Below are 72,089 nucleotides of genomic sequence, written 5' to 3' on the forward strand. Positions count from 1 at the left end.
TATATATATATATATATATATATACATATATATATATATATATATATATATATATATATATATATATGTATATATATATGTATATATTTATATATATATATATATATATATATGTATATATATATGTATATATATATGTATATATTTATATATGTATATATATATATATATATATATATATATATATATATATATATATATATATATATATATATGTATATATATATATATGTATATATATATATATACATATATATATATGTATATTGTAATTTTTTATAATTTACCTGAATGTGCATGAACTATTTTTGTTCAAAATAGTTTGAAATGTCACATGTTAAATGTTTAAATATTAACTGTCCGTTTACTGTACTGTGCCACCTGTACTAAATTAGTTTAGCTTGCAATTTCGTTGTACAATGTACAATGACAATAAAGATATATTCTATTCTATTCTATTATTTTCTCTTGTTTCATTGAAAATAAAACCGCAAAGTCCATTTGGCTGTCATCTGTTTTAATTATGAGACACAATTGTGTCAAAGTCATGATTTTTTTGTTCATACTTGAAATAAGAAATTATTACTTTGAAAAAGCAGTTTTATACTCGTGAGTGTTGATGACACAGCTTTGCATCAGTTGATATTCTAGTTTCAAGCATGGTTTACTCAATATAGGTCATAAAATCTCAGCAACTAGCTGTAATATCTTACTGAGATAATTTAGGACCAAACCACTTAAAACAAATAAAAGACTCTGACATAAAATCTGCTTAGTGAGAAGAATGATCTTATCAGACAGAAAATAAGCAAATATCACCCTTATTTGAGATATTTCATTTTACAGTTTTTGCAGTGTAAAATCAAGCACTTAGGCATGGAGACTGTTTCTACAAACATTTGTGAAAGAATGGGCCGCTCTCAGGAGCTCAGTGATTTCCAGCGTGGAACTGTCATAGGATGCCACCTGTGCAACAAATCCAGTTGTGAAATTTCCTAAATATTCCAAAGTCTTTATTATAAGAAAATGGAAGAGTTTGGGAACAACAGCAACTCAGCCACCAAGTGGTAGGCCACGTAAACTGACAGAAAGAGGTCAGCGGAGGAATTATGGTATGGGGTTGTTTTTCAGGAGTTGGCCTTGGCCCCTTAGTTCCAGTGAAAGGAACTTTGAATGCTCCAGAATACCAAAATATTTTGGACAATTCCATGCTCCCAACCTTGTGGGAACCGTTTGAAGCAGGCCCTTCCTCTTCCAGCATGATTGTGCACCAGTGCACAAAGAAAGGTCCATAAAAGACATGGATGACAGAGTCTGGTGTTGATTAACTTGACTGGCCTGCACAGAGTCCTGACCTGAACCCGATTGAACACATTTGGGATGAATTAGAATGGAGACTGAGGGACATAATAATACTCTCAATCCCCCCCCAAATGCATTAACTGGCTGCAATATAAAGACAATATAACATAGATCCATAAACATGGATGCATATGCAAAAGTGCAATATATTTTATCTGTACATTAATCTATGTATTTATATCTGCACCTTATTGCTCTTTTATCCTGCACTACAACGAGCTAATGCAACAAAATGTTGTTTTTATCTGTACTGTAAAGTTCAAATTAGAATGACAATAAAAGGAAGTCGAAGTCTATTCAGACGTGACAACTCTATTCCTGACATCGTCATCCACGAAACAGGAATGCAGTTGAAATGAATGTTGATTTACGAATAATCGACTCTGCTGTCAGGCTGATATACGAGCATGAAGGAAAAACAAACGCTTATCATTTATACACTCTTGTGTACTTAAACATACTCCTGAGTCTATGATCTAATCTTTCCTGCTACAACGCTCCAGTGACCCACAGAACTTTGACCCTTTGGATGCCCTGGACCCCTTTTGTCCGCTTGTTTCCAAAGCAACTAAGTCACAAAGAATGATGCGTGTCCATTGTCCATCTGCCAGAGTGGGTTAATAGTTCAGCCTCGGTCACTGTCACGCTTCATGTCCACCTTTTCTCTCCACGCAGGACAAAGTCACCTCTCGTTAGATCAATGGCCCTGGCGACATAAACACTACACAAAAAGGAAATATATAGATGTACTCACCATCAAAGTAGCCTTTTAAAAGAAGAGTATACTAAAGTTAAAGTACCAATGATAGTCACACACACACGAGGTGTGGCGAAATTATTCTCTGCATTTGACCCATCCCCTGGGAGGTGAGGGGAGCAGTGTGCAGCAGCGGTGGCCACGCCCGGGAATCATTTTTGGTGATTTAACCCCCAATTCCAACCCTTGATGCTGAATGCCAAGCAGGGAGGTAACTGGTCCCATTTTTATAGTCTTTGGTATGACTCGGCCGGGGTTTGAACTCACGACCTACCGATCTCAGGGCGGACACTCTAACCACTAGGCCACTGAGTCGGTAACTATTTGCTAACTTGGAACACACGCCTCACTACAAAAACCTATAAAACCATGTGATGTCTCGCAGCCAATCAGGTAATTAAATGTATTTGAATCCAGTGAAGGTGATCGCCAGTCTTGTCCCATGTTGAAATGCCATCCATCCATTTTCTACCGCTTGTCCCTTTTGGGGTCACAGGGGTCGCTGGAGCCCATCTAAGGCGGGGTACACCCTGGACAAGTCGCCACCTCATCACAGGGGCCAACACAGATAGACAGACAACATTCACACACTAGGGCCAATTTAGTGTTGCCAATCAACCTATCCCCAGGTGCATGTCTTTGGTCACGGGGAAAACACGCAAACTCCACACAGAAAGATCCCGAGCGCAGGATCGAACCCAGGACCTTCGTATTGTGAGGCAGATGCACTAACCCCTGTTCCACCGTGCTGCCCATGTTGAAATGGATATCATTAATATGTCATCATAGAAGACTATGATTTTTGCTGTGGTTTTGGGTCAACCATAACAACACCAGAGGAACGTAATGACCACAAGAATAAACAAAGAAGAGCGGATAAACCCACATGCCACAACATTTGGTAATAATTTGACGTTGTTTACAATTGAGGCTGTAGATTCTTTGTACCTAATGTTGTAGCCCGTGAGCGTAGTTACACCAGTAATGGGCCGTCAGGGCCAGCAAGGCCTTCTCGGCTGGCCTAACATAACCAGGAATCATGATCATAATTAAAGATAAAAATATTTTTTCATTTACTTTCCCTAAATATCTAAAAGTATTCATATTCTCTTCATGTCATATTATGCTCCTTCAAGCGCTGTTTTTTTTTGTTTTAGTTTGTATCCAATCAGAATTCAGCTAGCTTATGTTGCCATGCTGTACCAAATCTGCCCGAGGCCTTCAGAATCAACAATGCGGGCGTCCGTGCACTGTAAGCGATCGGGGACATACAGTTGATAGACAGTTGCGAGAGTTGTTGTCAATAAGGCCTTCTAGATGGCCTCACGTTGAACGAGACATTTACGCGTCCTGGGATTGGATACTCATCGGGACCGTTAGCGGATGAATTTGAGAACATAGAGTTGAGAGACAGTTGCGATAGCCAATCAGATCACAAGTTGTTGACAGTAGCCTATTTAGGTAGCCTGATGTTAACGAGACTGTGATTGGATACTCACTTGTCATTCCAAAGTGAGTATCCATTCACAAGTTTCAATTTAGCAGGAAGCGGGAAGTGTTGCGTCATATAGCCAGACCGGGATAGCAGAGAAGGAGAACAAAACGTTGATTAAGTGGCAGATATATACTTGCAAGGCCATTTTCAAGAAGGATATTTAAAGAGAAACTACATCTTGTGAGACGATGTCGACCAACCCCGGAAGCTAGCTCAGCTGTTCTGGCGATGAAATGCTCGCCATTTCCACTCGAATAAGCCGACGACGAGGGGTACCACTGGTTTATACGGCGTCCAATAGGTGCTACAAATTGTGAGTTCAAATATTTTATTTTTTCAATTTTAATGTTTTTTGCCATTTTTAGTTTGACAGTACCACATAAGATATGTTTTAATTGCTGATGCGTTTTAATTAAATGGGCCAGAAAATAACCCGTTTTGTACACTGTTGATGTGTGTGGGGAGGCGTGGCCGGCAGACCGACAGCGAGGCGGGGCATGCCAGGGCCGACCCCGAGACGGCGGCGAGGAGGCGTGGCCGGCGGGCCAGCGGCGAGGCCGGGCACGCCGGGATCGTTTTTGAATAAACATCAGGTGCGTGGATCTCCCGGCTGCGCACAATTGTGTAATCCCCTCCCTGTGTGTAAAAGGGCGGCAGCCGAGAACGACGGGGCAGAAGGAGCTGGAGAGACGCGAGCACATGCAGCGCGAAATCAACAAAGAGCGAGGGACAGACGACGACGCGGGAGGCTGAAAAGCGACCGGAAGAGCGAGCAGTGGAAGAGGAAGGAGCTGAAAAGCGACCCGACCAGAGACTGAGTACTATTGAAAAATAAACAAAGTCACAAACTGCTTGCCGTCATGTCAGTCCTTGGTGGTCCATGGAACCCCGACAGCGAGAGACTGTCACAATGTGATTCCAATATTCCAGCAGTGCGTAAATGTGTTCCTGTATAGCAGGGGTGTCCAAAGTGCGGCCCGGGGGCCATTTGCGGCCCACAGCTAATTGTTTACCGGCCCGCCACACATTCTGGAAATGCTATTGCAAAAATGAAAAAAACATTTAAAAAAAGTGGAATGAGGTGAAATCTAACTAGAAAAAGTTGCAATGTTGACACAAAGCTACCATGCAGGCTTTTTTTTTCTCTTTTGTCTATCTTTCTTTTTTCTTTTTTTGCCATTGCTCCAAAAAAAAAAAAATCAATGTTATAATGAATTATTTACCTATTCAAGGCTCCAATTATTTCAAATATTTCACTTTAAAAAGTTTTGTGGGAAATATTGCATATATTGTGTGGTTGCCATACAAAAACATCAACATTTTATTTGACAAAAGAGCCTAAAACAAACAAAATAATAGTTCAAGCGTAAAATCGACAGATATATCTGAAGTTGAGCTTGTAACTTAAGTGTTGAAAGTAAAAAAAAAACTAATAAAAATGTATCACTTTCTGAGTGGGGCAGCTTTTGGATCCCAAATATATTTAATGGGATTTTATTTATCTTTTCACTGTGATTACTCAAAAATAATAATGAATTAAAATCAATGGTGTCTTGCATTATTGATATTTTTAAGGCTCTAATTACTTCACATCAAACATTGCTTTCGGAATGTTTTGGGCAGTGGGGGAAATACTGCATATTTCAGTTTTATTATAAAAAACTAAGTTGTGTTTGACAGAAAAGGCATACAACCTTTTTGTTTTTTTAAACTTTACATCAACCTGAAGTTGATATACTGTACAGATTTACTGTAAGCATTATATAAATAAATTAAAAAAATGTGACTTGTTTTTAACATTTTAATGACTTTAATGACCGGGATGCCCTAAAGGTAAAAAACAAACAAAATCCATATATTTTGTTATGGTTTGAAAATTAAAAATATCAAAATGGCCCCCGCATGCTTTAATTTTTCCGTGTGCGGCCCTCAGTGGAAAAAGTTTGGACACCCCTGCTGTATAGTATTTCTCCAGCAATGGTCACGTGGTGACATCAATTATGGTATTTTGAGAGGTAATTATTGAAGTTGGACATCACTGAAGGCCTAGGTGGGAAACGCACGGCCCGCCACTGAGTTATACCAATGACATCAAAAGCTTAACAAAAAAAGTGTTACAGTCGGTTTGCATGTGTAATGCATGGTTTCTGTGTTTATTTAAAAGTTTCCAAACACAATATTACAAAAATATTAAGTGCTGCTGGTCATACAAAAAAAGTCTTGTATGAAAACAAATCAGCAAAAATAATATAAATACAAAATCACTTATGTACAAACACCAAAAGAAAAACCAAACAATGCTTACTCAAATGACTATATGAATTCACATTTCCAAATCTAAATAACAAAAAAGTAAAACAGTAAAACACACACTCACACACACACCTATAAAATCTATAAACTCATGCTGTCAAATTCACACCCAAACTTTCAAGTTTTTATGTTAGGACAGGACTGTTAGCTTATCTCCAACAGCTGAGAAGGGGGTAAAAAAAAGCCCATTGAATATCAATCACGTCATCAACTTTCCGTTTCCCAGGTGTGAAAACGTCTCGGGATAACTCTGAACAGCTCAAATGTTTTCTTTTTAAAAGTTGAACTAACCCCACATGTGGCAAAGGGGGGCAAACAAACAAACAAGCAAACATAACACGACAATTTCAGAAATACAATACAATAGTAATTGTGCATTACTAAATCATTTAAAGCAATTATTAAACTACCACTGTGATTTGAAATCAAGGATTCCAAACGATAAGTGATCCTTCGCCGGGTCACGGCTTGTTCGGCGAGGACTCGCATGGTCCTGAACGCTGGTCGAAATGACAACAGACTGATGCACCTTTCGGTTGAAATAACTTCACGTGGTTAATAAACTACCGCAGGTGGCACGTGTTGTGTGCTCAGTGCTAGTATGGCTTGGAGTTTACTTCCTTCCAGTGATTGGTTTAAACCTGTAAAAGCTGCACGGCCATGGCTTTTAAAGCTGCCAGTAGAATGCTGCCCCCTATTGGCCAACGCTGGGGCAAGGGCAAGACATAATTCCTGAGTTCAACACACTATAAACACGGTCTGCCCTATGTCATCACTCCTACGACCAGTTGATTTTTTTCCTAGGGGGATTTGCAGCCAAATTCTACGATGAAGATGTGGGGGTAAAACAACTCACAGCGGCATTAAAAACGAGCATCATAGTGTGTACTTCCTAAATGTCCCATCAGCTCTTACAAGAGATCGTTGAGGTCGTACGTGTCGAAGAAGTCGGACACTCCCTCGCCGTCCTCCAGGCTCCACAGGTAGCTGTGGTCCAAATGCGGGGAGAAGCTAACAAAGGGGGTGTTGGGGTCGGCCGTAAAGGACGTGCCGGGCAGCTGGTCTTCGGTGATCTGGAGCAGGCTGGGGGGCAGACCAAGAAGACCCTCCACATCCAGCAGAGAAGAACCGGACGCCGCGGTGGTGGTGGAGGAAGAGGAAGAAGAAGAAGCTGGGGCTGGTGTTGAGCAATTTTCTGTAGGGAGTTAAAAACAAACAAAACATCTCTAAATCAAGGCTCCTTAGCGTTAAATATTGTTGCTTGTATATTTTTCTTTTTGGAATAACCCAACTATAAGAAATGTCTCATTGTGCAGGGTCTGGGAATGTATACATGCAAACCAGCAGGTGGCGCCAAACGGCTTCAACCCAGCTTTTTTCTTCTGCGTACCTTCGACAGGTTCTTCTTTGATGCAGAGGTCTAAGGGCTGCACTGGCGTCGTCAACGGCTTTTCGGGTGTGACCGAGCTCTTGACAGGACTGGCGTCTTCAAGGCCCTCCTCCGGACACAGGTACACCTCTATGGGGCCATTCTTGCTCTTTAGATAGATTTGTAATGACCCCTGGCATAGAACAGAGGAAACATTTAGTCTTCGATGGACTCAAGGGCATTGTTTCCTACTTATTCCAAAGACAACAATTGTATAGAAACGGGAGCGCAGAACTTCTGTTTTCCACACAGAGATCCTGCAAAAGGTGTGCAATCAGGGCCATAACCGTAAATCCTGTGACTTTTACACGGAACCTAACGAAAGCAGAATATTGTGGTGACTTTGTGCAGTTTCACACAGTGCACCGCCTCTGAAGTCAGAACATTGGATGGTGGACTTAGTCCCCTTCTCTAGGCCACAGTTAGCCAATGTTTATCTCTAGGGATTTCCCAATCAACATTTTTGGCTTCCGATCCGATTTTTTTTGGCCTCAAATCCAATCCGGTCGGTTGAAAATAAATTAGAGAACTGAAAATGTTTTATATCAAGTAACTAAAGTAATAACAGATTTTTAGAAAGTTTACATTATATTATCACATTCAGAATTTGCTAGTATTGTTACATATTCATTTCTGTGGTAGCTACTAGGGCTGTGAATCTTTGGGTGTCCCACTATTCGATTCAATATCGATTCTTGGGGTCACGATTCGATTCAAAATCTTTTTTTTTTCAATTCAACGCGATTCTCGATTCAAAAACGATTTTTTTCCCGATTCAAAAGGATTCTCTATTCATTCAATACATAGGATTTCAGCAGGATCTACCCCAGTCTGCTGACATGCAAGCAGAGTAGTAGATTTTTGTAAAAAGCTTTTATAATTGTAAAGGACAATGTTTTATCAACTGATTGCAATAATGTAAATTTGTTTTAACTATTAAATGAACCAAAAATATGACTTATTTTATCTTTGTAAACATTTTGGACACAGTGTGTTGTCAAGCTTATGAGATGCGATGCAAGTGTAAGCCACTGTGACACTATTGTTAATTTTTAATTTTTTTTTATAAATGTCTAATGATAATCTCAATGAGGGATTTTTAATCACTGCTATGTTGAAATTGTAACTAATATTGATACTGTTGTTGATAATATTCATTTTTGTTTCACTACTTTTGGTTTGTTCTGTGTCGTGTTTGTGTCTCCTCTCAATTGCTCTGTTTATTGCAGTTCTGAGTGTTGCTGGGTCGGGTTTGGTTTTGGAACTGGATTGCATTGTTATGGTATTGCTGTGTATTGTTTTGTTGGATTGATTAATTAAAAAAAATAAATAAAAAAATAAAAATTGTAAATAAATTAAAAAAAAAACAACCAAAAAAACGATTTTTTAAAAATGAGAATCGATTCTGAATCGCACAACGTGAGAATCGCGATTCTAATTCGAATCGATTTTTCCCCACACCCCTAGTAGCTACTGCCATTTGTGGTATTGAATGTAGGACTGGTCGATTATGGCAAAAATAATAATCACTAATATTTTGATTGATTTTGTAATCATGATTAATTACACGATTATTCATAATTGGAACTCATTATGTAATTTGTACCACCGAAATTTAACTTTAAATATAGTTTAAAAAAAAAAAGAAATAATTCAGTAACAATTAAACCACAAGTTAAATAATAATCATAGCAATAACAATACATTAAAATAATAGCAGTACAACAAAATAAAATCAAGTTCCTGCATACCTTTTTTTTAATTTCGTCTTTTTTTTTATAGCTTCCATACTTATTTTACCACCATCAAATGTGTGCTTTTTGTGTCAAATAAAATGTGTGTTAATTAAATGCAAAAATCCTCACATTGTTTGGTGCAATACATCTTTAGACAATTTTGACTAGTATTTAAGGTCAAAGCATAAGAATTGTGTAAATGTATCAGTAAGTTCTTTAAGTACATTATGGTTGTGTAAGGTACTTTTTTGAAACCTTTATTTTGTCAGTGCAGTCATATCGGATGTGGTGAACCGCGCTATTATTGTGAAGGGGGGAATTGTGCTGTGCTGTTGTTGAATAAGCGCTCCCGGACACATTCTTTTCACACTTTCACTCACATGCATGTCAATTTCCATGATATTCTGCATTTAACAGCGGGTTTCGTCCAACTATGTGACTTCTTCCAATGTTACGTAAACGCGGAAATCATATTGACATACTTTTTTTTGTTGAGTTTAGTGATTATTGATTAGGCATAAAATTGGTAACCATTCCAAACTTTTAGTAGACGTGCCCTTTTTGTCACTCATTCACTGCTCATCCGTGTTACTGTTACAAACTCTGAAATTTGCATGCATTCTCATTAATCTTTTTTTTGTCCAGCCCTAATTGAATGTTACATGCAATTATTTTAACAAAATAAAACGGTAAGTACACAATAACTAAACAGAAACAAAAACTACTATTGGCTCCCATTTAAATAATGTGAATTTTGAGCTCAAAGCCTTCCTGTATCTAAAACTTACTTATTATTTCTGTAGAGTAAACAATAACAAAAACTCCCAAAAATATTTTGTAATAAGAATAAGAAAAATATCAACCTAATCACTTTAGTATTGTTTGTATACTGATACTATACTAGGTATCAATAGTACCGACATCTGGATCGATCACCCCTACTTTACACCAATGCTATTGCATTTAGCTTAGGGCTGGGCGATACAGCTGAAAACTGTATCACAATATACATTTTTTTATATTGGTCGATATTGCTAATTATTGATATTTTTATGACGTATGGAAAAGATGGACCATGAGAAAAATGTAATAAATGTTAAAACATTTTATTTCAAATGTAACCTTCCTCTGATTATAACCCCCTCAGCTATCAAAGCAGAAAGGAAAGAAAATGTCAACACAACCATGGAAAACACTCAAACAATGTAAACAAAATTCTACAAATCACAACAAACACAATAACCGGTTTAGATCAAGGTGTAAAAATAAGGAAAATGTAAGAAATGCTTGATAAAGTGTATCAAAATAGTGTAAATTGAATTTTTTTAAATTTTTTTGCAGGTTTACTGGCAGGAAGTTACATAGCCTGTCTAATATTGAATTTTGTCTGTTATTCTCATTTCGGCATGAAAATGTATTTGTTATGCACTGCAGTAATGAATATTTAAATATCATTGCATCAAATTATTATTTTAAATTAGCAAATGTGTTACTTTTGGTAATTATTTAAGTTTGACAGTCCTGCACTTTTAGTTCCTAACTGTTTCCGTACATCTGAAAAGGGAACGGACGAGGGTTAAAAAGAAAAGATGAGCGCGGCGAAGGACTACGGTCCATTTAAAAAAAAAAAAAAAAAAATGCCATATGGTCGAGGTGACTTTTTTATTTTTTATAAATTGACCATTTCTTTGCTCTCTGCAGCAGTCTTTTTTACTTTCTCTTCGCAACCAAACGTGATATTTGATACTGTAACACGATTGGCTGTTTAGTGTGTCCCTCCCATTGCTCACTGAACACTTTCTGTTTTGATAGTTTACCAGCGTGCGAGTGCCTTGTTCATGCAACAAACCATGCCTCATTCTTTTCGGTTTCTTTTGACTAAAAAAATATATAGTCGCGATCAAAAGTTTACATACACTGGTAAAGAACATAATGTCATGGCTGTCTTGAGTTTCCAATCATTTCTACAACTCTTATTTTTTTGTGATAGAGTGATTGGAGCACATACTTGTTTGTCACAAAAACATTCAGGAAGTTTACTGAAAATGTGACCAAATCTGCTGGGTCAAAAGTATACATACAGCAAAGTTAATATTTGGTTACATGTCCCTTAGCGAGTTTCACTGCAATAAGGCGCTTTTGGTAGCCATCCACAAGCTTCTGGTTGAATTTTTGACCACTCCTCTTGACCAAACTAATGAAAAGTACCGGTCCGCCACCAGATCTACACTGTAATGATCCCAAGTACAGGAGGGTATCTAGTCGATACTACTATGATTATGTCGATATTTTTTGGCATCACAACATCTTCTTTCGTTTTTTTAAAATGTATATTATGTTTTATAAACTCAGGAAATATGTCCCTGGACACATGAGGACTTTGAATATGACCATGGTCACTACTGCCTAGTTTCTCTTGTTATATTCTTATTTTACTGTTATATTTTTATTCTCATTGTTGCTTTTTATTTTTATTCTATTGTAATATTTTTCTATTTTCTTTCCATTTATACCCCCATTATTTACTTTTTACTTTTTTTTAAGTTCGATCTCAATTTTGTACACTGCTGCTGGAATTTTAATTTTCCTGAGGGAACTCTTCTGAAGGAATCAATAAAGTACTATCTATCTATCTATGTATGATCCTGTAACTACTTGGTATCCGATTAATACCCAAATTTGTGACCATGGTCACTACTGCCTAGTTTCTCTTGTTATATTCTTATTTTACTGTTATATTTTTATTCTCATTGTTGCTTTTTATTTTTATTCTATTGTAATATTTTTCTATTTTTTTTCAATTTATACCCCCATTATTTACTTTTTACTTTTTTTAAGTTCGATCTCAATTTTGTACACTGCTGCTGGGATTTTAATTTTCCTGACGGAACTCTTCTGAAGGAATCAATAAAGTACTATCTATCTATCTATCTATCTATCTATCTATCTATCTATCTATCTATCTATCTATCTATCTATCTATCTATCTATCTATGTATGATCCTGTAACTACTTGGTATCCGATTGATACCCAAATTTGTGGTATCATCCAAAACTAATGTAAAAGTATCAAACAACAGAAGAATAAATGATTATTACATTTTAACAGAAGTGTAGATAGAACATGTTAAAAGAGAAAGTAAGCAGATATTAACGTAAATGAACAAATAGATTAATAATTCATTTTCTACCACTTGTCCTTAATGTTGACAAAATAATAGAATGGAAAATGACAATATGTTACTGCATATGTCAGCAGACTAAATTAGGAGCCTTTGTTTGCTTACTTGCTAATAAAAGACAAGTTGTCTTGAAAGTTCACTATTTTATTTAAGGACAAACTTGCAATAAGAAACATATGTTTAATGTACACCAAGATTTGTTGTTAAAATAAAGCCAATAATGCAATTTTTTGTGGTCCCCTTTATTTAGAAAAGTATCGAAAAGTATCTAAATAATGTTGGTACCAGTACCAAAATATTGGTATCGGGACAACACGAGAGGCCAATAAATGCAGGCTCTCCGTGTGAAAGAGGGGGAGGTGTGTCCAAAGATGTGTGCTCACCTCGGCCGTGTCTGGCACCTCCAGCTTTGTCTCGGAGGGAGCCTTGACGGCGACAACAGTCTGGTCTCTGAGGCTGGCGATGGACCTGATGTCTTGATACGTCACATAGCCCAATGTAAAGCGCAGGGGTCAAGGTTCACAACCATCTAGACAACTTGACACAAACAACTTTATTGATGCGTGTATGTAAAGGATATTTCTGATTGTCTTTGTGCTCAGTGAGCTGTTTGAGATGTGCGGTGCTGGAGTGGATGAGCTCGTCCAGGGATTGCTCCGCTCTTTCCAGGTCTCCCAGCTCTTTCCTCAAAGCTCGAGCCTTCTCTCCTCCGCTGGCACCGCCTTCGAACACATCTCCCACCCTGCAGGAAACAAGAGAACTGAGTTTTTGTCCAAATAAAATGTGTTTACTTTTAATACATGCAGACCTTTAGGAGATCAGGCCCTGAATATCCTCCAAGAAACACACAAGACTGGTCTTTGAGTATTGTAGTCAAGTCATTTTCAAAAGGTAAATAATGGCAGGCTATAGACTACTGGGAGCTAACAACTAAACAACAGCTCAGCACAAAATAGCACACAAGCTAGATATACTGTATGTAATAAGTAGAGATGTCTGATAATATCGGACTGCCGATCTTATCGGCCGAAAAATGCTTTAAAATGTAATATCGTAAATTATCGGTATCGGTTTCAACATTATCGGTTTCACAAAGTAAAATTAATGACTCTTTAAAACGCCGCTGTGTACACGGACGTAGAAATAAGTACAGAGCACCAGTAAGCCGGCCCAGTCACATAAAATCTGCGGCTTTTCACACACACACAAGTGAATGCAATGCATACTTGCTCAACAGCCATACAGGTCACACTGAGGGTAGCCGTATAAACAACTTTAACATTGTTACAAATATGCGCCACACTGTGAACCCACACCAAACAAGAATGACAAACACATTTCGGGAGAACATCCGCACCGTAACACAACATAAACACAACAGAAAAATACCCAGAACCCCTTGCAGCACTAACTCTCCCCCCCCGCCCTCACCTCAACCCTGCCCCCCCAAACCTGCCCACCTCAACCTCCTCATGCTCTCTCAGGGAGAGCATGTCCCAAATTCCAAGCTGCTGTTTTGAGGCATGTTAAAAAAAATAATGCACTTTGTGACTTCAATGATAAATATGGCAGTGCCATGTTGGCCTTTTTTTCCATAACTTGAGTTGATTTATTTTGGAAAACCTTGTTACATTGTTTAATGCATCCAGCGGGGCATCACAATAAAATTAGGCATAATGTGTTAATTCCACGACTGTATATATCGGTATTGGTTGATATTGGTTGATATCGGTTGATATCGGTATCAGTAATTAAGAGTTGGTCAATTACGGAATATTTGATATCGGCAAAACAGCCATTATCGGACATCTCTAGTAACAAGTGTCCTTAAAGGCCTACTGAAACCCACTACTACCGACCACGCAGTCTGATAGTTTATATATCATTGATGAAATCTTAACATTGCAACACATGCCAATACGGCCGGGTTAATTTATAAAGTGCAATTTTAAATTTCCCGGGAAACTTCCGCTTGAAAACGTCTATGTATGATGACGTATGCGCGTGACGTCACGACGGCAACGGAAGTATTTGGACCCAATGTGTCACCATACAAACTGCTCTGTTTTCATCGAAAAATTCCACAGTATTCTGGACATCTGTGTTGGTGAATCTTTTGCAATTTGTTTAATGGACAATGGAGACTGCAAAGAAGAAAGTTGTAGGTGCGATCGGTGTATTAGCGGCGGACTACAGCAACACAACCAGGAGGTTGTGTTGTGTTTGAGCTGGATACAAGACGCACTACCGTGAGTACAGCTTTGGCTTCCAAACATTTGATCGCTTGCCCGTACGTGTGTGTCGCTATGTGCATGTCACGTACGTAACTTTGGGGAAATAAATGTTTCTTACTGACTCTGATGGCGGCCGGGGTGTCGTCGAAAGCTACAACGCCCGCCGCCGCTCCGTAGCTAAGTTAGCTTCAATTGTTAAGCTTCGCCAAGCTGGAAATTATTAACCGTGTATTTACATGTTCATGGTTTAATAGTATTGTTGATCTTCTGTCCATCCTTCCAGTCAGGGTTTTTTTTTATTTTGTTTCTATCTGCATTTGAGCCTGATGCTATCATGTTAGCTCAGTAGCTAGAGAGCTTCACCGATGTATTGTCGTGGAGATAAAAGTCACTGTGAATGTCCATTTCGCGTTCTCGACTCTCATTTTCAAGAAGATATAGTATCCGAGGTGGTTTAAAATACAAATCTGTGATCCACAATAGAAAAAGGAGAAAGTGTGGAATGCAATGAACCCTTGTACCTAAGTTACGGTCAGAACGAAAAAAGATACACCCTGCACTACACTCTAGTCCTGCACTCTAACGTTCCTCATCCACGAATCTTTCATCCTCGCTCAAATTAATGGGGTAATCGTCGCTTTCTCGGTCCGAATCGCTCTCGCTCCATTGTAAACAACGGGGAATTGTGAGGAATCCTTCCTCCTGTGACGTCACGCTACTTCCGGTGTAGGCAAGGCTTTTTTTTAATCAGCGACCAAAAGTTGCGAACTTTATCGTCGTTGTTCTATACTAAATCCTTTCAGCAAAAATATGGCAATATCGCGAAATGATCAAGTATGACACATAGAATGGATCTGCTATTCCCGTTTAAATAAAAAAAATTCATTTCAGTAGGCCTTTAATTCAACAATATTGCAGTTTAAAACAACATTTGCAAATATAAACAAGAATCAAAATAATTATATTTGTATATTACTTACACATACAAGGCAAAAAGTGTCCCCGTTATTTAATTTACTGCATCATGAGCTTAACTTAAAAGGGAAACGGCACTTTTTTTTTTAAATTTTGCCTATCGTTCACAATCATTATGAAAGACATAACAGATGGATTTAATGCATTCTAAATATGGAATAAACGTAAATAAAAGTCCGCTTACAGGAGTTATCTCACCCTCTGAGAAGTTTTACTAATGTTTTCCAATGTTGTAAAAATGTGTAGAATAAATATTACATTTCAACATTTCTGTTAACGAAGATTTGCGTCAGCCTGTGACACAGTCATTTTGATAATAGGCTAATTAAGCTAATACAGAAACACTTACATCATGTGTTGCCTTCATTATAACACTTATTTAAGTCTTTAAAAATTTTTGCGGCTCCAGACAGATTACTTTTTTGTATTTTTGGTCCAATATGGCTCTTTACAACATTTTGGGTTCCCGACCCCTGGCCCATCCCTACCTAGAGGGCAGATTTGCTTCTAAGCTCTTGCACTTACAACCACTGGATGTTGTTCTTCGACTTTTTCCGGATGAGTTGAACTCCCTCCAGGACGTTGGTGATGTCATAAATTCTTCTTTTTTGAACCTCCAGGACATCGGTGGCCCAGTTCAGGTCCAAAACTCCGTCTGGAGACTCGGCAATGAGGCCCACAAATTTTTTAGTCAGCAGGCCCAGCGAGGTGTCGTATCTTGTCCGCTCGCCTGGCGACTTTGGAGCTGAAGGCAACGACCAGAGACTTTTCTTACAAAACAGTAACTTGTTTTAAAGTGATGATATTAATAAAAAGTCATGTTCTCACTTCTTGGACTTGCTGCAATGATGCCTTTGCCTTTAGGGGTGCGGAACTCAGGGAGGAAAATTGGATCTTCAAGATCCAGCTTCCTTTTAGCCTAAAAGAAGCAGAGACATGCATATTGTTTTAATAATACACGTTTATTGTCACAATCAGACAAGAGTACACCCGTTGCCTTCAAGTCCAGGCTTCCTTCATTTACCGTATTTTTCGGAGCATAAGTCGCACCGGGGTATAAGTCGCACCTGCCGAAAACGCATAATAAAGAAGGAAAAAAACGTATATAAGTCGCCAAACTATGAAAAAAAACTGCGACTTATAGTCCGAAAAATACGGTACTCTGAAAATATTCAAGCATAAAACAGAGGCAACAAAAGCAGCCAAAAGTGCTAAAGGAAGGTTGGAAAGTTGCCCCCTCAGTCATAAATGTGCCAACAGCCCTCAAGTGCAAGAACAAAGCATCCCCTTACACTTTCCCAAGCAATTCAACAGGGCAGCGTGTAGGTGGGGGGGGGAGTAATCACCTCTCAACCCACCGCCTGCACAACGCCAGGAAATCCTCAGAATGAACCCACCCCCTCAAGCCTTTCCACGGCTCCTTCGTGGCTTTTCTTCTACATTGACGGCACACCATGAATACAAAGATTATTAACTGTAACTCGACACACACTGGCAGCATGGAGAAAAAACACACACGTCATTAAAACTTTTTTAAACAGTGTGACTGACGGTGACTGACGTCGACCTTAGGGGTGTAAAAAAAGGAATATATAAATCGTATTTGTAATGATTAATTGATAAAAAAAAACAACCAAAAATCGATTAAAAAAAAAAAAAGTTTAAATCTGTTTTGTCCAGCCACTCAGGCAAATAGAAATTACAACAATTTTTAAATTGGACCAAGGTGCTTTACAGGTTAAAAAGCATAGAGCAAAAAAAATAAAACATAATAAAAATAATAATAAAATAAAAAAAATTTTACTTTATTGATTCCTTCAGGAGAGTTCCCTCAGGAAAATTTAATTTCCAGCAGCAGTGTACAGAATTGAGATCGAATTTAAAAAGTAAAAAGTAAATAATTGGGGTACAAATGTAAATAAAATAGAAAATATTACAATAACAATAAAAATAAAAATATAACAGTAAAAATAAGAATATAACAAGAGAAACTAGGCAGTAGTGACCATGTTATGAAAATGTATTGTAATGTTAATTGCAAATCATATTGTTGATGCAGATGCCCATATCTGTTGTACATATTTACTTTACAAAAGCCAAGTGTTGGATACTTCTCTTGTTGCCTTATTTGTATTTGACTTTATTAAATGTTTGGGTAAAATGTTATTAAACAAAACCAATTTTCTTTTAAGTAATATAGAAATGTATCACAGCTGTTTATTTTATGGAGGAATGTATCTAACCATAGAACTGGCACCAATGTTATTAAAAAAGTATTGATTTTGAATCAAGAATCGTTTTGATTTGAGAATCGATTCTGAATCAAACTATAACCCCCAAGAATCAAATCGTGTGGTGCTTAAAGATTCACAGCCCAAGTCGAAATAACCAAAACCTGCTCATTTACTTGCGACTTTCCCCAGAGACTTAAGGAGAATGGGCAGCTTGTTGCCATTGTTTTCCTCCATTTAAACATGAGCATCATTTACATTTACAGTCTTTCTTTTTCATGATAATTTATACTCTTGTCTAACAGAGCTAAATTCTTTGTAGGTCTTGACCACATTGACAATAAAGCTTTCATTCATGCCATATGCCTTATTCACACTGCAAGTCAATTCCGATTTGTTTGCCCATATTCGACCTGCATCAAATTTTTCATGTCAATGTGAATTAGGGCTGGATGATTATGGCAAAACAAATAATTACGATTATTTTGAATGATATTGTAATCACGATGAATTACAGGATTAATTATGAATTTGACAACATGAGTATTTATTGCACCACCAAAACTCAACTTGAAAATTTTTTAGTTTTTTTTAATCTGGCTATAAATAAGTAACAAATAAACCACAACAAGTAAAATAATAATAGCAACAAGAATACATTCAAATCACAATAGCAATAAAAAGAACAATACAATTCGGTTGTTTTTGTTTGTTTTTAATTCAGTTTTACTTTTACACATATTTTTACCACCATACATAAATAAAATGTAATAAATTGTTTGTTGATTATATGCAAAAATCCTCACATTTATTGGTGTAAGACACATCTTTGGACAATTCTGACCAGTATTTTAGGTTTAAAGCCTAATAATTGTGTAAATTTATCAATAAGTACTTTAAGTACATTATGCTAGTGTATGTTACATTTTTTGAAACCTTTATTTTGTTAGCGCAGTCAGACCGGATGTGGCGCACCATGCTATTATTGTGAAAAGGGGAAGTGTGTTGTGCTGTTGTTCTCAGCTTGACGAGTAAAGAGGCACTTGAGGCTGTACAAAAAAAAAATAATAATAATAAAATAAAAAGCAAGCCTCTCAAGTTGCACCCACTGGTTGTAGATTATGTAACATCGATTATGTTGTTACAACAACACAAGTACTGTAGATGAAATGTGTTGCGAGTGTATGGATTGTTCCTGCTAGTTTTAGCTCCGTAGTTTAGTCCATGTTTCAAGTGGCCGTTTCGACATTGTTTAGTTCAGGATGGCGGCGGTTGAATGTGTTGGGGGATAAATGAGCGCTAGTGGACAAATTGTTTTCCTAAATAAATGACAACATTTCAATTATATTTATGTAAATTTACCTGATTTTATTTTGCATTTAAGAGCAGATTCCGTTCTATTGGCCTATTGTGTGACTCTGTCCGTGGTTACATGAACCCAGAAATCATATGCCTTACTTCTTCTATTGAGTTTAGTGATTATTGATTAGGCATACTAGCGTTGTGTCAAATTAAAAGTAGCAACCATGGAAACATCCCAAAGTTGGAGTAGACATGCTCGCTTTTTACTCATTCGCTACTCATCTGTTTCATCGTCACAAGCTCCGGAATTTTCATGCATGTTGCGCAACCCATTAATCGTTTTCCCCCCGATTATTATATTGTCATAATCGTGAGAAGCCATAATCGAAATTGAAATTAAAATTAGATTAATTGTCCAGCCCGAATGTGAACAATACAAGTTCTTAATTTCTCTTTCTTATGTGGATATAGGCATGGCCCAAAAATAAAATCTCCGATTTTTTTCACAAAAAGTTTGATTTACCATTTTTCTGATTCCCCCCCCCCCTACTTTTTAAAGAAAACAATGAATATAAATGACAGAGACAATTCAAAACAATTTATTCTTTAAAACTAGTAGTTTGAAATAACACTGCATACACTGCATTTTACTCTTAGCAAACTTCTGATTAGTATAATGTTATTTTTAGACCCGATATAAATTGTACTTTTTATGAAATAATATTCAAATAATTAAATTAAGAGCTTCCCGTGGGAAGCAATACTTCTGCTTGAATAGAATAATTCTGTTAACAAAAATTTAGCATTGCACATTGCATGCAATTAAACAATCTCCAACATTGAGATCTATAAAGTGCAAACTTCTGTCTTGAATAAAATACTTCAGTAAATAAAAATGTAGTATTGTACATTGTATCCAAATAAATAATGTAGTAAAACATAGTGGACTATAGTTTGTTTCAGTAAGTAGATAGATAGTAATTGTGTTTCTTTCTCATTATACATGGCATCGTCATACATACACGGTGTAAATGACTCCAGCCCGTACTTTAGTTGTTGTTGGGTCTTGTAAATAATTGTATTCGCCGCACTCGGCTGGAGGCTTTGGTTTCAGATGCAGCAATAAGTTAGTTGTGCGGATGCCTTTTTGAAACAAATTTTGCACCGTTTCCACGCCTGTTGCCACAAAACGAAAGTACTGACAACACTTTTCTTTTCTTTAGAACAAATCTCTCTTTCTTGTTAGCACTAGCCATGTTTTGCTATGTGAGCCGCTAAGGAAGTAAGGGGACGGCGCAGGCTACGGAAGCTCCTGAGGGGCAAAAAGTATGCAGAGAGGAGAAAAAAAAAAAGCATTTTTAAAAATCGTCTGCAACAAAAGACTCAAATATATCCATAAAATCGATATATCGCCCAGGCCTATGTGGATATAAATCAGATACGTATTAAACGCGACTGCAGTCTGAACGATTGGCTCGCTCTCCTCCGACCAATACAGCATTAAAAAGTGATATGCGTCATAATTATTCGTCTAAATAGACTGTCGCAAAATAAATGGTTGACAAATGAGCAGAAAACAGGTGAAAATAATGTTTTCGGAACTTACGTCGATGTTCCATCACTCCTGTCTCCGATTGCTTGCCAACATGCTCTTCAGATGAAACATCAACGCAAATGCCCCACAAACCATTTGGCGAGCGCCAAAGTGCTTTCCCTCTTCCTTCCCAATCTTCTAGGAGCAAAAATTTGGTTCAGAAAATATTGACTTTGATTCCACAACATTCCTGAAAATGCCACACAAGCACCAGGGCTGAGACCTACCACAAATCTGTCACCCCTGCAGCATGTGTGACTTCATGATGTCATGTCTGCACGCGGGTCAGATTGCATTCACATTAGACGTTGCATTTTTTTGGGGTAATGTTATCGACTACATCAAAAAATCGGATTTGACAAAAAAAATCCAAACTGGTATGGAGCCAGAACACTGCCAGTAAGATTTGCTATCGAAAAAAAACAATTGATATTGTAGGGCAACGAATAAATACAAACATTGAAAAAATACAATAATTTAGGTGGATGTTTTTGATGTCAATATTCATATTTTTGTACACTTTGATTGGTTTTCCAATCAAACAATCAATGTTTATTTATGTAACCCTAAATCACAAGTGTCTCAAAGGGCTGCACAAGCAACAATGACATCCTCGGTTCAGATCCCACATCATTGTTATGATCGCTTCTCTTTTTTACGGGTTTGTTTCTTTTTTGACGGTTTCAAACTAAACGCAGTGTTTAAGCGTGAGGGCCGGGTGCCTGTGGACGTGGCTTATGACAAGTTTACCTAGCAGCAGTTGTACTGGACTTGGGCATGCAAGTAAAACACAGAAGAAGGAGAAAAAAGGAGGACCGAGGGCATCAATAGTAAGTTAAAAATTACGAAGCAAATGTCGTTTTTTACATTTATCTTGAGTAGGCCTGTATGTCTTGCTGTCGGCATCTTGTATTTGTAAACATGATACAGTGACCTACTTTATTACTTTTTGACTACTTCGTAAAAGACTCTGGTCAATTTAGTTACTTTCTCAATTAGTTTTATACATGCAGTATATTTCAGCTTTAAGAGGTTATTAGTAAAGATGTCCGATAATATCGGCCTGCCGATAAATGCTTTAAAATATCATATCGGAAATTATCGGTATCGTTTTTTTTATTATCGGTATCTGTTTTTTATATTTATTTTTATTTTTATTAAATCAACATAAAAACACAAGATACACTTACAATTAGTGCACCAACCCAAAAAACCTTCCTCCCCCATTTACACTCATTCACACAAAAGGGTTGTTTCTTTCTGTTATTAAAATTCTGGTTCCTACATTATATATCAATATATATCAATACAGTCTGCAAAGGATACAGTCCGTAAGCACTAAGGCTGAAACGACGCGTCGACGTAGTCGACGTCATCGGTTATGTAAATACGTCGACGCCGTTTTTGTGCGTCGACGCGTCGCATAATTACGTCACACTACCGTCATGGCGGAGCGCAAAGCAGACTGTGCGAGCGAGGGGAAAAACGCACGCCAAAAGTCGTCAAAAGTGTGGGAGTATTTCAATACACAGCCTAATAATGTTGTTGTATGCACAGTGTCGAGCGTAAATGGCCTATCATAGCAGCACAACGGCTATGAACGAACATTTGAAAAGAAAACCATCAACCATCAACTAGTCAATCGTCCGCGTTAGCATACGTTGTCATCATTACACAAAAACATGAATGTGTCATTTGTATCTGCTAGGGGTGTAACGTTATGTGTTTTGTATTGAACCGTTTCGGTACGGGGCTTTCGGTTCGGTACGGGGGCGTACCGAACGAGTTTCTAAGCTAAAGCTAACTTTAGCTGCTAAAGTGTTAACAAGTTGCTTTGCTCCTTCTGCGGCTGCCTCTGTCTCAGCACGCAGCATTGTCCCACCCATACAACCATCTGATTGGTACACACGCAGCATTGTCCCACCCATACAACCATCTGATTGGTACACATGCAGCATTGTCCCACCCACACAACCATCTGATTGGTACACACGAAGCATTATCAGCCAATCAGCAGTGCGTATTCAGAGCGCATGTAGTCAGCGCTTCAGCGTGGAGCAGATAGGTGTTTAGCAGGTGAGCTTCAGGCAGCGGACTCTCCCCGAATGATAATAAACACCTCCCAGTCAACTACTAGTAACATCACTATGAGCCCGTTGACCTTCTAGAAACTTAAACTGCAGCTCAGCTCACTCGCAGTCCTGGCTTGAGGTGAAGGCTAATTAGCTCTCAGTTCCAGTCACATCGACCCCTTCTGAGCGCCTATTTTCAGCTGCTGGGAATATTGTAAACAAGAAAAGAAGCAAAGCAAGTAGACATGCTAACCTTTCTTCATTACAACTGTTAGTCACTCACTGGAATGAGTAGAATTGGTTATTGTGTACTGTGTTGGACTGGATGTTTATTTTGCACATTTTAAAAGCAATACTTAATGTTTACAGTGCTCCAGAATATTTAGATTGGCACTTTTTTGTATTGATGTTTATCTTTATTTTTGCACATTTTAGCAAATAAGCAATACTTTCACTTTTGTTGAAATGTTTACACTTTTGTTACAGAATATTTCGTTTTGCACTTTTTTGTATTGGATGTTTATCTTTATTTTTGCACATTTTAAAGCAAAGTAAGCAATACTTTTACTTTTGAAATGCTTATACTATTGCAGAATATTAAGATTTGCACTGGATGTTTACTTTTATATTTGCACATTAAAAAGCAAATAAGCTACTTTTAATTTTGTTAAATGTTAAAAGTTTTAAATGTTTACATTGTTACAGAATATTTTGTCATGTTGTTGTCAATGTTGACTGAGTGGCCATACTTTTTTTTTTTGTAAATAAAAGCCATGCCTTTTGAAAAAACTGGCCTACTTTTATTTTTTCATCTTCATTTTAAATAAAATAAAATAAAAAATAATCGGTAAAAGGAAAAATAATCTATAGATTAATCGAAAAAATAATCTATAGATTAACCGATTAATCGAAAAAATAATCTATAGATTAATCGATAGAAAAATAATCGTTAGCTGCAGCCTTAGTAAGCACACATGATTGTGCGTGCTGCTGGTCCACTAATAGTACTAACCTTTAACAGTTAATTTTTTCTCATTTTCATTAATTACTAGTTTCTATGTAACTGTTTTTATATTGTTTTACTTTCTTTTTTATACAAGAAAATGTTTTTAATTTATTTATCTTATTTTATTTTATTAATTTAAAAAAAAAAAGGACCTTATCTTCACCATACCTGGTTGTCCAAATTAGGCATAATAATGTGTTAATTCCACAACTGTATATATCGGTATCGGTAATTAAAGAGTTGGACAATATCGGAATATCGGATATCGGCAAAAAGCCATTATCGGACATCCCTAGTAATGTGTTAATAATTTCACACATAAGTCGCTCCTGAGTATAAGTCGCACCCCCGGCCAAACTATGAAAAAAACTGCGACTTATAGTCCGAAAAAAACGGTACCCAATCTACTGTTACTGTCTGTCACTTTTTCCACACCATAATTGTTCCCCCCAGATTAATGTAGTCATTTTTCATAGCCAGCAAACCTGTGTGACAGGTTATATGTTGCTATTGAGCATTGCACTTATATTACCCTAAATAAATGCCTGGGGCAGTGAAACAACTAGCTTATGGCTTTGGAACACACCCCAGACTGGAAGCAGCAAAACCCTAAAAGACATCAGATATGGTAAATGCATGGTAAATATAAAAGGTATTTAAAAAGAAAGTTTTTATTTTTATTTGTACTAATTAGCATTTTCATGTTTCAAAATGGCCGACAGACATCTACATGCGTTTCCATGACATGGCTACTACACTGAAAAAGATACTTACAGCTCAGAAAGCATATTTAAAACAGCTGACAATCTCAGCAGGAGGAGGGTATTTAAAAAATGTATTAATTTATATTAATTTATTTAAAAGGTATTTAAAAAGAAAGTTTTTATTTTTATTTTTACTAATTAGCATTTTCATGTTTCAAAATGGCCGACAGACATCTACATGCGTTTCCATGACATGGCTACTACACTGAAAAAGATACTTACAGCTCAGAAAGCATATTTAAAACAGCTGACAATCTCAGCAGGAGGAGGGAAAAAAAGTGTTGAGTCGTCTTGTTGGATAGTGAAAGCTGCCATTGTGCGAGCGCGCTAATGTGCGACATGTCCACCTGTTGGTAGGCGACATCTGAAGCTACACAAAATATACAAGTAAGGATGTTTAACCCTGCATTTTAACGGCTTTGGACATACAAGACGAGTTAATGTAAACAAAATGGTGACTGTTAGCTAATCACTAATCATATCTAATCTTATATTAATGTCTAACTAGATCATTAAGAACAAAAAGTGTACAGTAAGCACCACAAAAAGGCAACTACTAAAAGAAAACATGTAAAGACTGCTTAAAAATGTGCTTAAAACTGCATTATCTGCTTTGCAGGCTAGCTATTATTATGGAGTCACTTTATTATTAAGTCATGGTTTCTGGCACAAAGTACAATACATTTTTAATCTGAGAAAGAAAAAAAAGTTATCTACGGTGGCCGAGAAAGGTCAAAACAATTGCAAACGCCACAACACAAGACCTTTCAGCCACAACAAAAATGCAAAAGCAACAACAAAATAACTTTAGGCCACAACGGAAGTGACAAAGTCTTCCAGGGGCGGTATAGCTCGGTTGGTAGAGCGCCCGTGCCAGCAACTTGAGGGTTCCAGGTTCGATCCCCGCTTCTGCCATCCTAGTCACTGCCGTTGTGTCCTTGGGCAAGACACTTTACCCACCTGCTCCCAGTGCCACCCACACTGGTTTAAATGTAACTTAAATAATGGGTTTCACTATGTAAAGCGCTTTGAGTCACTAGAGAAAAAGCGCTATATAAATATAATTCACTAATTCACTTCACTTCCATTCACACATTTCAAAAAAAAACTTTAAGACCAATGTCTTAGAAAAATAGATCGCTCTTGAATTAACACCCGTAGTTAATACCATGATCAATGTTTGTTACAAAACTAAATGTGGGATATAAATAATACTGGAAGTATAAGTGTTTGTATATAGTATATTATCGGTAAAAATGTTTAACCAACACGTGTACAGGGACGTTTCACAACTGTTTGTCTGTCTTTACTGTGTATATATTTGAACAGTGTTCATGTTGTGTACAAGGTGTATTTATAATATGTTGCGTAAAGGACATTTTTAATAATTTTTTTCAAACGCTTATTGCAAACGCTTACTTACAGTAAGCCATTAATTTGACTTAAGTCATTATTTTGACTTAGTAAGTCATTATTTATGGGGGTGGGGGCACAGGTCAGGTGGCCATGGATGCTGGCTGTCCAGAGTTGGGACCCGGGGTGGACTGCTCGCCTGTGCATCGGTTGGGGACATCTCTGCGCTGCTGACCTGTCTCCGCTCGGGATGGTCTCCGGCTGGCCCCACTATGGACTGGACTCTCACTATTATGTTAGATCCACTATGGACTGGACTGTCACAATATTATTCTAGACCCACTCGACGTCCAATGCATCCGGTCTCCCCTAGAGGGGGGGGGGTCACCCACATCTGCGGTCCTCTCCAAGGTTTCTCATAGTCATTCACATCGACGTTCCACTGGGTTGTGAGTTTTTCCTTGCCCTTATGTGGGCTCTGAACCGAGGATGTCGTTGTGGCTTGTGCAGCCCTTTGAGACACTTGTGATTTAGGGCTATATAAATAAACATTGATTGATTGATTATTTTGACTTAGTAAATTACTAAGTCAAAATATTGACTTACTAAGTCATAACAATGACATACTTAGTATCTCAGGTAACTAGAACTGTTTTGTGTATTGCTTTTACTTTACGGAAAAAATATCGAGATATATATAGTATATCGGCATTCAGCATATGGAGCGGAAAACAACCAAAAATTGTAGGTTTCCTCACGCGACCAAGCCGGCCTACTTCACCACAGTCTGTAGTCTTTTGCGCCCCCAGGCTGTGGCGGCACCGATGAGATGGAGACGTGATGGCGACAGGCCGAGTTACGCTGTTCCTTACACCCACCCACCCCATTCCCCCTGGAGAGACACCACCTTAACTAACACATTTTCTGGGGGAAACGCTGTTTTACTACATCTTGTATTTGAGATTGAGATTCACCGAACCCTTCTTTAGTGAAAAATAAAATGTTTTTTTTTTCAAATTCAAGACAAAGTTATATGTTTTTGGTAACACTTTAGTATGGGGAACATATTCTAAGTAACAAAGACTTAATTTAGAGTTATTTGGACACTAGGGGAACATATTCTAAGTAATAAAGACTTAATTTAGAGTTATTTGGTTAGGTTTAGGGTCAGGGTTAGAGGGTTAGGGTTATTATAAGGCCATGCCGAATAAGGCATTAATAATAAGTACTTAATAATGACTAGTTAAGAGCCAATATGTTACTAATTTGCATGTTAATAAGCAACTAATTAATGGTGAATATGTTCCCCATACTAAAGTGTTACCATGTTTTTTTACTGGTGCATAAAATGAACCATGCATGAACATCACCTTGTTCAAACAACAAAACCAACACAAAAATCACAACAAATTACACACCTGCAAACCAGTCAGCTGTTGCCGTATCCGTAATACGCCGATAGGGAGAAGTTTGTATTTACACGATGAGTCGGGTGTGTTTTGCCCTCCGCCGAACCCCTGAGGCCGACTCACCGAACCCCTAAGGTTCGATCAAACCCAGGTTAAGAACCGCTGGCCTAAACCCTTTCGGTCTGTAAAATTGTGAATTTACGAATGTAAAACTGTTTATTTTGTTGAACCACTGACCGAAGAATTAATAAACTAACTAACTAACATCGATCAAAACAGTTTACTTTCACTTACTTTTCCATTCTTGTTCATTGTTGTATTGTGGTTGTTTATGTTGCAGTAACATGGCATAGAGTTGTTGTAGCATGGTGTAACATTGCTGTGGCTTTTGCAAACATGTTATGGCTGAAAGTTGTTACGTGGCGGAAGTTGCATTTGTCGTGGCTTTAAGTTGTTGTAGCGTGGTGTAAAGTTGCTGTGGCTTTTGCAATGGTGTTGTAGCTTTATGTTGTTGTAGAATGGTGTAAAGTTGCTATGGATTTTACAATTGTGTTGTGGCGTTTGAATTTGTAGTGGCTTTTTGCAACCGTGTTTTGGCTGAACGTTATTGAGTTGCAGCGTTACTTTGCATTTGTTGTGGCATTACGGTGTTGAGTCACAACGCTACGTGGTCGAGTTGTGGTGTCTGCATTTATTGTGACCATTCTCGGCATCTGTAGAATCCTAACATGTGTATTGCTAGAAGTTAAAAACGACATTCAAAAGTGTGTCGCAGTGCCACTGAGCAAACTCCACGCCTCTATCTGCAAGACTAGCAGAATCGCAGCGTTCACGTTCTGCACTGTGACCTCACCCTGCCTGGGAGCTCGGCATCACAAGTTTCCCACCCAGTCGGTCATGCTTGACTGATTGGAGCGGTTGAGTCGTTGTCAGGTGAAAAAATGCACATCAAACCATTCCTGTCTGGCTTGTGTGAGGCTCCGGATTCCAACTAAGCCAAGGGCAAGTTACAGTATGCCTGCAAAGAGTGTCTACTCCTCGGTACACATCACCTGCTTTCCCTACCACACCCTAGTTATAGTAGAAGGAAAACAATGGCTGTCCTGCTGATGAGCAACAGGAGTAGTAGGGTGGATCTGTCATTTAGTGCTTGTTTTTAGCTTTGGTGTGGTTGACTTTTAAAAGACATTCCTTATTGTGAGACAGAGGCGTAAAACATGTATTTTCACTGGTATGGCATTGTGGGATGTGCTTTTGCACAGACAACATCCCACCTCTGTTATGTCCCTGACAATATGACCATTTTTGAGTTGACCTCACCCCCAATCGGTGCCTGTGCTGTTCATTCAGAACAATCAGGAACATGATACATAAGGGACCTATTATAACTGTACTGATGATTCAATTCTGTGGCATCTCTGTAAAAAAATTGTTTTTCCCCCCTCCAAAAGGGCTGGAATTGTGGGTGTGCTTTTAAGCAGACACCATCTAGCCTCCAAAGCCGGAAAATGGGTGGGTTGACTTTGACTCCCCGTTTGTTGGTGCCGTTCACACAGAACAGGAAAACAGACAAAAGTCAGAAATAGTCATCTTTAGAAGACAAATAGGTGCAACTTTGCAGGATTTCTGCTGGAAAGGAGCAGTTTTTTTACGAGACGGCATAGTGCGATATACTTTCACAGACGCTGTCCCCTTTTCTGATACTACCTCTAAAACAACTCACTCTGTTCACACAGAACACCACCAAGGCAAAAAAAAAACGTGGAAAAAGCGGTTTAACTCTATTGTTACAGCAATCTTGCCATCTTGCTGTGAGTAAACAGCCTATTATTTTCATTGGCATGCTTTCACACATGTGCCATCCCACATCTGAGGCTGGAATATTCGGTGGATGACTTTGGTGCTTTTCACACTAAACCAGAACTTTAGGTCGAATAGCTGCAAGAAATGATCGGCTACTCAGCTGTGTGAAAAGGACTCGGAGTGGTTCAGGGTCAGCTTTGGTCAAAGACTTTATTGCCAAAAAGGTGACTATTTCTCCAAAGAGGAAAAGTTAAATTGACTTATTTGTGTTTTTAACTGTCAAAAACTAAACAAGGTAATTGATTCACGCCATGTTCCTTTTGGCACCTCTATGTTTCAGCTTTATAGCTCATGGGATCGGATGGGGGGGCCTATATTTGCCTTTTTTTAATTGATCAGCAATCTGCAGCCGATCTTTACCGCAGCTGCATGTGCCCCAGTGTTAACATGCTAAAGATTGTACTCGCGTGAAAGATTCCCTCAAAAAGGGATGCACACACAGCAAAACACAACGACAGTGCATTTTCATATTCCTCGTTTATGCAGGAGTTGCATGAATTCCAGGAAGGTACATATCTCGCCACAACACCGAAATCAGTTTACCGTATTTTTCGGAGTATAAGTCGCACCGGAGTATAAGTTGCACCTGCCGAAAATGCATAATAAAGAAGGAAAAAAACATATATAAGTCGCACTGGAGTATAAGTCGCATTTTTGGGGGAAATTTATTTGATAAAACCCAACACCAAGAATAGACATTGGAAAGGCAATTTAAAATAAATAAAGAATAGTGAACAACAGGCTGAATAAGTGTACGTTATATGACGCGTAAATAACCAACTGAGAACATGCCTGGTATGTTAACGTAACATATTATGGTAAGAGTCATTCAAATAACTATAACATATAGAACATGCTATACGTTTACCAAACAATCTGTCACTCCTAATCGCTAAATCCCATGAAATCTTATACGTCTAGTCTCTTACGTGAATGAGTTAAATAATATTATTTGATATTTTACGGTAATGTGTTAATAATTTCACACATAAGTCGCTCCTGAGTATAAGTCGCACCCCCGGCCAAACTATGAAAAAAACTGCGACTTATAGTCCGAAAAATACGGTACTTAGTGCAAGCTACAACGAATGTGTAATCTATTCCACATTGTGAAGCCCCTTCTAAACAAATCAATGTTTATTTATACAGCCCTTAATCACAAATGCCTCAAAGAGCTTCACAAACCACAACAACATCCTTCCAAGATACTAATCGTCCCCATGGAAAATAAACTAAGTTTCTAACAAGATAATCTTTAGAAAAATGTGTTATTGTAGTTACTTGCAAAAAAAAAGTTTTCATTTATATAATCTGTCAAATTATAGACCTGTTTCTCTACTTCCACAATTTTCTAAAATCATTGAAAAACTGTTCAATAACAGATTAGAAAGTTTCATAAATAAAAATAGAATACTCGAAGAGAACCAATATGGATACAGAGCTAATGTTTCAACTTCAATGGCTTTAATTGAAATTACAGAAGAAATTACCAATGCAATAGATAGTAAAAAATGTGCGGCAGCGGTTTTTATGGATCTAACTAAAGCATTTGACACAATTAATCACAATATTTTAATCAAAAAACTAGAACGATATGGCATCAGAGGGTTAGTCTTAAACTGGATAAGAAGTTATCTAACGAACAGGAAACAATACGTGAAGCTAGGCGAACACACGTCTACAACGCTAAATATATCCTGTGGTGTACCTCAGGGATCAATACTAGGACCTAAATTATTCAATCTCTATATAAATGACATTTGTAAAGTTACAAAAGATTTAAAGTTAGTATTATTTGCGGATGATACAACAGCGTTTTGTTCAGGAGAGAACACACAGAAGATAATACAAATAATAACAGAAGAAATTAACAAATTAAAAAGATGGTTTGACAAAAACAGACTATCGTTGAATCTCAGTAAAACTAAGATAATGCTATTTGGTAACAGTAGAAGAGAAAGTCAAACACAAATACAAATAGACGGAATAGAAATTGAAAGAGTAAATGAAACCAAATTTCTAGGTATAATGATTGATGATAAATTGAACTGGAAATCTCATGTAAAAAATATACAACATAAAGTTGCAAGAAACACGTCAATAATGAATAAAGCAAAACATGTTCTAGACCAAAAATCCCTTCATATTCTCTACTGCTCACTAGTGTTACCATATCTGAGCTACTGTGTAGAAATATGGGGAAATAATTACAAAAGTACACTTCATTCATTAACGGTGATACAAAAAAGATCAGTTAGAATAATACATAATGTTGGATATAGAGAACATACAAACCCTTTATTTATTGAATCAAAAATACTGAAATTCCATGACATAGTGAATTTGCAAACAGCTAAAATTATGCACAAAGCAAACCACAATCTGCTACCCAATAATATACAACAATTCTTTTCAAAAAAAGAGGAGAAATATAATCTTAGAGGAAAAACGTAATTTAAAACATTTGTTTGCACGTACAACACTTAAGACCTTCAGTATATCAGTATGTGGAATTAAATTATGGAATGGATTAAGCAAAGCAATCAAACAATGTAATAATATGATACACTTCAAGAAACTCTTCAAACTTAAAGTGTTTACAAAGTACAAAGAAGAAGAACCATGACAAACATTCTCAATTTATTTCATCCATCCATTCATTCATTCTTAAAGTAATCTTACTTATCTCATCATATGAAATATGACTTACTTCACCAATTATTATTATTAAATTCTTACTATTATTTATTTATTTATATTGTGATTACTTATGGAGTTTATTGTGAAAAAATTGTGAACAGGAAGTGAACAAAAAGTTTTGCAACTGTTATGTAAAGAAAAGGGGTAGGATTAAATAAGCTCTGCTTCTTCCTACTCCTTTTCGAACATGTTGAAAAGAGAAACTGGAAATTGTGATGTATCATGTTGTATGCTTGCATGTTCGAAATAAACTCAAACTCAAACTCAAAATATCGAATCAAATCTGAGACTCTTAAAAATCGGAACGGGATCAGAGACCAACAATGTTGATCGAGACATCCCTAGTTTTTAAATCTGAAAAACGATTTGATTGGAAAACAGTGTCTCAGGGTGGAGTTAAAATTAAAAAAGTTAAAACTGCCTGTTAGAGAACTGTGCAAGTTTGTAAAAACAAAAACAGTCATGTCGGAACACATCAACAATAGTGATAGTAGCTTTATAGCTTATAGCATTTCTCTGATCAAGTGTACCACATTATGAACCCAAGTTTGACATCACCAACTATAGGCCTGGCATGCACATTACGGTCTTTTTCAGTTGTTTTTGCACGTCAATTCTGATCGTCTTGACTCGGTTGTTGTGGTGTAAACGTACCCGACATCCAGTTAGCAACGAAGCCAGCGTCACACCCTGAAGGTGACAGCGTCCCTGGGGGGTGCGCGACAGAAGACCGTTTACGGTGGTCATTGCTTATGCGTGCACGACAAGCGCCGCATTTTATGGAGACCGTATGTGATAAACAGTGCCTGCTGTGTCCCTGCCATGCAACTCTATTGTAAGTGGAAGTGAAAGTGAAAACAGTTTTACATTTGTTTTACAAAAGAAAGCCTTGGACTTTGGAAGGAGGTTTTCTTTATACGTGTAAAACATTTACACCACTGTCACCGTGGAAGCACATGGTTTATAACACGGATTGTTTATTTTATTACACTCAGCGTGATTTAAAAGGGGCTTTAATACCACATCAAGTCTTTATGGCATTTTGTCACTTGGAAAAGGGCCATTATTTAGCGCCACTTTGTTCGAAGATCTTTTTGCTCGAAAAGTATACCCATAAAAACATTCACCAATCATGAATAAGATCACTTAAATGTGGTTCCTGGATGTTCTTGGCATTGTGCAGACGTGTCACAAGAGGACACTATCTTTGAAGCTAAAGAGGAATTGAACAAGGGGCTATTTTGCAAGAGACCAGTGTTCCTTCCCTTACATGAAAAATGTGATGAAGTTGCGATATTTTATTTAAAAAATAATGGCAATACCAATTTAAAAAAGGGAAATATATTTGGACAAGCTGTAGAAAATGGATGGATGGATATATAAGAATATCAATAATTATGGGCATCAACCTATATAAAACACTTATATCGCAATACAGTTTTCAGCAATTTTGCCTCGCCCTAGCTTGTACATATTGTAGATGGCCGTACATACACAGTTTTGCTTCATAATATCAAACATCGATGTTCCAAAGTTCTGTGCACTTTCCATGAATTACTTTCTTCCGATTAGTGAAAACATCTCTGCAGTTAAAATGTTAAAGCGCTACCTGTTGCTTTTGGCATACTATTAAATAGAATATTTAAGCAACAACATAGTTTGTTACACTTTTATTGCCAATAGCCTGCTGGTATTCCACTTCCGACACCAACTGGTGTATATAAATAGCATTGTCACAACAATATCCCATCGCTTTTTAAAATCCCATCAGGGTCGTTGGTGTACATTTCCAGTGATTATCACCAGGTTGGGTCACAGTGTGTGTGTGTGTAGTGAAATGTATACAGAATGCTACACACACACACAGACATCGTAGGAGGGGCAAAGACCATATACTATCAGTGTGAAAACATGTCGAGTATATGACGTCTTTATCAGCACTTCTGATGACCACCCAGTAAAGACTATCAAGCTAGTGCAGGGTTGCGGATGTTATAGTACCACACGTTGGGGAGTACCTGAACGCATCATCCGACTACAGTATTAATGACCGCATGTCCACTTTAGCGTACGATTAGCCAGGCGATTTACGTTACGTACTAATCCTCTTGCGGTAGTTAATAGCCAACGCAGGCCTCATGGCATAGAGGGCGGCGGGGTTAACATGATATTTGCGGCAGGACCCTAACCCACTGGTGTCACCCGAACTTAACCTTTGCAGCTTTGGCGGCCTGCAATATGACAAACAACAGCTGCTGGGGACGAATGTAGGGATCCAACACTTTGCTGCATTCAAATATGCTAAAGAGCGATCTAATGTAGGTCAATATAAGCTAAACTTAGCTTTGTGTAATTGGGGACACAGCAAATTAGTGTAATATCTATTAACTAGTGATGGGTCCGGCAACACCGATGCATCGGCGCATGCGTCGAGCTCATAGAGCAAAACCATGTGTCGGTGCGCGTACCGCTTTTAGAAAGTCACGTGACCGATCATGAGCTGTTTCGGTCACGTGACCGATACGCGAACTGTGTCGCATTGACGCCTCCTCTGTGCCCTGTGAGCGGGTCTTTTCGATATTAACTAAGAAGAGAAATCGTCTAAAATTTAATACGTTGGAAAAACTGTTTTTTTTTAAAATAAAAAATTGTAAAAAAAAAAAATTCCCAGTCCACAAGCATCCTCATTCACAACACGTTCTCTTAGATTTCCATGTTATGATACATGTTCACATTATTTATTGACTGTATCTAAAAAAGATATTTTTATTTAAATGAAGATATGAAATAATCCTAAATGAAATACAATGACTTGGTTTATATTATTGTATATACTAGGTCATAACGGCGTGGCGAGGTTGGTAGAGTGGCTGTGCCAGCAATCGGAGTGTTGCTGGTTACTGGGGTTCAATTCCCACCTTCTACCTTCCTAGTCACGTCCGTTGTGTCCTTGGGCAAGACACTTCACCCTTGCTCCTGATGGCTGCTGGTTAGCGCCTTGCATGGCAGCTCCCGCCATCAGTGTGTGAATGTGTGTGTGAATGGGTGAATGTGGAAATAGTGTCAAAGCGCTTTGAGTACCTTGAAGGTAGAAAAGCGCTATACAAGTATAACCCATTTATTTATTTATTTATAAAATCAGTGTCAGTTGAGTCGGTCCATAGGTTGCCCGTAGGGATTTTTAATGTCCAGCAGATGTCAGTATTTAGTGACACAGTATCAATACAGTTTTGCAATGTGTCGAAGCGCTTCATGACGCCTCATCAACCCATCACTACAACCCTTGTGTAATGTTCATATTGTTGTTACTCAGCCAGCGTTTGTGAACATTAGTAAACATTGTAACACTTTTATATTAAAATACTGAACAGATGTTTATTGGGACAAGATAAACATCTGTTCAGTATTTTAACATAAAAGTGTTCAAATGTTTATCCCAATAAACATCTGGGGCCGTACTTATCAAGCTTCTTAGAGTGCCATTTTACACTTAAGTCCTGAGAATTTGCGAAATTTAGTCCTACTCTCAAACTTAAGAATAAAAGCTTTTTATCAACGTTCTTAAGTCTAAGAATCACTCCTACTCTCCACGATATTTAAGAGACCTTCAGAGGTGTCTTAAGTGGTTAGGAGTTGCCAGCAGGGGATGGCACTGAGGCGAGAGAGACGTGCGCGAACGTTCAGGGAACGGAACAATGTTTTTTTTTTTGATGACGAGCAGCTGATCAAACAGTATCGTTTAGACAGAGCGGATATTATTTTTGTCACAGATTTAATACTTTTCCATTCCTTGTTGATTTCTGCATGTGTCTGCAGTGGGCTAGTATATATAGAGCCACCCACACCAGTTTCAAATTAGTTGCCTAATTAATGAATTGGAAAGAAAATGTTACGACAGTAGCGTATGTGTGTGGCCGTGAGGTGAGTGACGTCAGTGAGTGTGTGGGCGATAGAAGAGAGGGAGCGGTAGCGTGAGTGCCGGCGGGGACTAGTTTGTTTTGTATTATTTTGCAGTTTATTGTCAAAATATACACTCCCATTGTCCACTTAAATATTTCCAAGATATTTCTTTATTCTTAGACAACGGATTCCCTTCCGTGATTGGTCATTTCTATGGACACAGAAATGACGTCACCTAAAATTACGTTTACGGCACATAGTAATGTCGTAATTCAGCTCTGAGTGTGACACTTAAGATTCAGTCCTACACTTCGCTGAAAGTGTGAGTAAGACGCTTGACAACTAACTTTTAAGTGCAGCTTTCAGCGAAGAATTTATTTACTCTTAAGTCAACTCTTAGCAGACTTCTTAGGAGTAATTCTAAGAAGCTTGATAAGGACGGCCCCTGTTCAGTATTTTAACATAAAAGTGTTCAAATGTTTATCCCAATAAACATCTGTTCAGTATTTTAACATAAAAGTGTTAGATTGTGAGGCATTAAAAGCCACAAAATGCAACGGGTCCATCAGACCCACAAACGCCGGCTGAGTAACAACAATATGAACGTTGCACGGAAAATTTCTCTGCCAGGGATTCTTCTTTTGTGTTTCTGCACCTGCGGTTCCCACAGAAGTTTGCAACATTGTTTGTCAACACTGTCTGCTCTCATTTTCTCGCACATTTGACCCTCTGATGTTCCGTGTACCTACACTGTCCTCCTCCTGTCTAGGCCTGTTGTGTGTGTGTGTGTGTGTGTGTGGTACACAGAACATCAATTTCCACACTTCTATTAACCCTGGGTCCAGTGGACCCGGACATCTTATCTTATACGTAATAGAAATGTGTAGGGGGGGTGTATGGTGTGTGGTCATTAAATATGTATTCTGATATATGTTCTTCACAGAAAATGAGTCTCAGTTTGAAAAATTCATTAATTCTATCATTTTTCTTATAATAAAAAAATGAAAACGCGAACACCACACAAGGGTTATATATATAGTACGTCTTTAGAACGTGCCAAGGGTCAAACAACACACTGCAGGCCCACTACTTTATAAACTTTATACACCAAGTACCACCGTGTTGGCTACTACTAGTTCTTGTCTTTTTGTCACACCAGTTGTTTATGACCTTTGACCTCACATGGCCGTAACACAGGGGGACAGGTGGGTCAGCGGTAAGTCACATCCTTTAAATGAACAACTTTCTGGTGACAGAAAAACACAAAAGTGAATACTTTTGCACAACAATGGACACAAACTAACGTCGCGTTTGCGTCAAAGCCCATTAAACCACGCACAGCAGTGCGTTATTATTATTCCACCCACACAAGCCACACAAAGCGCCGTTGTTCGAGTCCTTACCGGTAGCCGTCCGGTGGTTGATCTGACCGGCTTAGCTTCGGGTCCGTGGGGGGTTAAGTAGAGGCTGTGCGCTCTTTGTTCCACCATGGCGGTGTTGGAGCAGATCTGGCTGAAGTAGCCCATCGGTACCGTGCTCAAGGGCGGACTGGACAGGCCGGTGTTGAAGAAGTCCGCTTTAGCAGGGAAGCTAGCGAGAACCTTCATCTTGGGCTGGCTGGACGCCGGGGAGACGCCTCTGGGCAGCCGCATCATTGTAGCTCCGTCAACAATCGTGTTGGATTTCAAGGCTAAAACGGCTCTAGAGGCGTGAAAGAACTAAATGCATGAGTAAAACATGCAACAAAACACCAAATGGTGACGTCAGTTAGAACAAGCAGTGCAACAAAAAAAAAGTGTACAAAAAACTCGCCCTAAAGTGATAAAAACATGGCTTAAAGTGTACACAACTTGCACAAAAAAGACGACCGACGGCGCACAAAGTCCAGCTTCCGGTCTTTTTTTGTGTGTGTGTGTGTGAAAGAGTCCGGACCAGGCAAGCTCCTCTAGTCTATATCTCCATTCAACAAGGAGAACAACTCAGCGCTTTTTAGCGCCAAACTTCGTCGCGCGAAATTTAGATCTCCCGCGGTTGGAGCTCGAATCTGATTGGCCCGCGGCACGCTCGGCTTGTCAGTATTTACATAAAGCAGTTGAGTAGCCAGGCGAGGAGGGGGCGGGTGTTGGTGTTCTTAAAGATACAGGAGCCCCCTTTTTTTCCCCACTGAGGCCATATTGTTCTTAAAGAAAACATAAGTTTAAGGAACCAAATAATCAAAAATAACTTTAAAAGTAATGAATGTTAGGAATGCCAAACGTTTTTTAATAAAACGGTAACGTACAGATACATAAATATAAAAATGAAAGAAATACTGTAGATAGATAGATAGTACTTTATTGATTCCTTCAGGAGAGTTTCCTTTAGGAAAATTAAAATTCCAGCAGCTCTGTACAAAATTGAGATCGAATTTAAAAAGTAAATAATGGGGTATAAATGGAAACAAAATAGAAAAATATTACAATAGAATACAAATAAAAAGCAACAATGAGAATAAAAATATAACAGTAAAATAAGAATATAACAAGATAAACTAGGCAGTAGTGACCATGTTATGAAAAAGTATTGCACTGTTATTGTTTTGCATCCCTGGTCATCCTAGTACCCCCCCTCACCCCCCCAGAGAGGAGTTGTACAGTCCAATGGCGTGTGGGACAAAGGAGTTTTTCAGTCTATTAGTCCTGCACTTGGGATGAAGCAGTCTAGCACTGAACCGGCTCCTCTGGCTACTGATAACGGTATGCAGAGGGTGACTGGCATCATCCAGGATGCTCACTAGTTTTTCCACAGTCCTCTTCTCTGCCACCGTCACCAGTGAGTCCAGTTTTATTCCGATCGTAGAACCGGCCCGCCTGATCGGTTTCTCCAGTCCGGAGCTGTCCTTCTAAGATGTACTGCGCCCCCCAGCACACTACAATGTATTGGAAATATGTGATAGTATGTGTAGTCCCTTAACCTATACATCAAATATGCTATAAAGTAAAATATTGTTCATGAGTGTGCACTGTCCTGAATACAAAAATAAAAATAAACCATGCATGCACATGTATTTACAGTAATATTCCTATCTATTTAAATTCAACATATCTTATTACCATTTGATGGTCCCCCCCCCCCCACCCAACCCCTGTCCTACTTCTTCCCTGCTATTATGCTATTCTAATATTCCCTTCAAATGTCACACACTTAAATGAGCAACATATACAATCATTGAACACAGAAATCATACACTGTAGGACATTGAGTTTATGACTATATATTCGACTTTAATAGTGCCCGTAGTGGTCTTTGGCTTTGTGTGTGGAGAAAAAAAGGTCATCGCACACAAAGGCTATTGTGGACTATATAGGCGAGGGTAGTTTGTGTGTGGTAATTGGATTCATCCAGTAACACTCTTGCTTATTGGCTCAGGGAAGATATTGAAAGACAACAGCCCCTCCCCCCACACCAAGCCTGATGACATGACCCCCTGCCCCCCTCTCCTCCTTCCACTGGTTGGCTGAGACATCCCTTTGAGAGTCTTTTGTAAGCATGAGTTCTATAATCATCAATATTACCTTTTTTTTTTACTGTCCATTCTGCTTTAACTAGTTATTTAATAAACATCATCATTTTAATACTATGATTTATTTGTTCTTATAGCCGTACAACAAGTCATCACTACTCTAATGTTAAATGTTGTTTGAAATCAAACAACAATGAATAATGATATTATTGGTTAAAGCTTGATACATGTTTATGTCTGTTTATGGTATTTAATAAAACTTGACATTGGTGCAGATGTATGTTTGTGACCGGTGAATAAATGTATTTCCATTTTCCGTTTTATGTAAATGGCTGCAAGTTTGAAGTATCTTCGTTTCACATTGCCATCTTGTGGTATATTTCGGTAGCTGCAGTTTATGTACCTTCTTGTGTTCCTATAGTTTCTTTACATAACATTCATCCATTTATTTTAAAAACTAAATTAAATAAATTGATGAACGACATTTAGCAATATCCTTACTATAAGTATGCAAATATATTTATAATGCAATAAAATGTATCAGTTTCCCTATAATACCATACTATATTTTCTTTTCATTTTTCTTTAAAAAATGCATAAATGTATTAAAATAAATGATAGATCATTTTAAAAAAATCCTTATTCTGATTTGTATTATATATATATATATATATATATATATATATATATATATATATATATATATATATATATATATATATATATATATATATATATATATATATATATATATATATATATATATATATATATATATATATATATATATATGTATATGTACATATATATTTATACATATATATATATATATAATATATACATATATATATATATATATATATATATATATATATATATATATATATATATATATATATATATATATATATATATACATATATATATATATATATATATATACATATTAGGAATATATATATATATATATTACTATATACTATATAAATTAGTAATTTATTACAAAATTATTATGACAACAATGCAAGATTATTGTATACAATGTATTGCATTGGCCCGGCTGGACATAGGACCGGAAAGACACGATCGGTCCACGCATGCGCGAAGGTCAACGTCACTTCCTGAATTTGCAATTTTTTTTTTTACGACGGAGCTTCTGCGCAGACTTCTTATTATATGAAAACACGTGGTTATCGTTATTGGAATTTTTAAATATCTTTATTATACTCTTCTTAAAATAAAGTTTTGGAAAAAGACAAAAACAAAAAAACTTCTGCGACGTCACGTTCACGTTTCTGTACGGATCTATATGGTTTTAAAATAAGTACTGTTTTCTTAATTAACGTTTGTTTTGTTTTGCATGTAATCTTTTTATATGACATTGTTATTCAAATAAATATTAGAAAAAAGCAAACCACGGTAACCGTGACGGCATGCACGAACATACCCTTATTCTGATTCTTATTATTCCATCCATCCATTTCTTACTGCTTGTCCCTTTTGGGGTCGCGGGGGGTCGCTGGAGCCTATCTCAGCTACAATCGATTCTTATTATTATGTATATATATTCCTAATGCACTAAAAAAGTGTTGGCATAAATCCATAATTTACAAAAAAGTGTCATATTAATATTCATAGTTAATTTTGTTTATTAAATACTAGAATGTCCCCCTTGTGGTATATTTTCGTACATGCTTAAATGTCTTTCCGTATTTTGCCTCCAAAAGTCATCAATATATCTTCAGACAACATTGTCACCGTGTGAATGCACTATTTTACTTCTATTATAAAACTATTTTTCCCTGTATTTTAATTCCAAAAATGTATGCAAATGTAAAAAAATAATGTATGTAATTTGCTTGCAAAAAAATCACAAGTCTCATTAGTAATTTATTACAAAATTATTATAACAACAATGCAAGATTATTGTATAAAATGTATTGCATTGGCCCGGGTGGACATAGAACCGGAAAGACACGATCGGTCCACGCATGCGCGAAAGTCAACGTCACTTCCTGGATTTGCAATTTTTATTTTTTTACGACGGAGCTTCTGCGCAGACTTCTTATTATATGAAATCACGTGATTATCGTTATTGTAATTCTTAAATGTCTTTATTATACTCTTCTTAAAATACATTTTTGGAAAAAGACAAAAACAAAAAACTTCTGTGACGTCACGTCCTGTGAAATTGTTTTGTATCAAAAACTAGCTTACCCGAAAGTGAAAGGAAACAAGAATATAAACATGAACAAGGGGTAGATTTAAAAAAAAAAATATATATATATATATATATATATATATATATATACATATATATATATATATATATATATATATATATATATATATATATATATATATATATATATATATATATATATATATATATATATATATATATATATATATATATATATATATATATATATATATATGTATATATATAATTTTAGAATATCAATATTGTGAATTGATGTATGTGATGTAACTGAAGTAGTTTAAAAAAATATTGATTTCTTTGCCATTTAAGGCAAGTATATATATCATACTTGCCAACCCTCCCGTTTTTAGCGGGAGAATCCCGATATTCAGCGCCTCTCCCGACAACCTCCCGACAGAGATTTTCTCCCGACAAACTCCCGGTATTCAGCCGGAGCTGGAGGCCACGCCCCCCCCCCCAAAAAAGTCTGCCGCAGCTGCGATTGGACCTGACCAGCCTCCGGGTACAAGTACTGGAGTACCAATTGCTTGCCAGGGAAGATCTTCCCCAGGAAGCAAGGATTGACCGGTTTTAGTTTAGTCTTTATTTGAAGGGACAATGTACAGAAACATTAAGCTCAAAGACAGATATGTTCTGTACCAGATTATAGCTAAATAGCTCATTTCCATCTGCAGTCCCTGGCTACCTAAATTAAAGGGATACAAAAATCATGCAATAAAATTATGACAATAAAATCATACACAAGTATTAAGAAAAAAGTCATAAAATGCCCTTTCATGGACACATACTTAAAGGCCTACTGAAACCCACTACTACCGACCACGCAGTCTGATAGTTTATATATCAATGATGAAATCTTAACATTGCAACACATGCCAATACGGCCGGGTTAACTTATAAAGTGACATTTAAAACTTCCCGGGAAATATCCGGCTGAAACGTCGCGGTATGATGACGTATGCGCGTGACGAAGTCAGAGTAACGGAAGTTATGGTACCCGTAGAATCCTATACAAAAAGCTCTGTTTTCATTTCATAATTCCACAGTATTCTGGACATCTTTTGCAATTTGTTTAATGAACAATGAAGGCTGCAAAGAAGACAGTTATAGGTGGGATCGGTGTATTAGCAGCGGACTACAGCAACACAACCAGGAGGACTTTGTTGGAGCGCTAGCCGCGCTAGCCGCGCTAGCCGCCGACCTCACCTTGACTTCCTACGTCCCCGGGCCGCCAAACGCATCGGGTGAAGTCCTTCGTCCTTCTGCCGATCGCTGGAACGCAGGTGAGCACGGGTGTTGATGAGTAGATGAGGGCTGGCTGGTGTAGGTGGAGAGCTAATGTTTTTAGCATAGCTCTGTGAGGTCCCGTTGCTAAGTTGCTAAGTTAGCTTCAATGGCGTCGTTAGCACAGCATTGTTAACCTTCGCCAGCCTGGAAAGGATTAACCGTGTATTTACATGTCCACGGTTTAATAGTATTGTTGATTTTCTATCTACCCTTCCAGTCAGGGGTTTATTTTTTTGTTTCTATATGCAGTTAAAGCACGATGCTATCACGTTAGCTCGTAGCTAAAGCATTTCGCCGATGTATTGTCGTGGAGATAAAAGGCACTGAATGTCCATTTCGCGTTCTCGACTCTCATTTTCAAGAGGATATAGTATCCGAGGTGGTTTAAAATACAAATCCGTGATCCACAATAAAAAATGGAGAGTGTGGAATCCAATGAGCCAGCTTGTACCTAAGCTACGGTCAGAGCGAAAAAAAATACGTCCATCACTGTCTCTCAAGTCCTTCACTGTAACGTTCCTCATCTACGAATCTTTCATCCTCGCTCAAATTAATGGGGTAATCATCACTTTCTCGGTCCGAATCTCTCTTGCTCCATTGTAAACAATGGGGAATTGTGAGGAATCCTAGCTCCTGTGACGTCACGCTACTTCCGGTACAGGCAAGGCTTTTTTTTTATCAGCGAGCAAAAGTTGTGAATTTTATCGTCGATTTTCTCTACCAAATCCTTTCAGCAAAAATATGGCAATATCGCGAAATGATCAAGTATGACACATAGAATGGATCTGCTATTCCCGTTTAAATAAAAAAAAATCATTTCAGTAGGCCTTTAATATACAATACAACCACACCTCATTTACATCATCACACAAAGACAATACATGCTTTTGTTCACATCTGTCATCATTTGTAAAAACAACCATGATTTTAACAGACACACCTCACAATTTACAATAAAAAATGCTCTCATAGATAAATATAATACACATTAGGTTGATGTGTCAAACATAATGCCCATCTTAGTGACCGTGTGAGCAGCTTTGATTGCTCCAAAGCCACTTTTTAACTTCAATTGTGAATGAAGAGTAATCTGTTAGACTTTTCAAGTTTGTTGTGAGGTCGTTCCATTCCTTTATGGCTTTACATGAAAAGGCTGATTGTGCAAAAGAGGTTTTACATCTGGGTACGCTACACTGCCCCCTGGTGGAGGCTCGTGTGTTTCTAGTTGTCACAGCAGATGTAAACTGGACAAAGTTTTGGGCCATGCTAGGGAGAGATGGAAGATTCCACACTCTCGTGCATTTGATGAAAGCACTTTTGTGCGTGCCACACAGCAATGCATCATCAGAGAGGGTGTTCAGCATAGAAAAATAGTGACAGAGAATAGAAAGAGGATGGCCAATTCAACCCTTAACAAAGCATTGTACTTTCAAGTACAACAATGAGTAGATGAGTGTTGTGTGTGTGTGTGTGTGTATATGTGTAAATAAATGAACACTAAAATTCAAGTATTTCTTTTATTTATATATATAATAAAATAAATAAATATATATACATATATATATATATATATATATATATATATATATATATATATATATATATATATATATATATATAGCTATAATTCACTGAAAGTCAAGTATTTATATATATATATATATATATATATATATATATATATATATATATATATATATATATATATATATATATATATATATATATATATATGAAATGTATATGAAATACTCGAGTTGGTGAATTCTAGCTGTAAATATACTCTCCTCTTAACCACGCCCCTAACCACGCCCCCCGCACAACCACGCCCCCACTGCCGACCAAGCCCCCCCACCTCCCGATATTGGAGGTCTCAAGGTTGGCAAGTATGATATATATATATATAGCTAGAATTCACTGAAAGTCAAGTATTTCATATATATATATATATATATATATATATATATATATATATGAAATGTATATGAAATACTCGAGTTGGTGAATTCTAGCTGTAAATAACCACGCCCCCCGCCCCGACCAAGCCCCCCCCTATCCCCCACCTCCCGATATTGGCGGTCTCAAGGTTGGCAAGTATGATTTACACTGTATGAAAAAAAATTTGAAAATTAATTTTACCTTTGCAACCTCATTATACTATTGGCTAAGTTTTATATTCATAAATGTAAGTTTCTCAATACCCGACCTGTTTTTTGGGCCTTTAAAAAACATTTAAAACTCTACATTAAAACACTCTCCACCTCTAACAACCAAAAAGCTGTGAAAACGATGATGCTGTGTTCCAAATTTAAGTTATTTACTGAGATTGAGTGAGCCTATGACTTTGCACTTTGTTTATTATATACATACATACATACATATATATATATATATATATATATATATATATATATATATATATATATATATATATATATATATATATATATATATATATATATATAAAATTTGCATTCTAATTTAGTTACTTTGAATTTACAACCCCCTGGCGCTGTTTTGTACTTTTTTTGTACTTACTTGATTATTATGTTCAACTGTTTGCAAATGTTGAAATTTATAAATAAAAGGTTTATATAAAAAAACACCAAAAAAAACACGCTGGATTGGAATCAATCGCTGTCTTTTACCCCAAAATAGCAGTAAACAGGTTGGTGTCAGTACCTGCTTTTCACCACTAGATCGCAGTATACAGATTGTAATCAATAGCTGTATTTTGCCACTAGAAGGAAGTTTACGGTTTAGCGTCAGTAGCTGTCTTTTACCGCTAGAGGGCAGCTGCTTTCTTTCACTAACGGCATTTTTTACAGATTGGTGTCAGTTGCTGCTTTTTACCACTAGATGGCAATGTCATTCCACAATTTAAGCAGCACTGAGCGTTAACTGCATTATGTTGAGCATGAATTAGGGCTAATTCATTCAGCATTTGTACAACTTTTAGACTAATGAGGATATTAAAACGTTGTAATCCAGTCTACAGGCAGGAGTTTAGTAAAGTGCGTCGATTTGTGGGTAGTAATTCCGCAAAAGAGCTGTGTTCGCACTTTTGTCACACTCCAGTCCCTACAACATTCAGTAGGAAGGTGTTTTTAATGACTTAAAATATGTCGTTTAATGCTATGGTAAATCCAGGTAAACAGTTTCAGTGTGTTGATTTCATTAAATATAATCAAACAAAAAACAATTGGTTACACCTGTGGTATAATGCAACATATTGGATGTTATGGTGGAACTATTTAAAAAAAAAAAATGTATCCAATTCAACATTTCAAAAAGCTAGATTCTAAAATAACACTGCTTTTAATATTTAAAGCAAACAGGAAACCCCCCCATATTGATTTTCCACTCAAGTTAAAGCATACAAAAAATACATCCTGTGGTAGAGACATCGCACCAAGCATGAAACCAAATACCTTTGGTTGTTGAACGTTTTATTTTCAATAACATAAGCACACAAACTTTACTATAAAGAGTTTATAAAACTCACTCAATAGTGTCTGTGGAAATAACACAATCCCCACAGACATTTACAAGTAACTCTATTATAGAGTTTGGATTAGAATAAAAAAACAACAACTATTTGGCCCAGAAATAAAACTAAATAAAAACCTTACATACACCCCCCAAAAAGTAGATATGTGCACATTTTGTAAGGCGCTGCAGAGGGATGTCACGTAAGAGTGAACGTGTTTACAATTTGGAATGCAATGCAGAAAAAAAACATAGATTCAAATGCAAAGGATGTTTCCAAATGGAGGTTTTGGTGTTTTGAGTCCATCCAGGAGCAAAAAAAAAATAAAAAAATTCCTCTCGGAAAAGAGTCAGCTCTTTCCATCTTTTCTCCTCCACTCTCCCACATACCTATCCCACCCTTTCTGCCCCTCTTGTCCTCTTGCCTGGAGTGAAGTGGAGACATGTGTTTCCCTGCACCTGCATGGAGGAAAAAAAAAGAGAGGGGGGGGGGGGTTAGCGAAAGGAAGAAAAGTGAAGTCAGATCTCTCACCCCTGCCTCCCCTCCCCTCCCTCTCTGTGGAGCGCAGCAGACAGAGTGGCGCCGAGCATGGAACTTTCATTAACCTCAGGCAGATAGCGATGAATCCGCTTACACATTGGCCCTGCTCGCCTAATTTGCCCCATCAATGTTAGCCTTATCCCTTTTTTATTGCGGTGTCTCATTTTCATGTGATTTCACTCAAAAACAAGAACGCTCTTTGACTCTCGCAGCTTGCAGATAAGACAAATTACATTGGCTTGTCGTTGAGCGCTTTATTTACCTTTATTTATAGGCCTAAACTACATTTGGACATTTTTAACCTACAAATGTCAGACCTAGAAGAAGGGGGGATTATATCTGATGAGTTTATATGCCTAATTCAGAATTACATTCTAATTATTTTTGACTGGATCAGAAGTGATGAGCTTGTGTCGCCATTCAAAATATAGAACATTCCTCAGTTTAAGCAATGGTTAGACACATCATAGCCTTGTGTGTCTATTCATAATCTCACTAAACGACTTCAATTTAAGCAATTGTTAACAATAGTTAATATTAGTGGACATTGATGGACTTGTGTCTCCATTCAAAACCGCATTAGTCTTCTGTTGGACTTAAGCAACCACTAAACAAGGCCTAATCTGTGACTTTATGTTGACGCTTTTGCGGAGCCATTCAAAATCTCTGTAGGATTTTGCTCCATTTAAGCAACTGTTACACAAACTTGCCATATAAATCCAGTGGTCCCCAACCACCGGTCCGTGACACGTTTGCTACCGGGCCGCACAGAAACATTACCATATTTTTCGGAGTATAAATCGCTCCGGAGTATAAGTCGCACCGGCCGAAAATGCATAATAAAGAAGGAAAAAAACATATATAAGTCGCATTTTTTGGGGAAATTTATTTGATAAAACCCAACACCAAGAATAGACATTTGAAAGGCAATTTAAAATAAAGAATTGTGAACAACAGGCTGAATAAGTGTACGTTATAAGACGCATAAATAACCAACTGAGAACATGCCTGGTATGTCAACGTAACATATTATGGTAAGAGTCATTCAAATAACTATAACATATAGAACATGCTATACTTTACCAAACAATCTGTCACTCCTGATCGCTAAATCCCATGAAATCCTATTCGTCTAGCCTCTTACGTGAATGAGCTAAATAATATTATTTGATATTTTACGGTAATGTGTTAATAATTTCACACATAAGTCGCACTATGAAAAAAACTGCGACTTATAGTCCGAAAAATACGGTAATTGATTTATAATCTACTGCATTTTTTTCGAATCATCTTCCGCCTGTCCCACTAAAACACACCAATAAGCTTGTTAATTGAGGTATAATACAACTATTTTATTATAGTACATGAGACAATGCACATTAATGTCGACACATAAATTGTTAATATGCCAGATTGTAGCCAAAGGCTTCATTATTTTTTTTTGCTGTTGTTATCTGCCACCGATACCGTATTTTTCGGACTATAAGTCGCAGTTTTTTTCATAGTTTGGCCGGGGGTGCGACTTATACTCAGGAGCGACTTGTGTGTGAAATTATTAACACATTACCGTAAAATATCAAAAAATATTATTTAGCTCATTCACGTAAGAGACTAGACGTATAAGATTTCATGGGATTTAGCGATTAGGAGTTTGGGAAACGTATACCATGTTCTATATGTTATAGTTATTTGAATGACTCTTACCATAATGTTACGTCAACATACCAGGCACGTTCTCAGTTGGTTATTTATGCCTCATATAATGTACACTTATTCAGCCTGTTGTTCACTATTCTTAATTTATTTTAAATTGCCTTTCAAATGTCTATTCTTGGTGTTGGGTTTTATCCAATAAATTCCCCCCCAAAAAATGCGACTTATACATCTTTATTATGCATTTTCGTCCGGTGCGACTTATACTCCGAAAAATACGGTATATTACAACTATTTTATTATAGTACATGAGACAATGCACATTAATGGACATATAAAATGTTAATGTGCCAGATTGTAGCCAAAGGCTCATTTTTTTTTTTTTTTTGCTGTTATCTGCCACGGTCCGTGAAAATAACGCATACCGTATTTTCCGCACTATAAGGCGCACCTTCAATCAATGGCCTATTTTAAAACTTTGTTCATATATAAGACGCACCACATTATAAGGCGCATGGTATAGAGGTTACAGTAGAGGCTGGGGTTTGCGAGACCTGTTGCGGCTCAATATTGGTCCATATATAAGGCCCCCCCCCATTATAAGGCACACTGTCAAGTTTTTGAGAAAATTTGAGGTTTTTAGGTGCGCCTTATAGTGCGGAAAATACGGTACATTAAACCGGTCCCTGGTGGAAAAAGGGTTGGGGAACCCTGATACAAATGGCCGTTGCGCATAATTATGCCTCCATTCAAATATGTCTGGTTCAAAACCACATTTGCAAACCGTTCAATTGTTTTAAAAAGGGACTAAGACTACTCACAAGTGTCATTCAGAATCCCAGTAACTTTTTTGCTCTATTGAAGTCAGTCTGGTGCCTCCATTCCCATTATAAACTTGTTCGATTTGAGCGTCGGTTGATTAAACGACATGACCGACTCTTGTTGGTTGTCTTGTGACTCCATTCAAAACGTCATTTGTCCAATTTTAAACCTCATTTGAAAAAAAAAAAGTGTAGTTGGCCTTTGCCCCCACTTTGTGATTTTAAAAGGGCGTTTAATCCGTCAAAGGAGCGTTACGTACCATTATGACACATCTAATGGCACACACGTCCCTCGTCTTTGGAGAAAGTTCTGGTCAGGTCTGCAGTCTGGAAGACCCAAGAAGATGAGGTTTGAACATGGAATGGTGTTTATTGTGACGTCACACTTTACCTTTAAAATAAATTAAAAAAACTAACCGTTCTTACCTTTATGGCCAAAAGCATCTGTGGTTCTTCCGCCTCCAGGGCGATTTGTAGATCGAAGATGTAGTCGATGACGTGCTGCAGGATCTCCACCTGGCTCACCGTCTGGTTCTGAGGGATGCTGGGAACGAGCGCCTTCAGGCGGGAGTAGCAGTCGTTCATGTCGCACAGGGCGCCGGACGGCTCGTCCACACAGGCGTGCTTATTCCGGCTAATGGCCACGCTGTGCTCCGATATGCAGCACACGGCCTTGTAGCAGCTCCTCGCCGAGCGGACGGGACTGATTGCCTTCATGGCGGACCCTTTTTTTTTTTTTTTAAAGAAGCGATACAAAAACAGAAAAAGCGAAAGCGAGCCTGACTTCCGTGTTCGCTGAGTAGTGCCGTCGACGCTGTCAAAGAACTAGGCTTCAGTACGCTTTTATCCCGCAGGAGCCAGGCCGCGCCTCCTTTTACTCGTCCCCTCCCTCTGATTGGATGATGTGATACTAGCGGGTTTCTCATTGGCTATGAGTGGACGGGGGGCGGGGAAGAATAAGGAAATAGGACGAAATCGTCTCAAGGGACTGTCAATCAATTACGTCTTCTAAGTTTAGCGAAAAACAAAACATTTGGTAACACTTTAGTAAGGGGAACATATTATTATATTATATTATTTTTATTTAAACGGGGATAGCAGATCCATTCTATGTGTCATACTTGATCATTTCGCGATATTGCCAGATTTTTGCTGAAAGGATTTAGTAGAGAACAACGACGATAAAGTTCGCAACTTTTGGTCGCTGATAAAAAAAAAAGCCTTGCCTATACCGGAAGTAGCGTGACGTCACAGGAGGAAGGACTCCTCACATTTTCCCATTGTTTACAATGCAGCGAGAGAGATTCGGACCGAGAAAGCGACGATTACCCCATTAATTTGAGCGAGGATGAAAGATTCGTGGATGAGGAAAGTGAGAGTGAAGGACTACAGTGCAGTGCAGGACGCATCTTTTTTCGCTCTGACCGTAACTTAGGTACAAGGGTTCATTGGATTCCACACTTTCTCCTTTTTCTATTGTGGATCACAGATTTGTATTTTAAACCACCTCGGATACTATATCCTCTTAAAAATGAGAGTCGAGAACGCGAAATGGACATTCACAGTGACTTTTATCTCCACGACAATACATCGGTGAAGCTCTTTAGCTACTGAGCTAACGTGATAGCATCGGGCTCAAATTCAGATAGAAACAAAATAAATAAACCCCTGACTGGAAGGATAGACAGAAGATCAACAATACTATTAAACCATGGACATGTAAATACACGGTTAATAATTTCCAGCTTGGCGAAGCTAAACAATGCTGTTGCTAACGACGCCATTGAAGCTAACTTAGCTACGGGACGGCGGCGGCGGCGGGCGTTGTAGCTTTCGACGACACCCCGGCCGCCATCAGAGTCGGCAAGAAACATATATTTCCCCAAAGTTACGTACGTGACATGCACATAGCGACACGTACGTACGGGCAAGCATCAAATGTTTGGAAACCAAAGCTGTAGTCACGGTAGCGCGTCTGCTGTCCATCTCAAAGTCCTCCTGGTTGTGTTGCTGTAGTCCGCCGCTAATACACCGATCGCACCTACAGCTTTCTTCTTTGCAGTCTCCATTGTTCATTAAACAAATTGCAAAAGATTCACCAACACAGATGTCCAGAATACTGTGGAATTTTGGGATGAAAACAGAGCGTTTTGTATTGGATTCAATGGGTCCGAATACTTCCGTATCAAGCATTGACGTCACGCGCATACGTCATCATACATAGACATTTTCAACCGGAAGTGTGGCGGGAAATTTAAAATTGCACTTTATTGGCATGTGTTGCAATGTTAAGATTTCATCATTGATATATAAACTATCAGACTGCGTGGTCGGTAGTAGTGGGTTTCAGTAGGCCTTTAATCAAGACACTAGGGGAACATATTCTAAGTAACAATGACTTAATTTAGAGTTATTTGGTTAAAAGTTAAAGTTCCAATGATCGTCACGGGAAATTATTCTCTGCCTTTGACCCATAACCCTTGATCACCCCCTGGGAGGTGAGGGGAGCAGTGAGCAGTAGCAGTGGCCGTGCCTGGGAATAATTTTTGGTGATTTAACCCCCAATTCCAACCCTTGATGCTGAGTGCCAAGCAGGGAGGTAATGGGTCCCATTTTTTATAGTCTTTGGTATGGCTCGGCCGGGGTTTGAACTCACAACCTACCCATCTCAGGGCGGACACTCTAACCACTAGACCACTGAGTAGTTGAGGTTAGGGTTAGGCATCACGATGGCACAGGGGTTAGTGCATGTGCCTCACAATACAAAGGTCCTGAGTTCAATCCCGGGCTCGGGATCTTTCTGTATGGAGTTTGCATGTTCTCCCCGAGACTGCGTGGGTTCCCTCCGGGTACTCCGGCTTCCTCCCACCTCCAAAGACATGCACCTGGGGATAGGTTGATTGGCAACACTAAATTGGCCCTAGTGTGTGAATGTGAGTGTGAATGTTGTCTGTCTGTCTATCTGCGATGAGGTGGCGACTTGTCCAGGGTGTACCCCGCCTTCCGCCCGAATGTAGCTGAGATAGGCTCCAGCACCCCCCGCGAGTGGTAGAAAATGGTTGGATGAATGGTTAGGGTTAGGGTTAGGGTTAGGGTTGTACTGGTTGTATAATAAGGCCATGCAGAATAAGTTAAGCTAAAGTTAAAGTACCAATGATTGTCACACACACACTAGGTGTGGCGAAATTATTATCTGCATTTGACCCATCACCCTTGTTTACCCCCTGGGCGGTGAGGGGAGCAGTGGAGAGCAGTGGGCAGCAGCGGTGGTTGCGCCCGGGAATCATTTTTGGTGATTTAACCCCCAATTCCAACCCTTGATGCTGAGTGCCAAGGCATTAATAAGTACAATAATGAGTAATTAAGAGCCAATATGTTACTAATTTGCATGTTAATAACCAACTAATTAATTGTTCCCCATACTGAAGTGTTACCAAACATTTATTTACATCTTTAATTCTTACACCACTCATTATGTATTTATATTATTTATTTCTAGTTATTGTTTTAATTGGTTTTACCCTTCAAAAGCGATTTTAATCATATTTATTTTTATATTGTTTTTATTTTAGCTTTATATTTATTTATTTGTGTTTTTATTCAGTCATTGGTGGAGCGAAGGATAGTATTTGAATCTTGTTTTTCATATTTTTGTGCAGCACTTTGGAAACATTTTTGTTGTTTAAATGTGCTATATAAATAAAGTGGATTGGATTGGATGTGTACGGTTTGGCATGGGTTTATGTATAATTGATTCCTGAAATGTAATCATAATGGCTTTGACTGATCCAAGAGTATTCCTCTTGTTTCTGAAAACACTGCAACAAATGCATGTATTTATTTTACTCACAATTAACAGCAATGGTTACATTTTACAATCTATTTTATGTTGATATGGACCTATGTACCTGCAATAAAGTTTATAATATACACATCTAAGTAATATAAGCTCTTTTTTTGGGGGAACAATTGAAAAAATACACACATCCAAAAGTGAATTCTGCATAATATGCATTTAAATAATACTATATTTGTTTCATAAGCCGATAATTCTCAATACACATTTAAATAATACAATGTAAGTAACAATATTCAATCAATCAATAAATCAAAGTTTAGTTATAAAGCCCTAAATCACGAGTGTCTCAAAGGGCTGTATCCTCGGCTCAGATCCCACATCAGGGCAAGGAAAAACTCAACCCAATGAGGAACCTTGGAGGGGACCGCATCTGTTTTTAGTGCTGAATATGACAACACACTTTTAAAACACACTTTGTTTTATTTTAGCTGTTCCTTTTTTGCAACTTCCCTAATATGAGCAGTTGTGAAATAAACAGTGAGGGCTGTTTCAACACTGTCTACCACTTTTGCAATAAGTTTCCTTCCGTGCAAACTCAGCAAATAAAAATCATTAAAAAAAAAAAATCCTTCAGATAATTTATGTACATGCCCCATGAGCAAAGTCTTTTCTGGTTTAATAGTTAGGCAACAGGGTTGTTATAATGAAGGTAAAAGTTCATCTATTTATCTGCACATCTGTCTCTTGTAAAAAAAAAAAAAAAAAAAAAAGTGTAGTGAAACAATTGGAAAGTCCTCTGACATGGAAGCACGTCCCGTTCTGCTCCTATATTTGTGTCTTATTTTTCCCCCCTCTTCTTTTTTTCCTCACAATCCTGTTTTGTAGAGGAATGCAGGCCCAAGCCAGCTGTGTGTCCTATCCCGGCCCAGCTGTGTTGATCTAACGCGCCAGTCCCAGACATGCTGGCGCCAGCCTCCTGACGTCACCCATTCACCCCGACGCTCACTCCCCTCTCTCTCCGGCAGACCGCCCCGCAGTCCCGCCCTCCCCGCGGAGGCGCTCATTCTTCTGATTGGCTCGCTCGGACTGCCAATCAACGAGGCTGCAGGCTAAAGTGGTTCATATGATCCAAACAGAGCCATTATGTGAGGATTAAAAAAAACACCTATCGAAAATCGGGGTCGTCATCAATCAAATATTTATGGAGCAGTTTAATCATTTAGTTCAGGGGGGTCCAAACTGACCAACTGTCCAAACAATTTTGTGGAATAGCCTTCATTTCTAAGAACAAGAATAGACTGTCGAGTTTCAGATGAAAGTTCTCTTTTTCTGGCCATTTTGAGCGTTTAATTGACCCCACAAATGTGATGCTCCAGAAACTCAATCTGCTCAAAGGAAGGTCAGTTTTGTAGCTTCTGTAACGTGCTAAACTGTTTTCAGATGTGTGAACATGATTGCACAAGGGTTTTCTAATCATCAATTAGCCTTCTGAGCCAATGACCAAACACATTGTACCATTAGAACACTGGAGTGATAGTTGCTGGAAATGGGCCTCTATACACCTATGTAGATATTGCACCAAAAACCAGACATTTGCAGCTAGAATAGTCATTTACCACATTAGCAATGTATAGAGTGTATTTCTTTAAAGTTAAGACTAGTTTAAAGTTATCTTCATTGAAAAGTACAGTGCTTTTCCTTCAAAAATAAGGACATTTCAATGTGACCCCAAACTTTTGAACGGTAGTGTATATATATATATATATATATAATTATATATATTTATATTATATATATACAATTATACATATATATATATATATATATATATATATATATATATATATATATATATATATATATATATATATATATATATATATATATATATATATATATATATATATATGTCAGGAAAAAACACGGAGGCTGTTTCATCCCTACAAGCCTGTTTTGCGGGTTTTCCTGCCCTTCAGGGAATTTGAAGAAGAGCAGGGAAACCTGCGAAACAGGCTTGCAGAGATAAAATAGCCTCTGTGTTTTTTCCTGACCTAACGTATATTCCGCTCTACCCCGGTATTGAGCACTGTATAACGGATAAACCACAGTAACCTCGACTATATATATATATATATATATATATATATATATATATATATATATATATATATATATATATATATATATATATATATATATACGTATATGTATTCACTACCCTAAAGATTGCTCTCGAGGACCCGGAAGAGTCAGAGTCATAAAATGTTAAAAATAAGTCCCCCGTAATAATTTTTTTAACGCTTAAATTTTCATGTTTAAAGCTCATTTAGTTAAAGAAAACGGTAAAAATGTTAAAAACTAAAAAATATGCAATATTTTCCCCATAAAAGCGCGGTATTGGATGTGAATTAATTTTTAGCCTTATATAATTAAATAATTCATAAAAACATTGATTTTGACTTATTATGATTTGTCAGCAACGGCGATTTGAAAAAATGTAATTAAAATCCCACAAACATTTTCAGGGATCCAAAAGTGTTGAAAATATGTCATGCATTTAAAAAAAAATGGTAAAACCTTCAGCGCTTGAATGTCTAGATTAACTTCAAATCTCCCTGTCGATTGTGAGTTTTTGTTATTATTTTTTGTTTTTGTTTAATGCCCTTTTTGTCATTGAAACACACAACATATGCAATATTTACCCCCCCCCCCCCCCCCCAAAAAAAAATATTTTAAAGTGGAATATTTGATGTGAAGTAATTGGAGCCTTCAATAGATCAATAATTAATAACAACATTGATTTTAACTTATTATAGTTTTTTGAGCAATGACATTTTTAAATGAAAAAAAAACCCTGCAAGGCAGCTCTGTGTTATTAGACTCAACATTGCAACTTTTTCCTATTTATATTTCACCTGCTTGCTCGTTTATTACACTTTTTTTTATGTTTGTTTGTTTTTTTTGTAACAGTATTTTTACAATCCCCGCACTTTGAGCAGCCCTGATTTAGTTGCATGTCATACCCAACTTCTTATGGTTGAGGGCGCAATGCAAACTTTGACCTTTAATATCTGAATAACTATTTCCCACATATTTCCCATACGGGCTGCTGGGAAAACATATTTCACGTTGGACTGAAATATTCCTAAATTAGTCTTTTATGGATGTTGTTAGTGGGGAGGAAAATAAAAGCGTTCTCTCAGCACACGTGCACGTCCGCATGCACGCGGGATCAGGTGCTCGCCTGCAAAGAACACGGACACAATCGCCTCTCTCTTTCAATGGATGGGAGAATTCCGAGCCTGGCGTCAGTGAGTCTGCTTCTCTCCCTCCCTCCTCCGCCTCAGCCCTCTCCTCCCTCCTCCTCCTCCTCCATGCAGCTGGACGCAGACAATCAAGGCATCAACAATCGCCATGCATAATTACACCAGATACCCCCCCCCCCCCCCACCCCCTACCCCCCTTCTCACCCCAGGCCACTTTATCTCCTTTTGGCTCAATCCGATGTCCACAAGTCAATACATTTCACCCGAGGAGCTTGGAGATGACATTTTAAAGTGTTGTGCGGAAAAGTCGTCTCCCTCACTGACCCGAGTCGCTCTGGTGTTGACGTCATCGACGTGTCATCGGGGAGGTCGCCGTGCACGCCTCACATGTCATATTGACCCACGTGTACGTTTATGTTGGAAAAGTTTCATGAGCGGATGACAAGGGAAATCACTCGCTTTTTGGAGCCTTTTTTCCAGTTTCCCCCCAACCTTTATTACAGCCTGCTTTACACAGGTGTTAAAGCTTAATGGACAACTGTACAACCAGCCCACCGTTCCATTCAGGGTCGAACCAAAACGGCAAAACAAAAGTGTGACCAACAGCTGGCAGCCTCCATGGTTGAGTCACACCACCCGCAGCTTGCTTTGGCCCATGTTTTTAAAAAATTTTTTTTTAACGGCTTTCTGGGGGCCGCCGTTCCACCTGCTGTACATTTGCTATGCCTTCATTCGCGCCTCCTGCATGTCAAATATTCACGTCCAAGGACAAGCGCAGGGTCACCTGACAACATGAGAGCATCGACGGCCTCGTTCTCACGCTGTTAAGAATCACCAGCTTTGTTTGATGAGTCCGCGTGCCTTCGGTGGGACTTGACTTTGCGATCGTCATGAATATGTCACTTTTTCTATTAATAACCGTAGGGACACAGTTGCTGCTGCTGTAATGCCAAGCAGACAAGAAGAGTTTCAGCAGTTTCAACAGTCGATACGTTTCCATGCACTAAATTGGCTCTATTTCTCAAATAATTTGGCTAACCATGGTAACGAGAGATGTCCGATAATGGCTTTTTTTGCCGATATTCCGATATTGTCGGAGCCACCACCCAACAAACCCTTCATCACTAAGTCAGGCGTGGCCATCATAAAGGATTGCTGCGGCGCCACCCAGTGTGCCATCATGTAACTGACGGACACCCTTTTAAGGCCACGCCCACATCCCGCGTCATCACTTCCTGTGAATCAGAGAACCTGTTCATGCTCTGTGTTCCACTGTGAAGTGTCCATGTTTGCAATGCAACTCTGTCCGGGTTCCCGCTTCAAAGCCTTCACAATATTTGAATTTGACATGAAAAGGATGTGTCGATCAATAATCCTATGTGTCATTTGGCTTCCGAAGATCTAGAATCACAAATTGGAACTACAAGCACTATTTTATTCCATGTTGGGTGTTCTCTGATGCACAGGGACCGGAAATGATTGTCATTATGGATGAGCGTGTGGGCCAATAACTAAATATTGGCACTTTTTACTAGCATTTGGGCTAACATGCCCCTGAAAAACACAAACACTGCTTTAAAACGGGGCCACAAACTAGTTGGATGCTAATGATGATTCCTGAGCATATTAATGGATGAGGGTTGCAACAAAGTGTGGGTTCTATTTCTCAGGTGATGAACAGACACTAAAAGCTCAGAAATATGACCATTTATGATTATGTGTATTTTTCCCCAACAATACATACACGTACTTGTGGCAAACTACTGCCAGCCATGTCAGAAGTGTGTATCAACTGTTATTGTTGGGGCGGCGTAGCTCGGTTGGTAGAGTGGCCGTGCCAGCAACTTGAGGGTTCCAGGTTCGATCCCCGCTTCCGCCATCCTAGTCACGGCCGTTGTGTCCTTGGGCAAGACACTTTACCCACCTGCTCCCAGTGCCACCCACACTGGTTTAAATGTAACTTAGATAATGGGTTTCACTATGTAAAAGCGCTTTGAGTCACTAGAGAAAAGCGCTATATAAATATAATTCACTTCACTTCACTTCACTTAATTACCGATTCCGATATCAACCGATACCGATATAGACAGTGTCACGACTTGGACTTTGGAGTGGTTGTTTTCCCGAGATGCAAGTGAACTTGGATCGGACATGGCTTGGAGGTGGTTACATGATTTAATAATGAACACTAACAAACGACAAAAAAACAGAAGCAAACAAAAGGCGCGCACAATGGCGGAGAACAAACTATGAAACCAAAAGACTAGCACAAAAGCAATTAACTAAGAACACGAAACAAAAACATTTACGGTGGCATGGCATGAAGCATAAACTATAGTGGACATAAATATCATGGGTCGCAGTAGCATGGATGGATAGGTAGATAGCATGGTATGAAAGGATATGACACCAGGACGAACAACAGAAACAGACAGGCTTAAATAGCAGTGACATGATTAGTGACAGGTGTGCGAGTGCAAAGCGTGAGACAGGTGCGTGACGAGGACAGGTGAAAACTAATGGGTAGTCACGGAAACAAAAACAATGGAGCGTAAACAGAAACTAAAGAGTCCAATAACTAAATAAAACAAAACATGACTAAAACAAAACATGACATACAGTCGTGGAATTAACACATTATTATGCCTAATTTTGTTGTGATGCCCCGCTGGATGCATTAAACGATGTAACAAGGTTTTACAAAATAAATCAACTCAAGTTATGGAAAAAAAAAATGCCAACATGGCACTGCCATATTTATTATTGAAGTCACAAAGTGCATTGTTTTCTTTAACATGCCTCAAAACAGCAGCTTGGAATTTGGGACATGCTCTCCCTGAGAGAGCATGAGGAGGTTGAGGTGGGCGGGGTTGAGGTGGTGGGGGGGGGGGGTAAGGGGTAGCGGGGGGTGTATATTGTAGCATCGCGGAAGAGTTAGTGCTGCAAAGGGTTCTGGGTATTTGTTCTGTTGTGTTTATGTTGTGTTACGGTGCGGATGTTCTCCCGAAATGTGTTTGTCATTCTTGTTTGGTGTGGGTTCACAGTGTGGCGCACATTTGTAACAGTGTTAAAGTTGTTTGTACGGTCACCCTCAGTGTGACCTGTATGGCTGTTGACCAAGTATGCCTTGCATTCACTTGTGTGTGTGTGAAAAGCCGTAAATATTATGTGACTGGGCCGGCACGCAAAGGCAGTGCCTTTAAGGTTTATTGGCGCTCTGTACTTCTCCCTACGTCAGTGTACACAGCGCCGTTTTAAAAAGTCATACATTTTACTTTTTGAAACCGATACCGATAATTTTGAAACCGATACAGATAATTTCCGATATTACATTTTAAAGCATTTATCGGCCGATAATATCGGCAGTCCGATATTATCGGACATTTCTAGTCAATACGTTTCCATGCACTAAATTAGTCGTATTTCTCAAATAATTTGGCTGAGGTAACCATGAAGTAATTGTAACCCATGGAAACACCTTAATCTGATTGTTTTTGGCATTTTGAAAAGTCAGACTTAACACACCAGGATTATAGTCGTTTTTACGACTGTAGGGACTTCCTATAACTTTTTCCGTCGTGTTCCGACTAGTGTTGTATGGTATACCGGTATTAGTATCGTACCGCGATACTAATGAATCATATACCGCCTCTAAAATGTACCGGTCCCCCAACCCGCCGTCGTCGTCACGCCGTGTCGTTGTTGGTTTACGAGCAGACGAGCATGTTCGGCAGCGCACAATCACGGAGTACTTACAAGCAGACAATGTGTGCAGACGGAAAAGGGAGAACGGTGTTAATGTCACATGTCGGTGTTAAAATACAAAAGACAGAACTATTTGAAAAATCTGACTAATTTAGTGCATGGAAACACAGTGATTGACTTACAGTATACAGTACACATACAGTATGTATTTATTATTCGGCATTCAATCATTTGTCCAGATCTACACTAAAATGTCACAGTTTCTTTCCTCCAGTTACGTGGTTTTATCTAGAGCACCCACGATTCAACAAAATGGCCAAAACAACACAATTCTAATACATTTCAAGTTAAAACTTAAGGGAATTGATCCGTAGCGTTTTATCACGGGTGGTCTATAGCCTAAGTATATCAACAGATAAACACCTCCTTTCCTTGACAGAAATGACCAAAACACAATTGTAATCTGTTTTAAGTTAAACATGTGTGTACATTGATCAGTTAGCATGTTAGCATGGACAGCCATAGTAAAGGTATATCAACAAAGATAACCTCTGCCAAGGTAGGTTTTTAGGCCCCAAAATCCTGTTGTGGCATAAACAAATACCTAAAACAACACAGTTCTTATAATTAAAAACTGAGGGAATAGAATAAAATTGACCCGTTAGCATATTAGCATTGCTGACCATAGGGAAGGTATATCAGCTGAATGACCTCCACCAAGATAGAAGTTTGCAGGCTTTCAGGATTCTGTTGTCATGCAAACGAACGCCCGAAACCATTTTTTTTTTACTAAGCTCTTTACAGCTAAACGATCTTCTGTAAATGGTCCGTGCATCAGTTCATATTAGCATGTATGACAAGGGCAAACAGAGACGACCTCACCTGAGGTAGGTAGGAAGGTGTTCAGTCTCCAAAATGGCAAGGTCATGTAAATGAATGGCTAAAACGACACTTTTGGATCTCTTTTGTCTTTTCACAATCTTGTGTAAATGGAAAGATTTACACACCTAGTATCGAATCTCTTAAATGTATTTGTCATGTAAATGAAGGGTCGGTACGACACAATTTGGACTCCTTTTGAGTTAAAAGATTCTTGTGTTAACGGCCCTGCATCTATTTGTATGTTAACATCGCTCGCATTAGCATCAGTTAGCATGTTAACATGGTCAACCGTAGCAAAGTGTAGGTTCTGATTTCAGACTCAAAAATGCTATGTATCATGTAAATAAACGACCAAAAACGGCACCAATTTAGTTGAAATATAACTGAAAACTGTGTGCTACCAAGTACCACTGATAGTCACACACACACTAGGTGTGGTGAAATTACTCTCTGCATTTGAACCATCCCCTTGTTCCACCCCCTGGGAGGTGAGGGGAGCAGTGAGCAGCAGCGGTGGCCACGCTCAGGAATCATTTTGGTGATTTAACCCCCAATTCCAACCCTTGATGCTGAGTGCCAAGCAGGGAGGTAATGGGTCCCATTTTTATAGTCTTTGGTATGACTCAGCCGAGGTTTGAACTCACAAACTACCGATCTCAGGGCGGACACTCTAACCACAAGGCCACTGAGCAGGTCATATAATTATCGAAGGTAAAATTAAGATTAGTCATAGACTAAAAATAAGTAAATACCTCTTGAAACTAGAGACATTTCTGGAAATAAAAATGTAAATCTTGGCAAGTGGCAAATAATTTGCAGTGTTCACTGTGGTCGTCCATGCTAACATGCTAGCTTGAGTAGCCTACTAACAGTTGCAACTTTAGTTAGCATGTTAGCAAACAGTTTTCAGTCGGAACATACTGTAACTCAAGTTGTAACGGTTAAAACTTAACTTTTTTACCAGTTAGAACTTGAGTTAGGATGTTAGCAAACACTTTTCAGTTGGAATATAAATCGAGTTCTAACCGTTACAACTCAAGTTACAACTTTTAGAACCTAAGTTAACATGTTTAGGTGTCGTTTTTGGACGTTTATTTACATGATACACATAATGTTGTACGAAGAAATCATAACCTACCCTGGCGGAGGTAATATCGGAAGATGGAGCTTTGATGTGGTTGTCACACTAACGCACTTATTAACACACTTACTGATGCTAATGTCAGCAATGTTAACATACAAATTGATACAGAGTTGTTGACACAAGAGTCATTGTAACAAATGAGGCAACATTGTCCATGTTAATTACTGAGCACACCGTTTTGAGTTAGATTCTAACTAATTCCGTGTTGTTTTTTTGTCATTTATTTACATGATAAACAACATTTTGGAGCCTAAAAACGTAAGGCAGAGGTGATATCTGCAGTTAGAGCTTTGCTATGTTTGTCCATGTTAACATGCTAACTGATGCTAATGTCAGCGATGTTAACATACAAAATGATGCAGGGTCGTTAACACAAGACTGTTTTAACTCAAAATGAGTTAAAATTGTGTTGGATAGGCCCTTAATTTACAAGACAGCTGCATTTGACAGCCTAAATACCAATACATACCTTAGCAGATGTAGTGTCTGTTTCCATTTTCATCCATGCTAACATGCTAAGTCAAGTTTTTAGACTTAGAACTTGAGTTAACATGTTAGCACACAGTTTTCAGTTATATTTAAACTAAATCTGTGCTGTTTTTGGTCGTTTATTTACATGATACATTTTTGAGTCTGAAATCATAATCTACACTGGCTGAGGTGATATCTGCAGATGGAGCTTTGCTACGGTTGACCATGTTAACATGCTAACTGATGCTAATGTCAGCGATGTTAACATACAAAATGATGCAGGGTCGTTAACACAAGACTGTTTTAACTCAAAATGAGTTAAAATTGTGTTGGATAGGCCCTTAATTTACAAGACAGCTGCATTTGACAGCCTAAATACCAATACATACCTTAGCAGATGTAGTGTCTGTTTCCATTTTCATCCATGCTAACATGCTAAGTCAAGTTTTTAGAGTTAGAACTTGAGTTAACATGTTAGCACACAGTTTTCAGTTATATTTAAACTAAATCGGTGCTGTTTTTGGTCGTTTATTTACATGATACATTTTTGAGTCTGAAATCATAATCTACACTGGCTGAGGTGATATCTGCAGATGGAGCTTTGCTACGGTTGACCATGTTAACATGCTAACTGATGCTAATGTCAGCGATGTCAACATACAAATTGATGCAGGGCCGTTAACGCAAGACTCTTTTAACTCCAAATGAGTTAAAATTGTTTTGGATAGGCCGTTCATTTACAAGACAGTTGCATTTGAAAGCCTAAATACCTGCTAACTTTTACATATGCAAGTCTTAATTTAGGATGTCTGACTATGTAAAGTTATCCGTCCACAGAGCTCGTTAATTTCACAAGCTTTTGATTTTTTTTTCCAAAATCTAGGTTTTTTATCTTATATTTTAACAGCTGTTTTTTTGCAGTAAAGATATATCGAACAGAGACTACCTCCGCCAAGGTGGGTTACATTTCCCAGCTCTAAAACCGTGTTATTGAGGAAACAATCAGCCACAATGTCTGTTTTCCGTAAAAAAAAAGACGTAAACAGGCCATTGAAACCCCCCAACAGACCAATGCGGTAAATTCCCGTTCCACTGAAGGCATCACTGCGAGCTTGCCTATCTGCCAAGCAGGATTGATACACGGCTGGAGGGGGAGTCAGTTGACTGAACTCGCACTAAACGAGCCAACGATTGGATGACCATTCATGGAAGCGCAGCGGGCCCTAATCTCCCCAATGCTCTGTTTTCGGAAAGGGCGAATAAACAGCAGAACGAGCGTGTGCAGACATGACAGAGGCAAGCTGGCCTTCCCCGTCTCCGAGCCGAGGAGACTGATCCACATCCAGCTTGTGTGGTGTGTGACGGCCTCCGCTAATTACTTTTATGTCTGCAAATAATCTCGTCGAATTGGCTGTCTGCAGGAAGAACATGTGTGTTAACTTAAGTTCGGTAATTAATGAAGTGCCTGCCGCCACATGTGACAGATCCCACTCAGCACTGCGGCTTGTGTGAAATCATTGGACAGAGTGTACTTGAGGTCAGGCTTTGGCGCCGACATCAGCCCAAGTCCTCAAATAATAACAAAAAATAGTGAAAATAATGTGTGTCATTCCGGGAATCAGCTATCCACATTATAATTAGTCCAACACGCTGTAGTGAACAGAGAAATGTCATTAACAAGAGATTCACGTCGCCGTGTAGCCACCCGCGTAGCCCATGTGAACCTAAGTTAAGTTAAAGTTAAAGTACCAATAATTGTCACACACACACTAGGTGTGGTGAAATTTGTCCTCTGCATTTGACATATCCCCTTGTTCACCCCCTGGTATGTGAGGAGAGCAGTGGACAGCAGCGGTGGCCCGGGAATAATTTTTGGTGATTTAACCCCCAATTCCAACCCTTGATGCTGAGTGACAAGCAGGGAGGTAATGGGTCCCACTTTTATAGTCTTTGGTATGACTCGGCCGGGGTTTGAACTCACAACCTACCCATCTCAGGGACACTCTAACCACTAGGCCTCACAAAAGTCTTAGGTTCGCGTCACTGTGATTGGTCAGTTTTTCCCAGGGAGGGTCCCTGAACACAGGCGCGCAGACTCAGTGGCCTTGTGGTTAGAGTGTCCGCCCTGAGACTTGAAGGTCGTGAGTTCAACCCCCGGCCGAGTCATACCAAAGACTATAAAAAATGTGAACCATTACCTCCCTGCTTGGCACTCAGCATCAAGGATTGGAATTGACGGTTAAATCACCAAAATGATTACAGAGCGCGGCCACCGCTGCTACTCACTGCTCCCCTCACCTCCCAGGGGGTGAACATGGGGATGGGTCGAATGCAGAGGATAATTTCACCACACCTAGTGTGTGTGTGACTATCGTTGGGACTTTAACTTAAAATTTTAAATGCACTAATTATTTTTACGAAATGAAACAACAGTGATTAAACATTGGCATGACAACTGATATTGTGTATTTAAAGGCCTACTGAAAGGAATTGTTTTTATTTAAACGGGGATAGCAGATCCATTCTATGTGTCATACTTGATCATTACGCGATATTGCCATATTTTTGCTGAAAGGATTTAGTATAGAACAACGACGATAAAGTTCGCAACTTTTGGTCGCTGATAAAAAAAAGCCTTGCCTACACCGGAAGTAGCGTGACGTCACAGGAGGAAGGATTCCTCACAATTCCCCATTGTTTACAATGGAGGGAGAGAGATTCGCACCGAGAAAGCGACGATTACCCCATTAATTTGAGCGAGGATGAAAGATTTGTGGATGAGGAACGTTAGAGTGAAGGACTAGAGAGGCAGTGCAGGGTGTATCTTTTTTCGCTCTGACCGTAACTTAGGTACAAGGTCTCATTGGATTCCACACTCTCTCCTTTTTCTATTGTGGATCACGGATTTGTATTTTAAACCACCTCGGATACTATATCCTCTTGAAAATGAGAATCGAGAACGCGAAAATGGACATTCACAGTGACTTTTATCTCCACGACAATACATCGTTGACGCACTTTAGCTACGGAGCTAACGTGATAGCATCGGGCTCAAATGCAGATAAAAACAACATTTAAAAAAACCTTGACTGGAAGGATAGACAGAAGATCAACAATACTATTAAAGCATGAACATGTAAATACACGGTTAATAATTTCCAGCTTGGCGAAGCTTAACAATTGAAGCTAACTACGGAGCGGCGGCGGGCGTTGTAGCTTTCGACGACACCCCGGCCGCCATCAGAGTCGGCAAGAAACATATATTTCTTCAAAGTTACGTACGTGACATGCACATAGCGACACGCACGTACGGGCAAGAGATCAAATGTTTGGAATCCAAAGCTGTACTCACCGTAGTGCGTCTGCTATCCAACTCAAACACAACACAACCTCCTGGTTGTGTTGCTACAGCCAGCCGCTAATACACCGATCGCACCTACAACTTTCTTATTTGCAGTCTCCATTGTCCATTAAACAAATTGCAAAAGATTCACCAACACAGATGTCCAGAATACTGTGGAATTGTTCGATGAAAACAGAGCAGTTTGTATGGTGACACGTTGGGTACGAATACTTCCGTTGCCGTCGTGACGTCACGCGCATACGTCATCATACATAGACGTTTCCAACCGGAAGTTTAGCGGGAAATTTAAAATTGCACTTTATAAAGTTAACCCGGCCGTATTGGCATGTGTTGCAATGTTAAGATTTCATCATTGATATGTAAACTATCAGACTGCGTGGTCGGTAGTAGTGGGCCTTTAATACGCGGCAGCAGGACTTTTAACAGGGGCCAGGAAACGCGAGCATATAACCCCGATTCTTGCGACTTTGCACTGGCTCCCTGTTCATTTTAGAATTGATTTTAAAATCTTGCTGTTTGCTTTTAAAGCTTTGCATGGACTGTCACCTCATTATATCTCGGACCTCATCCAAATTTACACTGCTCCGCACGCTTTGAGGTCCGAGAGCCAGCTCCAGCACGTGGTGCTCAAGATAAGACTTAAAACCAGGGGGTACAGGACCTTCTCTGTGGTCGGCCCTAAGCTCTGGAACACTCTGCCCCTCCATGTTCAAACTGCTCCCACAGTGGAGTGTTTTAAATCTCGTCTTAAGACCCACTTTTATTCTCTGGCTTTTAACACTACGTGAGTTGTGTGGTCCTCTGTGTTTTTTAATTTAGATTTTTATTTATTGTTTTAATTGGTTTTTACCCTTTAAAATCGTTTTTAATCATATTTATTTTTATAGTGGTTTTATATTTATTTATTTATTTTTTGTTTTTATTCAGTCATTGGCGGAGCTAAGGATAATATTTGAATATTTTTTTTAATATTGTTGTGCAGCACTTAGGAAACATTTTTGTTGTTTAAATGTGCTATACAAATAAAGTGGATTGGATTGGATTGGATATCTCGGAGCGCTCTAAAAATATTTACTGAATGTGTCGTTTTTCAGCATACTGTGTTGTTGTTCCTCCCAAAAGAAGTCTCAAAGTACGACAATGTTTTTAACTTTTATTGTCAATCTTGTGCTAACAAAGACATTCTTTCTCGTACACACACATATTTTTATCGACACACACAACACTTCTCATTCGCCGTCAATAATCTTTCAGACACGGTATATTTACAAACATTTGCGAACTCTGAACATGACCATACAGAAGAAGGGAAAAAACATATATAAGTCGCACTGGAGTATAAGTCGCATTTTTTGGGGAAATTTATTTGATAAAACCCAACACCAAGAATAGACATTTGAAAGGCAATTTAAAATAAATGAAGAATAGTGAACAACAGGCTGAATAAGTGTACGTTATATCAGTGGTCCCCAACCACCGGGCCGCAGCCTGTTGTTATGTTTTTTTTAAAATTAAAAAAATTATATATATATTTTTTAATGTAATCAACATAAAAAACACAAGATACACTTACAATTAGTGCACCAACCCAAAAAACCTCCCTCACCCATTCACACTCATTCTCACAAAAGGGTTGTTTCTTTCTGTCATTAATATTCTGGTTCCTACATTATATATCAATATAGATCAATACAGTCTGCAGGGATACAGTCTGTAAGCACACATGATTGTATTTTTTTTATGACGAAAATAAAAAAATAAAAAATAAAATAAACACCATACCCAGTCCGTGGGACAAATTTTCAAGCATTGATGGTTGGGGACCACTGCGTTATATGAGGCATAAATAACCAACTGAGAACGTGCCTGGTATGTTAACGTAACATATTATGGTAAGAGTCATTCAAATAACTATAACATATAGAACATGCTATACGTTTACCAAACAATCTGTCACTCCTAATTGCTAAATCCCATGAAATCTTATACGTCTAGTCTCTTACGTGAATGAGCTAAATAATATTATTTGATATTTTACGGTAATGTGTTAATAATTTCACACATAAGACGCTCCTGAGTATAAGTCGCACCCCCGGCCAAACTATGAAAAAGACTGCGACTTATAGTACGAAAAATACGGTAGTTCCAGTGTAGACAACAATGTTGACGTCACTCGGCACAGGAAGAAAACACACTGTATCTCGTCTCGTCTCACCATCCCCTACGGAAGAACTACAAATCGAACAAGACGCCGTCTGGGGAGACGCAAGCTACGCGACGCGAGAGTTTATTCCAGGCTTTAGAAAGATTTCAGTACCATCGATGTTTAGTTCACTGTACGGACTTCATTACGTTTCCTGTGAAGCTGTGTGCAGTGAAAGTGAAAACGAACAACATAAAAAGCTCCGAGTAGATAAGTGGTCACCAATAGTAGTCGAGCATTTATTACACATTCTTGACTACCGCAATCGAGATCGTCATTAAGGACTAAGGACCTAGACTAGTAAAGCTTTGGGCGTATTAAAACAAGTACAAAGCTGATCTACTGAGCTCGTATGTGTCTCTTAAATGATCAAAATAGAAAGCGTAGTCCATTAGCGTGTTTGTCTTCATGAACATGCAGAATGCATGCTGATTATCAGAACGCCCACAATAGTGGGAGGAGGAGTTTCAGACATAATCTTTTAGCACTCGCAATGTGATTCATCAAGACTAAAACTGTCCTCAAAATGTTGCATTGGAAAACTGGCACAAATTGCCTAGTCGTGGTGAGAAGGAGGCGATCGACAATCAACGTAATTTTGTCAGGAATAATAATATCAGACATACTGTATCTCTAAGGCAGTTCCATCGTTGAACTGATTAATGACTTGACGGCTGATTTTAAGACAAACAAGGACAAAAACAGAGTCTGCTGGTGTTTTTAAAAAGCGTTTTTTTTTTCCATATACAGGAGATATATAACAAGTCCCTCAAAAAACTTCTTGCAACATGCATTTCCTTGCCTCTGGATCATTACAGTGCACAATCGCAGTTATTGCCAGTGTTGTGGCAAAAACAGTATATAAAAATAGATTCTGTTGTCGAGATTGTGATATATATCGTAGGACAGGGGGTACTGATTTTTGATGTATGCCATATGTTCAACAACATCGCAAAACAGCACAGGTTGCAGAGCATGGTAACATGAATGTGGAGGGAAATGAGTGTCTCCATGGCGACATCCGCGCCGTAGGCAAAAAAATCCTCATTTAAATAGGGCGGTCTGCACCACATTTGTTATTAACTGTCTTGGTAGACACAAATGTATGGAATTTTATAGTTTGCACACGCTGTTTAGGTATTTTAGGTCCAAAGAATATAAATGTTTGTATTAATGATTCGTGCCGTTACAACATCGGGGAGAAAAATAGTTTATACATCCTGGCTGGGGGAATATTTAAAGAAGGTCGAAACACCCGAAAGATAATAACAAGGGTTAAGGAGAGTACAGTAGACAAGGTTACTGCGACGTGACGACGAGAAAGACAATGTTGGATGTAAATAATTGTCTCAGAGTAAATATTGTTTCATTTAATTCTTGTACTTAATCTGTTTTATTTGTGTATGTCCTTTATGTGTTCTGTGTACACCTTTAGTAACTTATGGCTATTTTTGGACTAAGTTTATAACCCTCCTGCTGCAGCCGCGTCTCCGCAATCAACACACCTGACGTTAATGAGTCTCCTGCCTTCATAAACCAGCGTGTCCTGCGTTCCAGTGCCAGAACGTAGCTACTTGTACTTGTACAGTAAGCCTTACACGTCTCTCGCTTCTTTGCCCATGTGCTTCTTCGCTCTTTGTGTCTCCCCTCCGCCGTGCTCATTGTGTCTTGTCCTGTGTCATCATCCAGCAACCCTTCGTCATCCCCTGGTTTCGAGATGTGCGTCTCGTCTCCCTGGATCCCCTCTGGACTCTCTGCTGCCTTCCTGGATCTCGACCTCACGCCTGCCCTTGGACCACGACGCCTCGCTCCAGCCCCTGACCTCCTGCCTGTCCCTGGACCTCCGAACCTACCTTTCTGGACTTCTGCATCGATCTCAACACCACCTGGTAACACTCCTCATATATTTTTGCTACACATAGTCACACCCTATACCTTTGGTTTAATCACACACTGCAAATATATATATATATATATATATATATGTATATATATATATATATATATATATATATATATATATATATATATATATATATATATATATATATATATATATATATATATATATATTAGAGATGTCCGATAATATCGGCCTGCCGATATTATCGCCCGATAAATGCTTTAAAATGTAATATCGGAAATTATCGGTATCGTTTTTTTTATTATCGGTATCGTTTTTTTAATTTATTTTTTATTTTTATTAAATCGACATAAAAAACACAAGATACACTTACAATTAGTGCACCAACCCAAAAAACCTCCCTCCCCCAGTTACACTCATTCACACTCATTCACACAAAAGGGTTGTTTCTTTCTGTTATTAATATTCTGGTTCCTACATTATATATCAATATATATCAATACAGTCTGCAAGGGATACAGTCCGTAAGCGCACATGATTGTGCGTGCTGCTGGTCCACTAATAGTACTAACTTTTAACAGTTAATTTTACTAATTTTCATTAATTACTAGTTTCTATGTAACTGTTTCTATATTGCTTTACTTTCTTTTTTATTCAAGAAAAGGTTTTTAATTTATTTATCTTATTTTATTTTATAAATTTTTTTAAAAAGGACCTTATCTTCACCATACCTGGTTGTCCAAATTGGGCATAATAATGTGTTAATTCCACGACTGTATATATCGATATCGGTTGATATCGGTATCGGTAGTTAATGAGTTGGACAATATCGGAATATCGGATATCGGCAAAAAGCCATTATCGGACATCACTAATATATATATATATATATATATATATATATATATATATATATATATACATATATATATATATATATATATATATATATATATATATATATATATATATATATATATATATATATATATATATATATATATATATATATATATATATATATATATATACGTTAGTGTGTATATATATATATATATATATATATATATATATATATATATATATATATATATATATATATATATATATATATATATATATATATATATATATATATATATATATATATATATATGTACTTCTCCCATTGTACCGTTACAGTACCTTTAGGACCAGTTTGATATTAAACACAATTTTATACAGGGTGTATTAATTGGGGGTCCCTAGCCTGGAAAACATTAAAGAGCCCTGCTCTATATTATTAAAAATAAATAGGAATATTTTGACCTACATCACATAGTTTTAGCAACTTAAATGTACAAAACGTTTAAGTTTTGGACTATGTGGTACATACAGTATATGTTGATACACACAGCTACCATTTAATCAGCTGTATTGGCATTCTTTGCTCCCACAATACACTAAATATTTCTCTTTTTTGCGGAACGCTAATGAAGAATCTCCCGCATGCATTCCTTCCCACACTGCTGATAAAAATCTCTGCACGCTTGCAATGCAAAACATTCACTGAAGGCTGAATGGTCCGTGCTTAAGCGCTCAACTTGCTGGCGAACGCACACAGAAATCCACAGAGCCAATTAGAGGGCCCGAAAACATGCCGGGAGGAAGAGAGCGGTACTTGGAATGGCTGAGAGAGACACTTGAGGAAGGCGAGTGATGCTGCAAGACGGCCGCCGAGCCAAAAAAATAAATAGGATGAGGGATGATGTTGCTGCTGAGGGGGTTCAGCTGGTCACTGAGGCACATATAGACACTAGATCCCTGGTGGGTATGTCTGCACCTGTGTGTGTGTGTGTGTGTGTGTGTTTGTGTTCAATAGACCCATTTCTAGGTCAAGAGGGTCCCTGAAATCTTGGCTGCAGCAGTGACGCACACACACACACACACACACACACACACACACACACCCTTATCGTCGTGTTGGGGCAATGGGGATTGAAGGCATGATATACGCAGCTGATTCCCCCCTCTTGTCTCCCACTTACACTTTCTCAATCTGGGTCAGCGGTGCCCCTTTTGGTCAACCCTGACGGAACCTTCCAGACGGCGGGGGCAGAGTGAGAGAAGAGAGGTCTGGGATCTGTGTGACCTGATTAAAAAACTGCAACACACACACACACACACGCACATTCTTGTATTTGTTACCTTCTTGAGA

General features: G+C 38.3%; 2 protein-coding genes and 1 long non-coding RNA gene across 3 annotated transcripts; 1 reads left to right on the plus strand and 2 right to left on the minus strand.

The window, feature by feature from the left end:
• Positions 1 to 5,846: 5,846 nt before the first annotated feature.
• On the minus strand, positions 5,847 to 37,691 carry e2f2 (E2F transcription factor 2). The gene is made up of 7 exons (XM_062040433.1): positions 37,081 to 37,691; positions 16,312 to 16,402; positions 16,009 to 16,228; positions 12,853 to 13,016; positions 12,658 to 12,770; positions 7,318 to 7,489; positions 5,847 to 7,122 (listed from the first exon to the last, which is right to left on the minus strand). The coding sequence occupies exons 1-7, from the start codon at positions 37,330 to 37,332 to the stop codon at positions 6,839 to 6,841; spliced, it is 1,296 nt and encodes a 431-aa protein (XP_061896417.1). The 5' UTR covers positions 37,333 to 37,691; the 3' UTR covers positions 5,847 to 6,838.
• On the plus strand, positions 7,327 to 16,487 carry LOC133645598 (uncharacterized). The gene is made up of 3 exons (XR_009825153.1): positions 7,327 to 7,438; positions 12,877 to 13,165; positions 16,104 to 16,487. It is a non-coding gene; the product is annotated as an uncharacterized LOC133645598 (long non-coding RNA).
• Positions 37,692 to 46,122: 8,431 nt separating the features above from the next.
• On the minus strand, positions 46,123 to 50,027 carry id3 (inhibitor of DNA binding 3). Its single transcript, XM_062040435.1, has 3 exons — positions 49,621 to 50,027; positions 49,455 to 49,521; positions 46,123 to 46,638 (listed from the first exon to the last, which is right to left on the minus strand). The coding sequence occupies exons 1-2, from the start codon at positions 49,909 to 49,911 to the stop codon at positions 49,468 to 49,470; spliced, it is 345 nt and encodes a 114-aa protein (XP_061896419.1). The 5' UTR covers positions 49,912 to 50,027; the 3' UTR covers positions 46,123 to 46,638; positions 49,455 to 49,467.
• Between the last annotated feature and the right edge of the window lie 22,062 nt (positions 50,028 to 72,089).

Source organism: Entelurus aequoreus, linkage group LG03 (genome assembly GCF_033978785.1).
Source record: "Entelurus aequoreus isolate RoL-2023_Sb linkage group LG03, RoL_Eaeq_v1.1, whole genome shotgun sequence".
NCBI classification, from domain to species: domain Eukaryota; kingdom Metazoa; phylum Chordata; class Actinopteri; order Syngnathiformes; family Syngnathidae; genus Entelurus; species Entelurus aequoreus.

Bases quoted from the DNA above. Each gene is read 5' to 3' on its own strand.
- e2f2 (XM_062040433.1), bottom strand. From the start codon at position 37,332: ATGATGCGGCTGCCCAGAGGCGTCTCCCCGGCGTCCAGCCAGCCCAAG. The intron at 13,017-16,008 runs GTAAGTGCAAGA...TGTTTCCTGCAG, and splicing joins AAGAACAACATCCAGTGGTT to GGTGGGAGATGTGTTCGAAG. The intron at 7,123-7,317 runs GTACGCAGAAGA...AACTCCCTACAG, and splicing joins CAAAGAAGAACCTGTCGAAG to AAAATTGCTCAACACCAGCC.
- id3 (XM_062040435.1), bottom strand. From the start codon at position 49,911: ATGAAGGCAATCAGTCCCGTCCGCTCGGCGAGGAGCTGCTACAAGGCC. The intron at 49,522-49,620 runs GTAAGAACGGTT...TGGGTCTTCCAG, and splicing joins AGATGCTTTTGGCCATAAAG to ACTGCAGACCTGACCAGAAC.